This window comes from Gopherus evgoodei, unplaced genomic scaffold, assembly GCF_007399415.2.
Source record: "Gopherus evgoodei ecotype Sinaloan lineage unplaced genomic scaffold, rGopEvg1_v1.p scaffold_34_arrow_ctg1, whole genome shotgun sequence".
NCBI classification, from domain to species: Eukaryota; Metazoa; Chordata; order Testudines; family Testudinidae; genus Gopherus; species Gopherus evgoodei.
The window spans coordinates 4,611,868-4,681,820 of NW_022060016.1; the positions used below are offsets into that span (position 1 = coordinate 4,611,868).

The 69,953-nt window shown below is 57.2% G+C and overlaps 1 protein-coding gene across 5 annotated transcripts; it reads right to left on the reverse strand.

The window, feature by feature from the left end:
• Positions 1–6,712: 6,712 nt before the first annotated feature.
• EXOC3L2 (exocyst complex component 3 like 2) lies at positions 6,713–54,358 on the reverse strand. Of its 5 annotated transcripts, none has more exons than XM_030544609.1 (12): positions 54,185–54,358; positions 24,221–24,885; positions 20,534–21,155; positions 20,252–20,366; positions 19,739–19,849; positions 18,477–18,577; positions 17,127–17,237; positions 16,507–16,642; positions 13,705–13,827; positions 12,335–12,490; positions 11,533–11,654; positions 6,713–7,793 (listed from the first exon to the last, which is right to left on the reverse strand). In XM_030544609.1, the coding sequence occupies exons 2-12, from the start codon at positions 24,864–24,866 to the stop codon at positions 7,490–7,492; spliced, it is 2,547 nt and encodes an 848-aa protein (XP_030400469.1). In that variant the 5' UTR covers positions 24,867–24,885; positions 54,185–54,358; the 3' UTR covers positions 6,713–7,489. The 5 variants fall into 5 exon arrangements, with proteins under 5 accessions (XP_030400469.1, XP_030400471.1, XP_030400470.1 ...); XM_030544611.1 differs by lacking the exon at positions 54,185–54,358 and adding an exon at positions 44,711–44,763; XM_030544610.1 differs by lacking the exon at positions 54,185–54,358 and adding an exon at positions 42,929–43,081.
• Between the last annotated feature and the right edge of the window lie 15,595 nt (positions 54,359–69,953).

Consider the following 69,953-nt stretch of genomic DNA (forward strand, 5'->3'; position numbering starts at 1 on the left):
CTCTCCAGATGGTTTATTGGGTGTCAGAGTCAAATGGGGGTGATGAACCCCAGAGAACTAAACAGGCTGGCCACGTTCCACCCTTCCCCCCTCCCCCAGCACTGTGATGCCAGCCCCACAGCTGCCATGGGCTCCCCCAGCTCTGCCAGGATTGTGGCCATCAATGCCCCCAAACCATGCCGAGACCTTGGTGCTCAGACCCAACCTGTGCCTGACACCCCCAGCTCTCCACACCACAGCCAGGGTGGCACTGCCTGGACCACTTCCCCCAGTGCCATGCTCCTTGTCCGGCTGGGCCGCAGTTCCTTCCCCATGCCCTGGTGCAAAGGACAAGGGTCCCCCTCCCCACTTCTTCCAGCCCCCATGGATGAGCTGTGCCCTGGCTCACTTGGAGGAAATGGAGGAGGGGAGATGGGGTGCCCTGCCCAGCCCCCTTCCAGGACAGGTGTGGCTTGGGGCCCGGAGCAGCAGGGAGCTGTCTATGACCCCAGTCGGCCTCCCACCCACGGCACTGGGCCAACCCTGCGGAAGCCAGTGGGCGCTCCCTGGGGCCGGCAGGGGAGCTGGGTGAGGGGAGGGCTGGGGACCGCTGGACCACGCCCAGTGCAGGCTCCGGGAAGGGCCAGGCTATCACAGAGCCCGAGCTGCTCCATGACACCCCAGAGTCCTGGAGCCAGAAGGCCCAGCACTCTCCTGAGGCGGCTCCGAGTGAATGGGCTGTTCACTCCCCTACCCTCGACATCTCCCCAGTCTCTGCTCAGCAGCTGAGACTCCAGGCTGCCCTGAAATCTGCCCAGGAGGGCAAAGGGGCCAGGCCTGTGGATAGTCCCACTCAGAAAGGGGCGCCCCATGGCCCCATTAGCGCCTCAGGCCCCACTCACCGCAGGATCTTCCAGCCAGAGGCTGACTGGGCCATTCATCCCCCCCCGCCACACACTCTATCTGAGCCTCTGATCCACCACCACGCAGCCAGCCAGCCAGCCTGTGCCTCTGCCAGGCACGTGCCATCTCCTGCGAAGGTCCCCATGCCACAGTGGGACCCCGACAGACCCAGCTCACTGGGCTGGTAGCTCTAGGCTGGCGGGCTGCTTGGTTAGACTTGTGAGGTGCTGCCAGCATGGGACTCACAGCTGTACCCACAGTGCAGGGACCACGGACTGACATGTTTCTGCCAGGGGATCCCAGAGTAGTTGCTGTGCCCACCGGAGGAGCAAAGCCTTCGTGGCTTGCGCCCCACTCTTGTGAAGAGGACTGGGTGGCTGGATTCCGCCCACCAGCTGAGGTTGCAACTCAAAGTAAAAGGGGGAAGGAGGACACTGCCTCAACAAGGAGGAAATGGGGTGCCTGGCCTGGGCCAGCCCCAAAGGCCAGCCAGAGCTCGCTGGTTGTAGCCGCATCTGCCTTTGCAGCCATGGTGTGGGGCTGGTCCTGCTTTAACCCGGCCGTAGCACTCGGCTCCTTTCCCTAGTTACCACATTTCAGCTAGGCTGTTACAGCGGGGGCTTTGGGGTGAGCGCTCAGGGGCCCATGGCCTGCATAAGTGTGATGCAGTAGGGGCTGTCTGTGTGGGGAGTGGGAGAGCAGGGGAGGACTTTAGGGGATGGACGATGCCAGGGCCTGTAACCTGAGCTAGGTAAGGGAGGGGAAAGGTCAACACCTTTGCCCGGGAAGGGGACAAAGGAAGGGAGCGGCAGGAGGGAAGCAGTTTGAGTTTGGGCTTGGGGCTGTGTGGGCGGAATTCAGGGTGTCCTAGCTAGAATCCAAGCACCCTGAAAGCCCAGAAGGACTCGGTGGAGGGGTCCTAACTGTGCCTGCAAGCCCAGCTGTAACCTGTGTTCCTGTTGTCCAATAAACCTTCTGTTTTACTGGCTGGCTGAGAGTCACTGTGGGTCCCAGGAAGAGGGGTGCAGGGCCGGACTCCCCCACACTCCGTGACAATAAGTGACTGGGGAGGACCCTGAATATTGCTGTGATTCTCGGTGTACGGGGCCAGCCAGGGGGCCTGGCTCTGCTGCCATACCTAGGCTGTTATAGGACCTGGGGAGTTCACACTTCATAAACTGTCGGTGAAAACTAAGTGTGGAGCTCACAGCCAGCGTGAAGCTAGTGCCCAAGCTGCTGAGGTGCTGCCAGCCAGCGTGATGCCACACAGCCCCCTGGGCACACCTCTGCATGTGTGGGGTCTCGGGCTCAGCCCAGGGCTGGGTTCTAGGAAATACGGCACAGGGTCAGGGCCACCGACCTGCCACTAAAAAGAACGAAGAGCACTTGTGGCACCTTAGAGACTAACAAATTTATTTGGGCAGAAGCTTTCATGGGCTAGAACCCACTTCATTGGATGCATGGAGTGGAAAATACAGTAGGAAGAGATATACACAGAGAACATGAAAAAATGAGTGTTGCCAAATGTAACGAGACTAATCAATTAAGGTGGGCTATTATCAGCAGGAGAAAAAAAACTTGTTGTGATAATCAGGGGCCCATTTCAAACAGTTGACAAGAAGGTGTAATGACCCATCCACTCCCAGTCTTTATTCAAGCCTAATTTAATGGTGTCCCGTTTGCAAATTAATTCCAGTTCTCCACTTTCTCCTTGGAGTCTGTTTGAAGTTTTTTTGTTGAAGAATTGCAACTTTTAGGTCTGTAACTGAGTGTCCATTGAAGTGTTCTCCCACTGGTTTTTGAATGTTATAATTCTTGACATCTGATTTGCGTTCATTTATTTTTTTGTGTAGAGACTTTCCTTGGTGATGCAGTGGAGAGGTTTTAGTTGGGGGCTGAAGGCGACGGCTAGTGGCGTTCTGTTACTCCAGAACAGGCCCAACAAAGAAAGTAACAGAACGCCACTAGCCGTCACCTTCAGCCCCCAACTAAAACCTCTCCACTGCATCACCAAGGATCTATAGCCTATCCTCAAGGATGATCCCTCATTCTCACAGATCTTGGGAGACAGACAAGTCCTCACTTACAGACAGCCCCCCAACCTGTAGCAAATACTCACCAGCAACCGCACAGCATACAACATAAACACTGACCCAGGAACCTATCCTTGCAACAAAGTCCATTGCCAACTCTGTCCACATATCTATTCAAGGAACACAATCATAGGACCTAATCACATCAGTCACGCCATCAGGGGCTCATTCACCTGCACATCTACCAATGTGATTATGCCATCATGTGCCAGCAATGCCCCTCTGCCATGTATATTGGCCAAACCGGACAGTCTCTACGCAAAAGAATAAATGGACACAAATCAGACGTCAAGAATTATAACGTTCATAAACCAGTCAGAGAACACTTCAACCTCCCTGGAAACTCAATTACAGACCTAAAAGTCACATTTCTTCAACAAAAAAACTTCAAAAACAGACTCCAACGAGAAACAGCAGAACTGGAATTAACTTGCAAACAGGACACCATTAAATTAGGCTTGAACAAAGACTGGGAGTGGATGAGTCATTACACGAAGTAAAAACTATTTCCTCATGCTTATTTCCCCCCTACTGTTACTCACACCTTCTTGTCAACTGTTGGAAATGGGACATCCTGATTATCACTAAAAAAGTTTTTTTTTCTCCTGCTGCTAATAGCCCACCTTAATTGATTAGTCTTGTTAGAGTTGGTATGGCAACACGCATTTTCTCCTGTTCCCTGGGTATATATCTCTTCCTACTGTATTTTTCACTCCATGCATCCGATAAAGTGGGTTTTAGCCCATGAAAGTTTATGCCCAAATAAATTTGTTAGTCTCTATAGTGCCACAAGGACTCCTCGTTGTTTTTGCTGGTACAGACTAACACAGCTACCCCTCTGAAACCTGTCGATCTGCAACTGGCAGCTAAGAGGAGGACACCTGGCCAGGAGCAGTGTGAGCAGCGGGCACCTGGCTGGGAGTGGGACCTGGATGGAAGCAGTGTGTGTGTGGGGGGGAGACAGGGGGGACCTGGCCAGGAGCAGTGTGTATGTGTGTGGTGGGGGGAGAGCTGTGGGGGGGGGCTAGCTGGGAACAGTGTGTGTGCAGGGGGGACAGGACCTGGCTGGGAACTGTGTGCGGGGGGGAGGGGAGACCTGGCTGGGAACAGTGTGTGTGCAGGGGGGACGGGACCTGGCTTGGAGCTGTGTGTGTGTGTGTGTGGGGCCTGGCTGGGAACAGTGTGTGTGTGTGTGTCGGGGGACACCTGGCTGAAAACAGTGTGTGTGCAGGGGGGATGGGACCTGCCTGGGAGCTGTGTGTGTGTTGGGGGGGACCTGGCCGGGAGCAGTGTGTGTGTGTGTGTGTGTGGGGACCTGGCTGGGAACAGTGTGTGGGGGGGGGAGGGGACCAGGAGCAGTTTGTGGGGCGGGGGGGAACCTGGCTGGGAACAGTGTGTGTGTGTTGGGGGGGGGGGAACCTGGCTGGGAGCAGTGTGTGTGCAAGGGGGACGGGACCTGGGTGGGAGCAGTGTGTGCGTGTGTGTGGGGACCTGGCTGGGAGCAGTGTGTGTGGGGGGAGGGGACCAGGAGCAGTTTGTGGGGTGGGGGGGAACCTGGCTGGGAACAGTGTGTGTGTGTGTGGGGGGACCTGGCTGGGAACAGTGTGTGGGGGGGGAGGGGACCAGGAGCAGTTTGTGGGGCGGGGGGGAACCTGGCTGGGAACAGTGTGTGTGTGTTGGGGGGGGGGAACCTGGCTGGGAGCAGTGTGTGTGCAAGGGGGACGGGACCTGGGTGGGAGCAGTGTGTGCCTGTGTGTGGGGACCTGGCTGGGAGCAGTGTGTGTGGGGGGAGGGGACCAGGAGCAGTGTGTGTGCAAGGGGGACGGGACCTGGGTGGGAGCAGTGTGTGTGTGTGGGGGGGGGGACCTGGCCGGGAGCAGTGTGTATGGGGGGAGTGGACCAGGAGCAGTGTGGGTGGGGGTGGGGAGACCTTGCTGGGAACAGTGTGTGTGCAGGGAGGACGGGACCTGGCTGGGAGCTGTGTGTGTGTGGGGGGGGGAGACCTGGCCCGCTCCCTTACTATTCTTCTGCCATCAGCACAGTTTACATCTATCAAGATAAATGGCCTCCTGCCCTCGCCTTGTTTCCATGGGGCCGGGGGTGACGGGGCTGGCGGCTGGGATGGATGTTTGTGTTTCTGGCCGGATTTTAGTAGCTGCGGCCGCCAGGCCAGCGCTTCCCCCCCCCCCACACACACACACTGGATGAACTGGTGCCAGGGCACAAGGGCAGAGGGCAGCCAGTGGCCTGGGCAGGGGATTCCTGGGAGGCCAGGGGGCTGCATTGTGGGATTGAGGGGCACTGTGTATGTGGGTGGGTGGGAGCCATGGCTGGGCTGGCAGCAGGCTGCAGGTCGGGAGTGAGGAGCACCAGCAGAGCTGGGGGAGAGGAGGCTGGGAGCAGCAGGGGGCTGTGGGTCAGAATTGAGGGGCACTGGCAGAGCAGGGGGGTGATGGGGGCAGCAGGGGTCTCCAGGTCAGGATTGAGGGGCTGAAGGGGTGCTGGGGGCTATGGGTCAGGATTGAGGGGCACTGGCAGAGCTGGGGGGTGCTGGGGGCAGCGGGAGTCTCCAGGTTGGGATTGAGGGGCTGAGGGGGTGCTGGGGGCTATGAGTCAGGATTGAGGGGCACTGGCAGAGCTGGGAGGCTCAGCAGAGGCCATGGGGTTGGTCTGAGGCCCTGGCAGTGGGGCGAGGGGAGGGACCTGCGGGGTAACTGAGAATGACAAGCCATGGCCTGCCACCCCTCCCCCATACCTGGACCTCAGGGGCCCCCTCTCCCAGGCCTGTCCTAGGTCCTGCCCCCTGTGGCCCCCCCTCCTGCCGGGGGCTCCCCATGCCTGGGCCTGCCCTAGGGCCCTGCTGCTGCCCCCTCCCTCTGGGGCTCCCCAGAACCCTGCTCCCCTTGGACACTAGCAAAGACCACGTGGTAAGAGCACTGTTGTCCCCTTCCGCAATTGGCCCCAGCCCCCCAGGTTCCAGGCATGCGGGAAACACCAACGGCCCCCGCCAGGCAGGGCTGGCAGCAGCAGCCTGATGACTTTCCCAGCTTCCGTCCCCTCACACGCAGGAATTTCCTTCCTCCAAGCCCCGGCTGGACTCAACCAGCTTCCCTGGAGTGAGCCAGGGGTGGGGGGTGGGGGAGCAGGGGCGGGGGGCCCTGCAGGGTGTGGGAGGGGGCACCTTGTCCCAAATTCCCCTCTGGTAGGGAGGCAGATCCATGTTGCCCCCGGGCAGTGAGAAGAACCGAGCCCCCTGCCCTGCTGCCACGGTGTACACCGGTGTGGCTAGGGACAGGCTGTTCCTGGAAAACACAGCCAGCTTGGCCAGGATGTGCCGCACGGTGGAGAGGTTCCGGCGGGGCAGGGCTGGGACAAAGGGTCACACGGTGCGTGTGAGCCGGGGCCGGGCATGGACCGTGTGGGAGACACTGACCCACCTGTGCCAGGCGCTGTCCAAGGCACCGGCAGGGAACCCGCTGCCCTACCACCGGCCCCGACTCCATGGCCCCTGGGGCCAACTTTTGTGCCATGCCCTGGCCTGGAGAATGAGCTGCCCCAAAGCGACACCAGCCCAAGAGATGAGGCAAAGGGGTCACTGCTTGGGAAGTAGGGAGGGAAAGAGCCCCTCCCTCGCCGCTCAGCCCAGCCTTCCCACCAGCAACCCCTGGAGCGCCCAGCTGGCCAAGGCCCCAATCAGTGCAGACGGCCCCACACACCCAAGAGTGGCTTTTAAATTAATGTTTATTCCTTATCATACAGTTACAGACTCAACTCGAGCCCTGGGCGAGCCAGACACGCTCCCCACCCCGGGCAGCCTGGCGAGAGGGGCTGTGCAGAGGGCCCCCCAGGGTGAAATGAGTTCCTTCCTGCCCTGGGCCTATGCTGTGGGGGCGTGGGGGTGGGCACCACACCTGGCTCCAGCACCCAGGGCTCTGGCACAGACCCAGTTGCAGCTTCTGCCCAGCGCTCAGGGGGTCAGTGGTGGCTGGATCCTCTGGGGGGCTGGCAAGTCACAGCCAGGAGGGGCCCTGGGGGTATGGCGTTACCCCACTGGTGGGCCCTGGGAGATGGGGCAGCCGGAGGGGAGCAGGGCAGCAGGGCTGCCAGCCCCAGGGGAAGGTGGCATGGTCAGTGGGCACAAAGGGTCAAATATCCCCCCCAGCATGTCTCACCTACAGGCCTGGCCTTGCCCCAGCAGCTGCAGCCTCACGCAAAGGGCCCAGGTGCATCTCTGGGGAGGGCTGCCATAAATGAACATCCGAAACCCCCCTGCTTAGGGGCAGCACTGGGCACCAGTGTGAGTTCAGGACCGAAGCACTGGGGCCTGAGGGGGGCTCACAGGCAGCAGGGCTGGATGCCTGTGTCCCAGCCTCACCCACCTGGCTGCCGGCACCGGGTCTTTGGGTGCAGTCTGAGTGGCATGGCCCCAGGCCAGCAGGATACAGGGAGCTGCCCACTGGCGCAAGGCGCCTGGCCTGGGGCGGCTCAGGGGCTGGGTCCCGGAGGGGCTTGGCTCACACCTGGGTCTCCGCCTCGTGCTCACTGGGCTGGGGCTGGCATGTGTCAGGCGGGGGGCCCAGACACCCCCAGTGCAGCCAGCCCAGGCAGGCGAGGTGCGTGGGCGGCAGGCGTGGCAGGACCCTACTGAAGCAGCGCACCTCACGGGCAGCGGGGATCTCCGAGAAGAAGGCCCGCTCCCGACACACTGGAACCTTGCCCTCACTCAGCTCCAGGTCCTTCACCACAGCCAAGATCTCCTGGCGCTGCGCCTGGCCCCGCAGGCCCCGCACGTCCAGCAGGGCTGCCACATGCTTCTTCCTGCCGAGACAAGGAGAGGGTGCTCAGAACAGCCCCCCGTGACACCGGGCAGAGCCATGTCACTGGGTCCATTGCCATGTCCACCCACACCACTGGGCACATGGTTACGGGGCAGAGCCGTGCCCAGAGCCTGCAGCCAGGCACCACCCAGAGAGCCAGAGATGGGAGACGCCAGGCCAGCTCCCTGGGGAAGCCTGGGAACACACTTAACCTAGATAGGGGGCAACTCCTCAGACTGGCCACAAGGGGGCGCAGTCCCTCCATAGCCCAGCCAAGGGTGCAAGGAAGGACCCAATGTGAGTGGGGCTGGGGATGCAGCTGCCTCCTGCCATGGGGGAGTGAGGGGAGCACCCCTTCCTTGGCAACCGTGCCCCACCTGCGCAGAGGCACTGACTGAGGGAAGGTGCAGAGTGTGGGGGGGAGTTCACCAGAAATAAATGGAGTCACCTCCCTGGCAGTGTCTGGCGGTATCAGCCGGTGCCCACCAGGTCCTCCCATCAGCACCCCCTGGCAGTGTCAGCCTGGTGCCCGCCAGGTCTCCCCATCAGCACCCCCTGGCAGTGTCAGCCTGGTGTCTGCCAGGCCCTCCACCTTCAGCACCCGCTGGCAGTGTCAGCCTGGTGCCCACCAGGTCCTCCACCATCAGCACCCGCTGGCAGTGTCAGCCTGGTGCCTGCTGGGAGCCCCCCCCATCAGGACCACCTGGCAGTGTCAGCCTGATGGGAGATCAACACCCCCTGACGGTCAGCATGGTGCCCAGTGGCCTCCCCAAGCGGTTCCAGCCTGTTGCCCCCCAGGACCCCCCCGCACACAGACACGCTGTGCGAGGGCGGCTGGCCGCACTGCAGGGCAGGAGTTTATTTAAAGCTCCTGCCGGCATTTTCAGGATGTTGGCTGAGCGCCCGTGTAATCAGTAAAGCCCCGGCTCCCCCTCCAGGCACACGTTGCTCCCGGGCAGCTCCTGCTGGGGACGGGGGGGGAGGGGGCAAGGGGAGGCTGCTTGGTGTGCCTGCTGGTGCCTGGCCCGGAGCTGGTTCTGGGGGACAGCCCCGCTGGTGTCAGCTCTGGCCCCCAAAACTGCTCCAGCGCCCTGCCGTGAGTCGGTGAGCCCGATGCAGCCGCCAGCTCCAGGCGGGAAGATGTGCCCGGCGCAATTGCAACACTTCCTTCCTTGGAGGCTTCCGCCACGGTGCTGAGCCCAGGGGCTGTGACCTGTGAATCCCACTGCTGGGAACATGCAGGGGGCTGGCTTAGGAGGATCTCTCCAGAGGCAGGTGTCCCAGATCCATTCCCAGGGCAGCGCAATCCAGCCCCTGGCAATGCCAGGCCAGCAGGTGGGTGGGTTGTGTTGTGCTGGGAGGGGATGGGGTGGAGGGCAGGGTGGGTTGCATAGGGGTGGGGGGTTATACATTTCTGACCCCCCCCCCCACACACACACTGAAGATCTCTTGCGGAGCAGCCCTTCACCCCTGGCCCCTTTCCATGGATCTCCACAACCACGACCTGCCCTCACGGTGGCAGCCAGGGGAAGTCACTCCCGGGCCCCTTCCTGTCTGAGCCCAGCCGCTTGTTTTTCTCCTCCAGCCCCATCTTCAGCCACCCCGCTGGCCGCCCCGCCCTGGCCGGCTGCAGGAAACGGCTCGCAGCCACGCTTCGCAGGCGATCTGTCGCCTCCCAGCCCTGCGCCCGGATGCAATCAGCGGAAGATGGAAAGAGGAGCTGCTCCAGGAGCACGATAACCCCTCTTCGCCCCAAGAGTGACGCAGGCGGCTGCGGCAGAGTGCTGCAGGGAGTGTGGAGCAACGGGAGGCGTCCCACGCCCAGGGGCCTGCTCAGCTTGATCAGCCTCCTAATTCTGGCCACAGCACCAGGGGCCGCACTGCGGGAGTCGCGTTCTGGCAGTGGCTGGAATCAGCCGGTGAGCTGGCAAGGACGTGCTGTGGGTGCCCTTGCGCTGGATCAGGGCCTGGCTCCTGGCCGGCAAGCGCTCTGCGGCTGGGACTGTCCCTGGTTTTGCACCCATGTGGCACCCGGCACGCCGGGGCCTGTGGAGATCCATGCAGCTCCTCTGTGCCAGACAGGGACTTGTCCCCACCCCAGCAGGCCTGCTCCTCTCACTCCTCAGAGCACACCAAGGCCAATTCACCGGTGCTCTGCTCCTTGGCACCAGCTGTGTGCCACATGGGGGCACCCCCTAGCCTTCCCTACCTGGTGGGAGCAGCAACCCCAGGGCAGCAGGCAGAGTCCCTGGAGCACGGCAGGGAGGCCAGCTGGGGCCCCTTGGGAAGCACATTCCCAAAGGCCTGGCCTGCCTGAGCTTGGTGCCAGGGGGAAGCTGTCCGAGCAGGGCATTGGCACGTCAGCACCACCTGCACCCACCATGCTGCCAGTGTGTGTCACTGCTGCCTCCTGCTGGAGAGGGCGTGAGCATCAGGGTCAAATGCAACAGCCGCTGTAGAATCAGGGCCAGAACCCGACCCCTGTGGGACCAAGCAGCCAGAGATCCCTGCAGGGGGCTGCCAGCGGTCAGCTCCGCTGGCGCGTGGGAAGGAGCTGGGCGGGGGAGGGGTGTTGCCCCAGAGGGCATCCCCCTGGAGGGCATGTGGACCATTTGCCCGTCCCACGTGGCGGCCCTGGCTCTGCTGGCAAAACCATTTTCCTTTTCCCAGCTTGTCACAACGGCAAGTTCACGCCTGTGTCCACCTGGAGCCATCTGACCCTGTCAATCTTTTGGCTCAGCCGGGGTGACCTGTGGAACTCTCTGCCACAGGAGGTGTGAGGTCACACGCTGGGCCTGGCCTTCCCAAGATCTGCCTGATTTCAGGGCCAAGTGCCAAGCCCTAGTGCGGGAGGAGGAAGGCCCATGGACCTGCATCACACCCCTAGCCAGGTGCATTATGGGAGTTCACCGTCCCTAACAGCACCAGATACAGGAGTTGCATGCTGCTCTGAATCCGCCTGCTACCTGGCAGAGCATGGCCCAGCGCCCCCTACAGGAGAGGTCCTAGTGCGGGGGCATGGGGTTCGTGCGGACATAGGGGAGCTGGGAGCCACCAGTACTGCCCCAGGGCAAAGTGCATTCAAGTGACGGGTGGCCCCTCCCCAGCACCCCCAGAGCCCCTCTCCAGTGGCAGTTCTCAGCTGGCTCCCCTGGGGCCTTGCCTGGGGCCATGTGGCTGCCACAGCTCAAGCCAGCCCGGGTCCCTCCCGTGACAAGCTCAGGGCTCTGCCTGGCCCTCAGCCCGCCTGGCTCTATGACACTCAGTTGGGGCACAAGGAGTGGGAGGGGGAGCGGAGAGGGCAGCGCAGTTGTAACCCCAGAAGGATCCCCCCAGCACTGCAGCCCCGGCAGCTGTTTAACATGCCTCAGGGGGAGGGCAGGAATGGAGGGGGATTCATTAGCTGAGCTGTAGTTCAGCTGAGACCTTTAACAGCCTCAAAAGCACAGATCTCCCATGTGACCACCCACCGCACGCCTGCTGAGGTGGGGAGGCCAGAAGCAGCAGGGCCCCCAATGCCCTGGCAGCAGGAGTCCAGTGGGGGTGCCAAGGTGCTGGCCCCCTCACCGACACTTCAAGGGATGGACCTGTTTCCCCCCACCCCTCCCCAGCCCTCCAGCCGTGGGCCGATGATGGAGCGACACTGGGGGGGGGTCCCCCGGAGGAAGGATTTGGGGGGCCCTGCTGGGGGAGGGGTAGGTTGGAGGCTGTGCACAAGTCCCATGGTGCCCCCCACTCACCGGATGTCAGGGAAGTCCCGCACCAGCACTCCCACCTCCATCTGGATGGAGGGCGTGTCCTCCAGTCGCAGGATCTCGGCCAGGTGAGGCACCACTTCGTTTAGCCAGGACGAGGTCGAGTTCTGTGGGCAGGGGGCAGTCAGGACAGGGCAGGGGCTAAGGAGACCACCCTCTGCCATCCAACCATGCCACTCGGGCTGGCACCAGCAGCAAGACTGAGGGGACAAGTCAGCTAGAGCTCAGCTCCCGCCACCCTTCCCCCTGGGTCCCCCAGGAGAATCCCAGCAATGGGGCTCAGCCAAGCAGCTGCACAACACCCAGGGCAGCACGGCCCAGCAGGCAGGGCTGGAGGCTGGTGCTAGTCCTGGCTCCATCACCACCCCGCTGGGGGAGCCTAGGCCCATCACTGCCTTGCGCGGTGCCTCAGTTTCCTCTTCCACCCCACATCTGTTCACACGGGGAACTCCAGCGGGCAGGGTTCTGTGTCTGTGCAGCACCCAGTGCCCTGATCCCAGCACCGCCCTGACACGTGGCAACAGGATGTGCTGGGCACCCCCGCTCCACCCTCACTGTCTTACCCCAAGCTGGGTCCAGCTGGCTCTGCCAGGCTCTGCCCCTCCACCAGGAACCCTCCTCCCAGCAGCCTGCAGCTCAGACCCCCTCCCCTCTCTCAATCCACCGCCCCAGCTGAGCAATAGTGGAGATTCAGCCCCAGGGGGGTCCTCACAGGGCAGCCCGCCCTGCCCCACAGCGTAGCTACAGCACAGACCTCCAACACCCTCCCAGCCTCCCCCCAGCTCACCAGCTGGATGAAGAGCTCCTGCAGCTGGCGGCCTTCATCCTCCAGCCGGGCCGCCACCTTGCCTCTCATCTTGTTCGAGCTGCAGACGAGCCGGACCTGCAGCAGGGGCCGGACGTACTCGACCAGCACCTGTCGGTGCACCTCATTCACCAGCACCTGCGGGGCACAGAGCAGGCTCAGCCGGGCAGCCTGCAGGGGAGGGGTGAACTCCACCGGGGGGGGAGCCCCCAGGGATGCTGCTGTGCATTGCGCTGTGGCTATTCCTGCCTCCAGCACCCACGGGGGCAAATCGGGGGCGTGGCCAGAGTGCACTGTGCTGTGGCTATTCCCTGCCCCCAGGGCCTTATAAAGGCCAGTGTGCATACTGACACCTTCTCCCGCAACAAATGGCCAGGGCCCTTCCCCCCTGCAAGGGGACAGCTAAGGGTGAACAAAGAGATCAGGTGACCCAGAGGTGAAAGTAAGCCAGTCCAGTCTGGTATGGTGTACTGGCAAGGGCCAGTATGCCGTGCCGAGCCGCACCGGGCGAGGAGCCCCAAGGGCTCCCAGCCACCTCTGCAGCTGGGAGCCCCAGGGTGATTTAAAGGCCCTGGGGCTCCCTTTAAATCTTGAGAGGCCCCGCCTCTTCTGGATGAGGCCATGCCCCCCTCAGGACTCCGGCTGTACCCGTAAGTCCTGTAAGTTACTTTCACCCCAGAGGTGACCTCCTGGCCTGGGAAAGAGACAAGGCCAGAGAGGAGGGGCTGGAGAGTTTCAATTTGGAGCTGGCTGAATATGGGAAGTGAGGGCAGATGGGGTTGTCTGGCTCGCTGGGCCCCAGAATGGACCCGACTGAGGGGTCCCGTTCTCTGTACCTACAAGCTCTGTTTTAGACCCTGTTCCTGTCATCTAATAAACCTCTGTTTTACTGGCTGGCTGAGAGTCATGTCTGACTGCAAAGTGGGGGTGCAGGACCCTCTGGCTTCCCCAGGACCCCACCTGGGTGGACTCGCTGTGGGAAGCGCACGGAGGGGAGAGGATGCTGAATGCTCAAAGGAGAGACCCAGGAAGGTGAAGCCACGTGAGATTCTTGCCCTGAAAAGTCTGCTCCAAGGGAGAGGAGGCTCCCCAAAGTCCTGACTGGCTTTGTCGGGAGCAGTACCAGAGCATCGCCCGGGTACTCCGTGACACCATGGCAGGGGGGCATGGCCTGGAGCGGCACCAGGGCTGTGGGGGGGTGGGGGCTGGGATAGAGGGGCAGGGCCGTGGCGGGGGCAGGAGCCACTGGGGGTGTCCGGGCAGCACGGGCTGCTCTCCCTTCTGCCCAGGCGGCGGCCCAGGGGCAGACTGTGGCCCTGGCACCTGCTCCGCATGCCCTTGGCAGCACCCACCTCGTACGGCTCTGGCAGCATCTTCTGCAGCTTCTGGGCGTAGTCTGTGAGCAGCGCGATGATGGCGTCAAAGCTCTCTGAGCTGGTCAGCCACTTCCTCTTCATTAGCTTGGGGAAGTAGGGCTGAAAAGAGAGGCCAGCCTCAGCACCAGGGCAGAGCCGGGCACTCCCCGGGGGCACCTGGGGACCAGGCCGGGCCCCCTCCCGTCTGCTGCTGCTTCAGGCAGGCCAGAAGTGGGCCAGATCTCAGCAGTGTCCCCTCTGGCAGGCTGGGCTGCTCACCCCGCTCACAACTCCCTTCAGTTTGGAGCCAGAGGGCTGGGCAGTGGGGGGCAAAGTCCCCAGGTCTCCATGCAGGAAAGGGGCAAACTGCTATGACCCCCTGCAGCTCCTGGACCTCTGCCCCCTTCCTATGCTGGCAGCACTCACATCTGCTGGGGTGAATGGGGGCCTCTGCCATCTCGCCCCTCCCCCGGCTCAGACAGGCCTACCTGTCCCCCAGCTAGGCCAGGCTGGGTCAGACCAATGGCCCACTAGCCCAGTATCCTGTTGTGATGAAGTGGGACTGTTCTTGATGTTTCCTCTGAATACTGCGGGGGTGCCTCAGTTTCCCCTATGCATTTCTTAAGTCTCTAGGTGGTGGGATAAAGGTCAGTGTACATAAATGGACGACACTATGTCTCCTGGCAACTAATGGCCAGGGCCCTTCCCCCCTGCAAGGGGATAGCTAAAAGTGTTGGAGAACAAAGAGATCAGGTGACCTCCTGACCCAGGAAAGAGACAAAGGCCAGAGAGGAGGGGCTGGAGAGTTTCAGTTTGGAGCTGGCTGGGGACAGGAAGTGAGAGCAGACGGGGGTGTCTGGCTAGCTGCCCCCTCCCACCAAATGGACCCAGCTGAGCAGTCCCGTTCTCTGTACCTACAAGCTCTGTTTTAGACATGTTCCTGTCATCTAAGGCCTTGGCCACACTGGCGCTTTACAGCGCTGCAACTTTCTCGCTCGGGGGGTGAAAAAAACAACCCCGAGCGCTGCAAGATACAGCGCTGTAAAGCCCCAGTGTAAACAGTGCCGCAGCGCTGGGAGCTAATCCCCGTGAGGAGGTGGAGTACGTGCAGCACTGGGAGAGCTCTCTCCCAGCACGGGCGCTGCGACCACACTCACACTTCAAACCGCTCCCGCGGCAGCACTTTGAAGTTTCGAGTGTAGCCATACCCTAATAAACCTCTGTTTTACTGGCTGGCTAAAAGCCACGTCTGACTGTGAAGTAGGGGTGCGTGCAGGACCCTCTGGCTTCCCCAGGACCCTGCCTGGGCGGAATTGCTGTGGGAAGCGCACGGAGGGGCAGAGGATGCTGAATGCTCCAAGGTCAGACCCAGAAAGGTGAAGCCGTGTGAGCTTCTTGCCCTGAAAACTCTCTCGGAGCAGACTGGAGGCTCCCCAGAGTCCTGACTGGCTTTGTGGGGAGCAGTTCCAGAGCATTGCCCGGGGACTCCATGACACCTGTCTCTGAGAGCTGCTGGTGCCAGATGCTTCAGAGGGAATGAACAGAGCAGGGCAAATATCGAGTGATCCATCCTGTCGTCCAGTCCCAGAGGCTAGGGACATCCACATCATGGGGCTGGGACCCTGCCCATCTTGGCTAATAACCACTGATGGACCCGTCCTCCAGGAGCTTTTTTAACCCAGTTATAGTTTTGGCCTTCACAACATCCCCTGACAGTGAGTTTCACAGGTCCACTGCATTGTGCGAAGAATTATTTCCTTCTGTTTAGTATCAGAGGGGTAGCCGTGTTAGTGTGGATCTGTAAAAGCAGCAAAGAATCCTGTGGCACCTTATAGACTAAGAGACGTTTTGGAGCATGAGCTTTCGTGGGTGAATACATGACATGCATCTGACGAAGTGGGTATTCACCCATGAAAGCTCATGCTCCAAAATGTCTGTTAGTCTATAAGGTGCCACAGGATTCTTTGCTGCTTTTCCTTCTGTTTGTTGGTGCCTATTAATTTCCTGGTTCTTGTATGATGTGAATGGGTAAATAACACTTCCCTAGTCACTTTCTCAAGACGAGGCACAATTTTATAGACCTCTGTCATGTCCCCCTTAGTTGTCTCTTTTCCAAGCTCAACAGTCCCCGTCTTTTCATCTCTGCTCCCATTGAAGCTGTTCCACCCTCTTCTCTGCACCTTTCCCAATTCTAACAGAATACCAGGGTTGGAAGGGACTTCAGGAGATATCTAGTCCAACCCCCTGCTCAAAGCAGGACCAATCCCCAGATTTTTGCCCCAGATGCCCAAATGGCCCCCTCAAGGATTGAACTCACAACCCTGGGTTTAGCCGGCCAATGCTCAAATCACTGAGTTATCCCTGCCCCCTCTTGGGTTAGAGCTGGGCAACCAGCCCCACACGCAGTCTGCCAGGTGTGGGCGTACACGGATTGATAGAGGGGCAGGATATTGACTGTCTCATTATCTATCTCAGTGGGTCTCAAACTTTTTTACTGGCGACCCCTTTCACACAGCAAGCGCCTGAGTGTGACACCCCCCACCCCAATAAATTAAACACACTTGTTTATATATTTAACACCATTATAAATGCTGGAGGCAAGCGGGATTTTGGGGGGGGGGGGGGCTGACAGTTCGTGACCCCCCATGTAATAATCTCATGAACCCCCTGAGGAGTCCCGACCCCCAGTTTGAGAACTCCTGATCGATCTGAACACTGGGTCCTCAGACAGACCCACCTTCTCCCATCAGACAGACCTAGGCTGTGTCCCGCAAGTGCCCTGGCCTGGCCCTCACGTACCCGGAGCTCCTCGAAGAGCTGCTGGGCCAGGACACGGTTGCAGAGCCGGGTCACCTTGTCCAAGGCGGTGCTGGCCTGGCGCTGGGGGGTATCACTCTCCGGGTGACCAAACTGCGCCAGCTGCTCCATGTATTTCCTGGGGGATGGCACCTGTCAGCAAGCCGGCCCACAATGCACTGTAGCAACACCCCTCCAGGCATAGGCCCCAGGCCCCGTAATCCAAGCCTGCCCCCATCACCCTGGCAGGGGCCCAGACCTTGCCATGCTCTCCAGCCAAGGGGCCTTGGGTATGGCTGCGGGGCAGGGAGCCTAGCCCAGCAGGGGGACCTCAGGGGAGTCCAGCAGGGGTCCTTGGGGGCATGACTAGGGAGGGAGCCCAGTGAGGAGCTGGGGGGGGGCCACGGGGGTACCCAGCAGGAAGCTGGGGAGGGGTGATTTGGCCACAAGGGACCCATTGGGAGATTTGGGGGCAGGCACAATCATACCAGGGGACACAGAGTGCCTGCTACAGGCTTTGTAGGCCCCTGGACCTGGGCAGGAGGAATGGGCTGGCTCACCCCAGCACTCAAGTCTGCCACCCCCCAGCCCTGGACAGGCAAAAGGTATGGGGGGCCCCGCACCTGAAGGGGGGGCAGCAGTTGACGAGCGCGATGGTCCTGGCCACATAGCTGTCGGAGGGGGGGCCACTCTTGCCGAGCCCCTCGTGGTACTGCTCCACCTTGCTCTGAAAGCTGCAAAAGGGGAGAGATGGCACATGCTGAAGGGGTGTCCTGAGGCTCCGGGGGGATCCCTATCCCCCCATACCAGGGACAGCCCTGGCGGGGGGGAGCCCTGCCCATCCCTGCCCAGGAAGGGCATCCTTGTACTGCCAGGCATATGTCCCACCGTGCTCTCTCTGATGCACCCCATGGGAGGGACCCGCACCCCCCCATCTCCACTCAGCTGTCACCTCCTAGGCCCCCTCCTCCCCCAGACCAAACCCCGCCCAGCATGGGGAGGGAAGAGAAACCTGAGCCAAGAGCTGTAGCCCAGGGGGCTGGCTTGGCCTCATCTTCAGCCGTAAGGCAGGAAATCTGCAGGCCTGGGAGATGCTAGCCTGGGCAGGGGGCTGGACAGTCGGCTTGGTGGCTCCCCTGAGGTCTGGGGAACGTGACAGACGAGTCTGCTCAATGGGAGACGCCACTGCAGGGACAGGGAGTAACGACCGTCCATCGGCCAAGCAGGGTGTGCCGGGGCTGAGCTAAACAGGCCTGGACACGGATGAATCTGCTACCCTACAGGAGAAGGGCACCTCCCCCCTACGCAGGGGAAGCGGCTGGATTTGGGCACTAGCCTGACTATCGCTAACAGGGAAACCACCATGCAGAGCAGGGTCTTTGGTCATTAGCTGGGTGTCCCCCATCGGTCCCTGCAACCCGCTGGGCCCATGAGAGCCATTGGCACACCAGAGACAGGGCCGGCTGCTGCCTCTCACTGCCGGGGCCCCCAGGAAGTGCTTCAGCCCAGGGTAACACCCCAGCTAGTTCTGCGGGCTGGGCCGGGGGCCCTGACCGGGTCACGTGGCTTGGAGCCCTCCTGGCTTCTTCGCCGAGTCCAGTGAAAGTCCCCCAGGCTTTGCTGTGTGCTCAGCGTGAGCGCCCTGGTCCTGCGCCCCAGGCTCTCGCCAAGAGACAGCTCCTGGGTTTGAGCCTTGCAGAGCCTAGGGACCCTCTGACCAACTGGCAATTAACATAGTATTATTAACAGAGCCCATCACTCCGCACAGCCCACAGGTTGCACAGCCCGGGGGCACTGGCTGCGCTGGGCGGGGGTGTGTGGCTGGGAGCCAGGGTGGTGGTGGCAGCTGGGAACCCACCCCGATTCCCCCACACTGGGAAGCCCTCCCACCTGCTGTCGTCGCTCCCCATGAGTTCCATGTGACTCCCCCAGAACAGGGCCCTGGTTTAGCCTCCCTCTCCCCCGGCGTGTACCTCTGCAGGAACTCGGCCAGACCGGTCAGACAGCAGAGCACTATCTGCTCCCCAAACTCCAGCGTGATCTGGGGAGCTTTGTCCACATGGGCCTTCAGCACCTGCAGGGAGAGGAGCAGGCCGCTGAGCTGCTAGGGGAGTGGGGAGCCTCCTCCCCCCCTGCCACCAGGCACACGGACTGGGGGGCCCCAAACCTCCGGCGGGCATGACTGACTCACCACGACAGCAACCAAAGGGAGGCCCCAGGAGGCCCTGACCAAGCCCCGGGCACCATCGGCTGCACCCAGCACCACCTGGGAAGGGGCTGCGAGCTGCCAGCCCAGGACAAGCCCAGCCAGGCCCCAGGTACCCAGCACAGGCCAGGCCTGGCTCAGCAGATGTCTGCTCCCGCAGGGCGTGGCGCTGAGGGCGCTGGCCAGTGGGCAGCCTGGGGGGGTGGCGCTGGCTGCCTGGCAGAGGGGAGCCCCACACAAGCCCACTGCAGAGCTCACAGTGGCAGAGGACTGACTCTGGCCCAGGAGACCTGCCCCGGGGCCCCGTTTGTTGTTGGCAGCTTTCCCCTGCAGCCCCTAGAGCCAGGGGAGGGCAGGAAGAGACAGGCAGAGCCCGCAGCTGATCAGCATGGGCCCCTGACGGCATCCCCAAGGCCGGGCACCCACAGGGCAAGCGAAGAGCCCTGGGGCAGGTGGTGGGGGGCAGGCGTCCCCCTGGGGCAGCCATGTCTTGGCAGGGGTTGGAATCCAGGATGGGCAAGCCCGAAGATAAGCCTATAGCCCTGCCCTGGCTCTACGGGGATGGGCTCACTCCACACCCAGGGTCCACAGGGAGCTGGAAGGGCCTGGCTGCGGCTCTGGGGGCAGGATGGGGGGGCGGTGAGGGAGGGGAAGGCTGGACCTAGCCATCAGGGAAGGGGGGCAGGGGAGGAGCCTCAATCAGGCCCCAAGCCGGCTCAGAGGCTCCCATGAATCTCCCCCCTCGGCTGAGCCAGGGGCTGCCCCTCTGCCCTGGCACCCCTGGGCCCAACGGGCGACTCCTGGCCCCACTCAGTCAGCATGAGGGTGAACAGCTGACTGCGTGGGGGGGTGGTATGTGTGTGGCAGGGAAGGCCAGGCACGGTGGGAGGGGGAGGGGGAGTGGGGAGCCTGGGGGCCAAGCATGGCGGGGGAGGGGGAATGGGGAGCCCGGGGGCCAGGCACGGCAGGAGGGGGAGTGGGGGGCCCAGTGCAGATGGGCAGCGGTGAGCGGCCTGGCCCTTGACTCACAGAGATCACCCGGCTGGACAGCTCCAGCTGGCTGTGGTCCCATCCCGGCTCCTGTGCCCAGCGCTGCTCCTCCTCCCGCAGCTCCCGGCTCATGTCTGCCACGATCTTGGTCTAGGTGGAAACAGAGAAGATGTCACAGGTGGGGGGAGCTCCAAGGGGGGGTGCATGGGCTGCCCTAGCACCACTCGCCCTATGGCCTGGCATCCAGCTGGCCGGCTCCCAGCCAGCTCCTGCAGCTCAGCAGGACTGTAACCCCCCGACCCCCCCGACCAGCTCCCCCCACCTACTTATTAAAGGACTGACACCCGCAACCCCCTGGACTATTGGGGGTGGGGAAAATCACCCACTCCCAGCTCAGCAGCACCACAGGGAAGGGAAGGGGGTGGGGAGGTGCCATGGGGAGGGAGCGGGGCAGCACCGTATGGGAGGAGGGGAGGGACCTGGCACTGCCATGGGGAGGCAGAGTGGGGGGAGGAGGCACCGTGGGGGGTGGGCACCAGGCCCCACTGTTACCTTCACTGCAGCAGCACAGGCCTCCTCCAAGCGGTGCTGGGTATCGGGGGGCAGCAGGGGCTCTAGCTCGTGGGCGCTGAGCAGCGGGGCGATGTCCAGCCGCCCCAGCACCTCCCTGGGGACAGAGACAGCCATGAGACCAGGGCCCCCCCGCACCCTCCCTGCATGGGCCCCTTCCCAGTGCCAGATCACAGGGCCCCAGTGCCAGGTACCAGCCCTGCCCCTACCCCAACCCCCCAGTGCCAGGTACCAGCCCCAGAGCCATCCCCATCCCCCCCACACCTGGGGTAGGTGTTGCTGTGCCAGTCCAGGAGGAAGTAGAGCTCGGCGATGGACAGGCTCCTCTGGGCGATGCTGCCCAGCAGCTGCGCCAGCCCCTCATGGTAACTGCGGGCATAGACGTCCAGGGCCTGGTACTCGGGGGGATACGCCGGCAGCAGGTGGCTCCTGACGGCCCTCAGGTCCTCCACCAGGCAGCGGGTCAGGCGCTCCACATGCCCCGCCAGGGGGCCACCACTGTCCTCCGCGCACTGGCCCAGCCGCTCGGCCACCGCCCGCTTCACTTCCTCGGCCCATCTGCGGCGCATGGCCCGGGGCCGGGGCCCCGTGCCGCCCTCCTGCACCTCCAGCCACCGCCGGTCCGCGGCCTCCTCCTGCTCGATCACTTGCACCACCAGCTCCAGGGACGGGTAGGTGCCTCGGGCTGCCAGGGCCTCGGCCAGCACAGCCCACAGCTGCTGCAGCAGGGCCTCATACAGCAGCGCCACGTCCTTGGCCTTGCGGCTGCCGACCCCAGCCTCACCGCTCGGGGGGCCCTCCCGCCCGCACTCTGCCTCCAGCTCGATGATGTGCTTGTCCGCCGCCAGCAGGTCCCGCTGCTGGATCAGGTTCAGGATCTCCAGCACTGCGGGCAGCGGAGCAGAGAGGTCAGCACAGACCCCGGGGGAAGGAGAGCCCAGGGCTGGGCTGGCAGGGGGCTGCGGGTCGGGAGTGAGGGGCACTGGCAGAGTGGGGGAGCCCAGGGCTGGGGCTTGCAGGGTTGAGAGTGAGGGGTGTCAGCAGAGCTGGGGGGGAGCCCCAGGCTGGCACAGCAGGGGGCTGTGGGTTGGGAGTGAGGGTCACCGGCAGTGTTGGGCGGGGGACACAGAAGGGCTGTGGGTCAGGAGCGCTAACCCCACACACACTCCGGCTCTGGCTATCTCCCCAGTGCAAACTCTGCTTGGGGGGAAGCGGAGCTGGGAGGCAGAGTCCCAGCTTGGCTCTACGTTGGCCCCAGCCCTTCTGGAGAACCTGGACTCTAGGTGGGAGCCAGACATGTCCCCTGCCACCCTGCGCCCCATGCCAGGGTTTCCCTTTGCCCTCAAGGTCAGCTGAAGAGCCAGCAGCCAGCAACCCCAGCCCAGGGGGGCAGCTACAACTGTAAGGAAGGGAAGGTCCTGTGCCCGGCTGGCAGGGGCATATATGGGGGACAGAGTGTCTGTGCCCCACACGCTGGTTGGGAACTTCCCACCTCTGCACTGCCCTGACCCTGCCCTGCGTCCCATGGGCCCAGTGGGGTGGGACACTCCATCTGCCGGAGCCCGCTGGCTGCTGGATCAGTGTCCGGGGAGGCTGGCAGCAGAAACAATAAATCAAACAGCTTGGCTGTGCTGAGCAGGGCAGGACAGGGGATGACCCCAAGCGCGGCCATGAGCCACCCGAGCCGAGCCCCAACCCAATCAGGGGCCGGCCACTGTGCCCTCATGGTGTCCAGTCACCTGGCCCTGGAGAACGGCACCTGGCACAGTACTGGGGGGAGGCACGGCCCACAGCATGGCCCCTGGCTGGGGTGAGGGGCACAGTACATGGCCCAACACCTGGGGGCACAGCGCAGCCCAGCCTTGGGACCTACGGCCAGGGCCGGGCAGGCTGGTGACATGGGGTGCTGGGCCTGCCAGGGGAGCAGACAGTGCCCCCCCTTCTCCTCCCCTGCCAGGGAGGGGCGCTCGACCAGCGGCAGAGCACAGGGGTGGGAGAGTCTTTAATCTGGGCATGGGGGGGCAAGGGGTGCTCTCAGATGACCTCTGATCCCCTTCTGTGACCTGCAGGTGACCCCTCATCTGCCTTTGCCCTGCGGCAGGACCCTCTGAGCAGGGAAAGGGGCACTGAGCACCATGCGGCCCTGGCAAAGCAGAACACTGGGGTCATCTCCTGCTTCCCCCCAGCCTGCCTGCTCCAGGCCCATGTCCCCACCGGCCCAGCTCCTGCGCCCGCCAAACCTCGCCCCTAGCGGGACAGATCCTCCCATGGGGCGGTGCATGCTGAGCTCTGCGGGATGCCCGCTCCGGGGGCACAGCAGGACTTCACTCCGTGCCCCCTCCCAGCACCGTGCCGGGGGAAACTCCACTGGCATTCGGACAGAAACATCCCACAGCCAGCCCTGCAGAGGGCGGCTGGGAATGTGGCCTAGGGAGACTGAGAGGCGCAGATGCCAGGGGGCAAAGCGGGCCTCAACATGGGCACCAAGGGCAGGGTTCCTAGGCCCAGCTCAGATTATCCATAGCACCTGACTCTGAATTTTCCAATGGTTTTTGGAGGGGGAGCCTCAGAATGCTCCCCCCCCCTTGCCCAGGCACCCATGGGTAGAGACCTGACCCCCTGCGTCTGTATCGGTCCCAGCACCTCCCAGGTGCGGGCCTCATGGTCACCGGCTCTCCAATCCGGAACTGGCAGGCTTTAAAGCAGACACATGGGGGGGGGAAGGAGGGGATGTATTTGCACCTCAAAGGATCCTTAATGGGCTGGTGTTGCGCTCCATCCACTGGGTTTGGTGCCCTAGGGGGGACAATGGGGCCTCACTGGGGCCAGGGGCAGACAGGGCGGCTCCATGGGATGATAAGGGATCTGCTCAGAACTGGCTGTTCCAGGCCCTGGTGCCCTGTTATCTTCCCATTCGCCTCCCATTGTTGGCTCCCATCGGGCGGAGTCCCACGTCAGGCACCAGCCGGGGCATTGCCGGGACCTCCCATGCAGCTACGTCCTGTGTCACTCACAGCACCTCTGTGGTTTTAGGGGTTTTGCCAAGAACCATTAGCAGCAGCAGGGCTGCCCTGTCTGGGAACCCCACTCCCAGGCACAGGGCTCACCTCATGCAGAGTGATGCTCTACACCGAGCCCAGCTGTAGGGAGAACCCACTATGCAGATGAGGAAACTGAGGCAGAGAGGCAAATGGACATACAAAAGAGCCAGGGACGGAACCCAGGAGCCCTGGCGCCCAGCTTCCCTGCTCTAACCACTAGACCCCGCTCTCCTCCCCACTCTGGCGATAGAACCCAGGAGTTCTGGCTCCCAGCTCCCCTAATCTAACCACTAGATCCTGGTCCCCTCTCAGAGCTGGGGATAGAACCCAGGAGTCCAAGCTTCCAGCCCCCTGCTCTAATCACTAGACCCGCACCCAGACCCAGGACTAGAACCCACACACATCTTGGCTGTGAGCACGTCACGGTCAGCACCAGGGTCCCACTCTGTGAGCAGGATGCCCTGCAACTGGCTCTCACCGCGGCAGCTCTTCCCAGCACCGGGGCTGGCCGGGAAGCGGGACCAACCTGTCACCCAAGGGCAGGACTTAGTTGTGGGGGGAGGACAGAAAGAAGCAAGGCTGGAGGGGGGAAGAGAGAGGCTCCTGGGAGGGGGCTCCCCCGTGGGCTGAGGCTCCTGGGACAGGGTAGCTGTAGGAGCTCATGGGGTCGGGGGGCAGGGGGTGCCCAAGAGGGGGAGAGGAGGGGCTCCCTCACAGCTCCTCGCAGTCCAGGGGAGGGGGCGCCCCGGTGACATGACTCGGCCCATCAGTGGCTCCGTCCGGGCAGGCTGCCTCTCCGGGATGTATGTGGGCACACCCTCCCCCACATCCCGCCTCGTGGCAGGGCCCCCCAGCTGCAACGCGGAGGGCGAGCCCAGGGCCCGGTTCCCCCGGCCGCTCACCAGCTTACCTGACAGAGGCTCCTGGGTCTTGGCGACAGTCTCCACCTCCTGGGCGGGGAGTGCCGGCTCTGGGGCCTCGGGGGGGCTGGGCTTGTCCACCAGCGAGGCCCGGCGCACCCGGCCTCCCAGGCCCAGCTTGAGGAAGCTCATGCGCTTCCCGGCGTCGGGGACACCCTCGCGCTCGGCCGGGGAGCTCTCCGGCCCGCCCGGGCTCTCCCTGCGCCGCCCATTCAAGAGCTGCAGGAGGCTGAAGTCCTCGGAGCTGCGCCGCGCCTTCCTCTTCTCCAGGGCCCTGAGGCCCAGGAAGGAGCGCCGGTCGGGCTCCCTGTCCCCGGCAGGAGCCTTCTCTTTGCCTGCCCCCTTCTTGCCCTTGCCCAGCCGGAAGGGGGACAGGCCCACCAGCTTCTCTAGCGTCACTCGGCGCTGGTCCAGCCTGCCATTGAAGAGGTCACGTTCAAAGCCACCACCCTCCTCCTCTGCCTCCTCCAGGAAGGGGTTCTGGTCCCCCAGGACAGAGTCTCCCAAGTTCTCCTCCAAATCCTCCTCAAAGGGGTTAGTGCTGCTCTCCTGGGCCAGGATCAGCTCCCCGGTGCCACCCGGTGCCCTGTTGGCCTTGGCCATCTTCAATTTGTAGGGGTTCTTAAGGACCGGCATGACCACCTCTGCCCGGGACCTGGCAACAGAGGAGACAGGGTCAGGCGCCAAGTGCGGGACACAGCAATCCTGGTGCCACAGGAGGAGGAGCAGCTGGGGACATGGAACACCCAACCGCAGCCTAGAAACACATACTGCCATTGCATGCCCTGTACCCTGTATCGCACATACCCTGTACCCTGTCCCATGCCCTGTACCCCATATTGTACATACCCTGTATCCCATCCCATGCCCTATACTCCATTGCACACTCTGTATCCTGTACCACACATACCCTGTACCCCATCGCATGCCCTGTACCCTGTATTGTACATACCCTGTACCCCATTGCCACCCTGTACCGCACATACAGCAACTCCTTACTTAATGTTGTAGGTACGTTCCTGAAAAATGTGACTTTAAGTGAAACGATGTTAAGCGAATCCAATTTCCCCATAAGAATTAACGTAAATGAGGAGGTTAGGTTCCAGGGAAAAACACACACACACACACACACACACACACACACACACACACACACACACACACACACACACACACACACACACACACAAAAATAAGTTTTAAACAAACACTTTAATACTGGTACAGAATGATGATGATTGTGAAGCTTGGCTGAGGTGGAAGAGTCAGAGGGTGGGATATTTCCCAGGGAATGCCTTACTGCTAAATGATGACCTACCAATTGGCTGAGCCCTCAAGGGTTAACTCTCACACTCTGCAAGGCAGCAGGAATGGAGGGAGGGGAGACAGCATGGCAGACAGACACACACTGTGTGTGTGAGGGAGATGCGCATTTCCCCTTTAAATAGACTGCCTTGTTAATTAGATCAGCTTGTTGAGACACAGCTGCTGCCAGCAAGCTCCCTCCATCCTGAGTCCTGTCATGTGTGTCCCCTGCTCTACGGAAGATGGGGTAAGCAGGGTGCAGGAGCAGAGGGGAGGGGGACACCCTGACATTAGCCCCCATCTTCCTCCCCTCCCCCCCACAGCAAGCAGGAGTCTCAGGGAGCAGCTCCAAGACAGGGCAGTGAGGGGAGGGACAGCTGAACTGCCCAGCAATTGCTAGCCTGCTGGGCAGCTGCTGCACAGGGAACTTAGAAGAGTGGGCAGCTGATGGGGGAGCTCACAGGGGGGCTGCGGCCCACACTGATGCCAAGCCCCCACCAGCTAGTTGCAAAGCCCCCACCAGCTAGTTCCAATGGGCTGCTCTTCCTGCAAGCAGTGGACAAAGCAGGCGGCTGCTTTAAACGAGCATGTTCCCTAACTGATCAGCAACATAACAACTGTTAACCAGGATGACTTTAAGTGAGGAGTTACTGTACCCTGTATCCCATCCCATGCCCTGTACTCCATTGCACAATCTGTACCCCATATCATAGAATCATAGAAGATCAGGGTTGGAAGAGACCTCAGGAGGTATCTAGTCCAACACCTGCTCAAACCAGTTCCAACACCAACTAAATTATCCCAGCCGTAGAGGTTGAGTACATTAGCTTTTCCCACATCCTCGGTCACTAGGTTGCCTCCCTCATTCAGTAAGTGGCCCACACTTTCCTTGACTTTCTTCTTGTTGCTAACATACGTGAAGAAACCCTTCTTGTTACTCTTAACATCTCTTGCTAGCTGTAACTCCAAGTGTGATTTGGCCTTCCTGATTTCACTTCTGCATGCCCGAGCAATATTTTTATATTTGTCCAATCTTCCACGTCTTGTAAGCTTCTTTTTTGTGTTTAAGATCAGCAAGGATTACACTGTTAAGTCAAGCTGGTCGCCTGCCATATTTACTATTCTTCCTACACATTGGGATGGTTTGTTCCTGCAACCTCAACAAGGATTTTTTTAAAATACAGCCAGCTCTCCTGGACTCCTTTCCCCCTCATGTTATTCTCCCAGGGGATCCTGCCCATCAGTTCCCTAAGGGAGTCAAAGTCTGCTTTTCTGAAATCCAGGGTCCATATTCTGCTTCTCTCCTTTCTTCTCCTTCCTTAGAGGTTTCTAAGATCAGGCTTGACAAAGCCCTGTCTGGGATGATTTAGTTGGGGGATTGGTCCTTCTTTAAGCAGGGGGTTGGACTAGGTGACATCCTGAAATCCCTTCCAACCCTGATATTCTATGATTCAGCCAGGGCTTTGTCAAGTTACGGGTGGAGATTCCACCACCTCCCTAGGTAACCCATTCCAGTGCTTCACTATCCTCCTAGTGAAACTAATAGCCAACCTGGACCTCCCGCACTGCAACTTGAGACCACTTCTCCTTGCTCTGTCATCTGCCACCACGGAGGACAGCCGAGCTCCATCCTCAGGTAGTTGAAGGCTGCTATCAAATCCCCCCTCACTCTTCTCTTCTTAAGACTAAATAAGCCCACTTCCCTCAGCCCCTCCTAGTAGTCATGTGCCCCAGCCCCCTAATCATTTTCATTGTCCTCTGCTGGACTCTCTCCAGTTTGTTCACATCCCTTCTGTAGTGGGGGGGACCAAAACTGGATTCAGTACTCCAGATGTGGCTTCACCAGTGCCGAAGAGAGGGAAATAATCACTTCCCTTGATCTGCTGGCAACGCTACAACTAATGCAGCCCAATATGCCATTAGTCTTCTTGGCAACAAGGGCACACTGCTGACTCATATCCAGCTTCTTGTCCACTCTAATCCCCAGGTCCTTTTCTGCAGAACTGCTGCTTAGCCATCCTTAGTCGGCCATTCTTCCATCCTAAGTGCAGGACTCTGCACTTGTCCTTGTTGAACCTCATTGGATTTGTTTTGGCCTCATCCTCCAATTTGACTAGATCACTCTGGACCCTATCCCTACCCTCCAGGGTATCTACCTCTCCCCCCAGCTTAGTGTCATCCGTGAACTTGCTGAGGGTGAAATCCATCCCATCATCCAAATCATTAATGAAGATGTTGAACAAAACCAGCCCCAGAACCAATCCCTATGGGTACTCTGCTTGATACCAGCTGCCAACTAGACACTGAGCCATTGATCACTACCTATTGAGCCCGACGATCTAGCCAGCTTTCTATCCACCTTGTAGTCCATTCAGTCAATCCATACTTCTTTAACTTGCTGGCAAGAACATTGTGGGAGACTGTATCAAAAGCTTTGCTAAAGTCAGAGTATATAATGACCATCACTTTCCCCATATCCACAGTGCCAGTTATCTCATCACAGAAGGCAGGTTGGTCAGGCACAACTTGCCCTTGGCGAATCCATGTTGACTGTTCCTGATCACCTTCCTCTCCTCCTAGTGCTTCAAAATGGATTCCTTAAGAATCTGCTCCATGATTTTTAAAGTGACTGAGGTGAGACTGACCCGTCGGTAGGACCAGATTCTCCTTCTTCCTTTTTTTAAAAATGGGCACTATATTTGCCTTTTTCCAATCATCTAGGACAGCGGTCCCCAAACTTTTCTGTGGGGCAGGCGCCAGACAACTAGCCACTGAGGCCCGTGGCCACTGGACAAGCAGCCGCTGAAATGCTGCCATGAAGCGGCAACATCAAGAGGCATCACCACCGAAATGCCGCCATGAAGGAGCATCATCAAGAGGCATCACTGCTGAAATCCTGCCAAAATTCGGTGGGATTTCGGCAGTAGCGCTTCTTGATGTTGCCACTTCTCGATGGTATTTCGGCATCTGCTTGTCCAGCGGCCAGTAGGCAGGCGCCCTGGTGCCCGTGGGCACCACGTTGGGGATGCCTGTCTAGGACCTCCCCTGATCGTCAGTTTTCAAAGATAATGGCCAATGAGTCTGCAATCACATCAGCCAAATCCCTCAGCACCCTCAGATGCAGCGCATCTGGCCCCATTGATTTGTGCATGTCCAGCTTTTCTAAATAGTCCTTAACCTGTTCTTTCACCACTGAGGGCTGTTCACCTCCTCCCCATACTGTGCTGCCCAGTGCAGCAGTCTGAGAACTGACTTGCAGCCAGAGGGAACAGAGGATAGACTGGAGAATCGCACCGTCACCGGAAAAAGGAAGGTCTACGTGATTGGGGACTCCTTACTGAGCAGAACAGACAGGCCAGCAACTAGAGCTGATCCGGAGAACAGAAGGGTGTGCTGTCTGCCGGGTGCTAGGATAAGGGATGTGGACCTGAGGCTGAAAAGGATCCTAATGGGAGCAGGAAAGGATCCACTGATTGTCCTTCATGTGGGAATGAATGATACGGCTAGATTCTCGCTGGAACGTATCAAAGGAGACTATGCCAGGCTGGGGAAGACGCTTAAGGAAATTGAGGCTCAGGTGATCTTCAGTGGGCTTCTGCCTGTTCCTAGAGAAGGGTGACAAAGGTATGACAAGATTATGATGATCAACAAATGGCTCAGGCAGTGGTGCTATAAGGAGGGCTTTGGGATGTATGGCTACTGGGAGGCATTCATGGAAAGAGGACTGTTCTCTTGGGATGGACTTCACCTGAGTAAGGAGGGAAATAGACTTCTAGGATGGAGGCTGGCACAACTGATTAAGAGAGCTTTAAACTAGGAATTTGGGGGAAATGGTTGGGAGATGTCCAGGTAATCTCCACGCTGGAATTTAACATTGAGAGGGAAGAAAACAAAGTAAGAAAGGATACAGCCGTGGGTAGGAGAATGTACACAAGGAGGAAGGGTACTGTACATACCAGTCTAATAGGTGATACTGGTGGTAGAATGTCTGTGCCTAACCGGGCGAAGAATGTCAGTGAAGCCAAATGGCAAAAATTAAGATGTTTGTACACTAAAGCCAAGAGCCTACGTAACAAAATGGAGGAACTAGAGCTACTGGTGCAGGAAGTGAAACCGGATATTATAGGGATAACAGACACATGATGGAATAGTAGTCATGACTGGAGTACAGGTATTGAAGGCTCTGTGCTGTTTAGGAAAGACAGAAATAAAGGCAAAGGTGGTGGAGTAGCAATGTATATCAATGTTGAGGTAAACTGTAAAGAAATAAGAAGGGATGGAATGGATAAGACAAAGTCTGTCTGGGCAAAAATCACATTGGGGAAGAAAGCTACTAGAGCCTCCCCTGAGATAGTGCTTGGGGTGTGCTACAGACCGCCGGGATCTGATTTGGATATGGATAGAGATCTCTTTACTGTTTTTAATGAAGTAAAAACTAATGGGGATTGTGTGATCATGGGAGACTTTAACTTCCCAGATATAGACTGGAGGACAAGTGCTAGTAGTAATAATAATAGGGCTCAGATTTTTCTGGATGTGATAGCGGATGGATTCCTTCACCAAGTAGTTGCTGAACCAGCAAGAGGGGATGCCATTTTAGATTTGGTTTTGGTGAGTAGTGAGGACCTCATAGAAGAAATGATTGTAGGGGACAACCTTGGTTCGAGCGATCATGAGCTAATTCAGTTCAAACTAGATGGAAGGATAAACAAAAATAGATCTGGGACTAGGGCTTTTGATTTCAAAAGGGCTAACTTTAAAAATTAAGGAAATTAGTTAGGGAAGTGGATTGGACTGAAGGACTTGGGGATCTAAAGGTGGAGGAAGCCTGGAATTACTTCAAGTCAAAGCTGCAGAAACTATCAGAAGCCTGCATCCCAAGAAAGGGGAAAAAAATCATAGGCGGGAATTGTAAACTCAAGCATCTTAGAGAGGTGATTAAGAAAAAGCAGAAAGCCTGCAAAGAGTGGAAGATGGGAGGGATCAGCAAGGAAAGCTACCTTATTGAGGTCAGAACACGTAGGGATAAGTGAGAAAGGCCAAAAGCCATGTAGAGTTGCACCTTGCAAAGGGAATTAAAACCAATAGTAAAAGCTTTTATAGCCATATAAATAAGAAGAAAACAAAGAAAGAAGAAGTGGGACCACTAAACACTGAGGATGGAGTGGAGGTTACTTTGCCTCAGTCTTTAATGAGGCTAATGAGGAGCCTAGGGATAATGATAGGATGACAAATGGGAATGAGAATATGAAGGTAGATATTACCACATCCGAGGTAGAAGCCAAACTCGAACAGTTTAATGGGACAAAATCGGGGGGCCCAGATAATCTTCATCCAAGAATATTAAAGGAACTGGCACATGAATTTGCAAGCCCAGTAGCAAGAATTTTTAATGAATCAGTAAACTCAGGGTTTGTACCATATGACTGGAGAATTGCTTACATAGTTCATATTTTTAAGAAAGGGAAAAAAGGTGATCCGAGTAACTCTAGGCCTGTTAGTTTGACATCTGTAGTATGCAAGGTCTTGGAAAAAAATTTGAAGGCGAAAGTAGTTAAGGACATTGAGGTCAATGGTAATTGGGAAAAAATACAACACAGTTTTACAAAAGGTAGATCGTGCCAAACCAACCTGATCTCCTTCTTTGAGAAGGTAACAGATTTTTTAGACAAAGAAAACACAGTGGATCTAATTTACCTCAATTTCAATAAGGCATCTGATACAGTTCCACATGGGGAATTATTAACTAAATTGGAAAAGATGAGGATCAGTATGAAAATTGAAAGGTGGATAAGGAACTGGTTAAAGGGGAGACTACAACGGGTCGTACTAAAAGGTGAACTGTCAGGCTGGAAGGAGGTTACTAGTGGAGTTCCTCAGGGATCAGTTTTGGGACCAATCTTATTTAATCTTTTTATTACTGACCTTGGCACAAAAAGTGGGAATATGCTAATAAAGTTTGTGGATGACACAAAGCTGGGAGGTGTTGCTAACGCAGAGAAAGACCAGGATATCCTACAGGAAGATCTGGATGACCTTGTAAACTGAAGTAATAGTAATAGGATGAAATTTAGTAGTGAAAAGTGCAAGGTCATGCATTTAGGGATTAATAACAAGAATTTTGGTTATAAATTGGGGACACATCAGTTGGAAGTAACAGAGGAGGAGAAGGACCTCGGAGGATTGGTTGATCACAGGATGACTATGAGCTACCAATGTGATACAGCCGTTAAAAAAGCTAATGCAGTTTTAGGATGCATCAGGCGAGGTATTTCCAGCAAAGATAAGGAGGTGTTAGTACCGTTGCACAAGGCACTGGTGAGACCCCACCTGGAATACTGTGTGCAGTTCTCGTCTCCCATGTTTAAGAAGGATGAATTCAAACTAGAACAGGTACAGAGAAGGGCTACTAGGATGATTCGAGGAATGAAAAACCTGTCTTATGAAAGGAGACTCAAAGAGCTTGGCTTGTTTAGCCTAACCAAAAGAAGGCTGAGGGGAGATACGATTGCTCTCTATAAATACATCAGAGGGATAAATACCAGGGAGGGAGAGGAATTATTTAAGTTCAGTACCAACGTTGACACAAGAACAAATGGATATAAACTGGACACTAGGAAGTTTAGACTTGAAATTAGACCAAGGTTTCTAACCATTAGAGGAGTGAAGTTCTGGAACAGCCTTCCAAGGGGAGTAGTGAGGGCAAAAGACATATCTGGCTTTAAAACTAAGCTTGATAAGTTTATGGAGGGGATGGTATGATGGGATAGCCTGATTTTGGCAATTAATTGATCTTTGATTATTAGCAGGTAAATATGCCCAATGGTCTGTGATGGGATGTTAGATGGGGTGGGATCTGAGTTACTATAGATAATTATTTCCTGGGTGATGGCTGGTGAGTCTTGCTCACATGCTCAGGGTTAAACTGATCGCCATATTTGGGGTCGGGAAGGAATTTTCCGCCAGGGAAGATTGGCAGAAGCCCTGGAGATTTTTCGCCTTTCTCTGCAGCGTGGGGCACAGGTCACTTGCTGGAGGATTCTCTGCACCCTGAGGTCTTTAAACCACCATTTGAGGACTTCAGTAACTCAGAAATAGGTCAGGGGGTTGTTACAGGAGTGGGTGGGTGAGATTCTGTGGCCTGCATTGTGCAGGTCAGACCAGATGACCATAATGGTCCCTTCTGATCTTAAGTCTATGAGACCTTGTCTGTGAAGACCAAGGCAAAAAAATCACTGAGTAAGAACATAAGAAGGACCATACTGGGTCAGACCAAAGGTCCATCTAGTCCATCATCCTGTCTTCTGACAGTGACCAATGGCAGGTGCCCCAGAGGGAATGAACAGAACAAGTAATCCTCATGTGATCGATCCCGTCACCCATTCCCAGCTTCTGGCAAACAAAGGCTAGAGACACCATCCCTGCCCATCCAGGCTAATAGCTATTGATCGACCTATCCTCCCTGAATGTATCTAGTTCGTTTTTTAACCCTATTATAGTCTTGGCCTTCACAACATCCTCTGGCAAGGAGGTCCATAGGTTGACTGTGCATTGTGTGGAAAAAAATACTTCCTTTTGTTTGTCTTAAAACCTGCTGCCTATTAATTTCATTGGGTAGCCCTTAGTTCTTGTGTTATGAGACGGAGTAAATAACAACACTTCCTTATTTACTTTTTCTACACTAGTCATGATTTTATAGACCTCTATCATATTCCCCCTTAGTCGTCTCTTTTCCTAGCTGAAAAGTCCCAGTCTTATTAATCATACAGCAGCTGTTCCATCCTGATACCAGTCAGCTCTGTGTTCTTTGAGAACCAGGGGGCAGTATCCAGACTGTCTGATTCATGAAAGACCCCTCACCCCTCTGAGGTTTGAGCCAAAACCAATCAGAGAAAAGACTTGCAGAGAGCAGCGAAGGGCACTGGGAGACACACCTAGACCCCTCCTGAAAAGGGTGACAGGAACAAAGACATCTCCATTAGCATACAGAATGGAGAACAGAGAACCGCACTGAACTCTGGGACCAGAAAAGCAGGGACGCACTGCATCATGGTAATCTCTGCTCCAGATGTTAATGAACCTATGCCTGCCCACACCCAGCTCAGCAGTTATCAGACCAATTCTAGTAATTAATCCTTGATTGATATCCAAGATACTGAAGCAGCCTAACTGCATTGTAAGTTCCCTGGAAGAAACATCATCCATAGCCAAGAATGATCAGCTCCTATCATCTAGCCTAAAGAAAACCCTTGAGTCGTCCGTTTACCCATAAACGAATCTAGTGTTCTCCCTTGAACCATTGCACTTTCTCTACAAAACCCCCTATCCATGCCAAAGTAAGTGTCTGATACTTGGATCCAAACTCTGCATCAGTTCCACTGTCTTCTCCTGACCGATCGTGCTGGGGGCTCTGCCTGTCTCCAGCACTCAGAACCCTGAGCTATCGCCATCACCTGGGAACCCCGACCAGTTCAAGCCTCATGGAGTGGGTGAGATCCCTCGCTCTCTCTCTCTGTGTTTTCTTTAATAATGTAACTCAGGGGTCGGCAACCTTTCAGAAGTGCTTTGCCGAATCTTCAATTATTCACTCTAATTTAAGGGTTCACGTGCCAGTCATACATTTTAACCTTTTTCGAAGGTCTCTTTCTCTAAGTCTATAATATAGATCTAAACTATTGTTGTATGTAAAGTTTTTAAAATGTTTAAGAAACTTCATTTAAAATTAAATTAAAATGCAGAGCCCCCAATCCCACTGGCCAGGACCCGGGCAGTGTGAGTGCCACTGAAAATCAACTCGCATACCGCAGGTTGCCTACTCGTGATGTAACTGTTATGTTGGTTTAGGCAGTTCCTGTGTCGTTATCATTATTAGTCAATACATAACTTGGATGATTAAGCTGGTTGCGTCTCTCTCTCTCTCTCTCTCTGAACTCTACTCTTTTGTGGTTTAAGCTCATTTACTCTGCAGCAACGCTCCTCTTACCTAAGCTAAAGATCCCTGTAGTGCCCCAAAATACTGTGGGGTTTGCTCATCAAGTGGGTTACTACCAGAACAATAGTAACGTGAAAGTGGGGATAGGGACGTGCTGAACCTGTGACATACAAGGGTGGCAGATGAAAGTGCTGCTTGGCCCAGCCTGTGGAGTCCAGGAGCATATAAGGGGGTCAGTTTGATTGACCCGGTCCACTCAGACTTGCTCTGGTGGGTAGGGGTGGAGGTGTTTTCATCTGATTCTGGGGCTGGAGGAACCCAGCCCTGGGGAACCTAGGTCCTGCAGGATAGCTCCATTGGGAGGGGACTTGCAGAAGGGAGGAATAGAGCTCCATGTGAACACATGTGACACAGGCAGTACATTGATAGAATTACAGAACACCTACCCCCCCAGAGTAACCCTAATAAATGAGTGTACCCCAAAGTAACAAGCAAATCTGGTAACAATACCCCTAATCATTTTTGTTGCCTTTTTCTGAACCTTTTCCAATTCCAATATATCTTTGAGATAGGGTGACCACATCTGTACGCAGCATTCAAGGTGTGGGCGTACCATGGATTTATACAGAGGCAATAGGATATTTTCTGTCTTATTATCTATCCCTTTCTTAATGATTCCCAACATTCTGTTCACTTTTTTGACTGCTGCTGCACATTGAGTGGATGTTTTCAGAGAACTTCCATAATGATTGAACATCTAAATCCACTATATCCACTGGATCCCCCTTGTCCACATGCTTGTTGACCCCTCTCAAAGAATTCTAGTAGATTGGTGAGGCATGATTTCCCTTTACAAAAAACATGTTGACTCTTCCCCAACAAATTACAGTATGTTCATCTGTGCCTGACAATTCTGTTCTTTACTATAGTTTCAACCAGTTTGCCCAGTACCGAAGTCAGGCTTACCAGCCTGTAATTGCCAGGATCACCTCTGGAGCCCTTTTTAAAAATTGGCATCACATTAACTATCCTCCAGTCATTAGGTACAGAAGCTGATTTAAATGATAGGTTACAGACTACAGTTAGTAGTCCTGCAATTTCACATTTGAGTTCCTTCAGAACGCTTGCGTGAATACCATCTGGTCCTGGTGACTTATCACTGTTCAGTTTATCAATTTGTTCCAAAACCTCCTCTAATGACACCTCAATCTGGGACAGTTCCTCAGATTTGTAACCTAAAAAGAATGGTTCAGATTTGGGAATCTCCCTCACCTCCTCAACTGTGAAAACCAATGCAAATAATTCATTTAGTTTCTCTGCAATGGCCTTATCGTCCTTGAGTGCTCCTTTAGCATCTAGATCGTCCAGTGGCCCCACTGGTTGTTTAGCAGGCTTCCTGCTTCTGATGTACTTTAAAAAAAAAATTGCTGTTACTTTTTGAGTCTTTGGCTAGCTGTTCTTCAAATTCTTTTTTGGCCTTCCTACTTTTATTATATATATATATTTTAAGTACTTCAGTTTTTTCCACATCAAAAGGGTCCCACACTTTCCCGGCCACCTTCTTATTGCTAACATACCTGTGGAAACCCTTCTTGTTACCCTTCACATCCCTTGCTAGCTGCAACTCCAGTTGTGCCTTGGCCTTCCTGATTACACCCTTGCATGCTCAAGAAATATTTTTATACTCCTGCCCAGTCATCTGTCCAAGTTACCACTTCTTGTAAGCTTCCTTTTGGTGTTTAAGCTCACCGAAGATTTCTCTGTTAAGCCAAGCTGGTCGCCTGAATTTGCTATTCTTTCTGCACATTGGGATGGTTTGTTCCTGCACCCTCAATAAGGCTTCTCTAAAATACAGCCAGCTATCCTGGACTCCTTGCCCCCTCATATTATAGACTCATAGACTCTAGGACTGGAAGGGACCTCAAGAGGTCATCGAGTCCAGTCCCCTGCCCTCATGGCAGGACCAAATACTGTCTAGACCATCCCAGAGAGACATTTATCTAACCTACTCTTAAATATCTCCAGAGATGGAGATTCCACAACTTCCCTAGGCAATCTACTCCAGTGTTTAACTACCCTGACAGTTAGGGACTTTTTCCTAATGTCCAACCTAAATCTCCCTTGCTGCAGTTTAAGCCCATTCCTTCTTGTTCTATCATTGGAGGCTAAGGTGAACAAGTTTCTCCCTCCTCCTGATGACACCCTTTTAGATACCTGAAAACTGCTATCATGTCCCCTCTCAGTCTTCTCTTTTCCAAACTAAGCAAACCCAATTCCTTCAGCCTTCCTTCATAGGTCATGTTCTCAAGACCTTTAATCATTCTTGTTGCTCTTCTCTGGACCCTCTCCAATTTCTCCACATCTTTCTTGAAATGCGGTGCCCAGAACTGGACACAATACTCCAGTTGAGGCCTAACCAGCGCAGAGTAAAGCGGAAGAATGACTTCTCGTGTCTTGTTTACAACACACCTGTTAATGCATCCCAGAATCACGTTTGCTTTTTTTTGCAACAGTGTCACACTGTTGACTCGTATTAAGCTTGTGGTCCACTATGACCCCTAGATCTCTTTCTGCCATACTCCTTCCTAGACAGTCTCTTCCCATTCTGTATGTGTGAAACTGATTGTTCCTTCCTAAGTGGAGCACTTTGCATTTATCTTTATTGAACTTCATCCTGTTTACCTCAGACCATTTCTCCAATTTGTCCAGATCGTTTTGAATTTTGAATTAGCTTCTATGGCCCCTGTATCGCACATCCTGTACCCTGTATCGCACATGCCCTGTATCGCATTGCAAACCCTGTACCCTGTATCGCACATGCCCTGTACCCTGTATCGCACATGCCCTGTACCCCATAACACCCAGCATACCCTCAACCCACACCATATGCCCCCATCACACACCGTGTATCCCCACCCCACACCCGCCATACCCATCACACCACGTACCCCCTATGATCTCCCATGCACACCCATCCCATGTGCCCCCACTCCATGCCATGCCACACTCCTGTCCCACGACAGGCAGCCCCCCACCGATACATCCTGATGTGCACGGTACGTACACACAAGCAGGACCACTTCCTTCCTGGGCTTTAGTTGTATCCAGAATCAATTCGGGGTCAACTGATACATTTTCAGCCATTATAGGCGGACAGGCTTTTTCTGTCTGCTCTACAAACAGAAAACAGCTGGAGAAACATTCCCCTTTAACAGCCAGACAGCTTGGGATCTCGTTTCCCTTGTCCCAGCACGCAGGGCTGTTCACGGACAATTGCCTGGAGATCAGGGTAGCTCCATAGGCAAGTCATTACCCCTAACAGACACAGGAATGTTTCCTTCACTGCCACAATTCTCCACACTGGTAACAGGTAACATACAGGGACACTCATGTTCCACTGACCTTGCCTTCCCCAAACTGCTGGTTAGACAAAGCCATCAGCTCACAAGGCTGCCTAGGCTCATCTAAACTTTCTTTGCCTTCCCCTCCCTTAACAGGTAAACTGCTGTTTTCTCCAAATAGTGTCTTATTACACTAAGCTACTTTCATCACATGACTTTTACCTGAGTCAGACTCACTTTCCCAAGCTTTACCCGCCAACAGTGTATCACTCCCCAAGACTGTCCCTCTTCCTTCCTCAGTTAGGGCTTTAAACTGATCACCAACTTTAATTTGCTCTAGAGAAGCATCTTCCTGAGCCTTACTGAATGCCAGATTCACTTCTAAGATACCAGACAGACACTCAGAAATGTTTTCCACAACTGTCCTGCTTCTTTGCACAGACAGACAGCCATCTTCCTCAGATAAACATTTGGAGAAGCCCTCCATAGGCAAATCTTGCCCCTAGTAGACACAGGTTTATGTCATCAACTTGGGTGAACCAAGCTTTAATATCATCCCCAATCATAAGATCCTTAGGCAATAACTTCCTTACAGCAGCTATAACTTCAAGATGGATTCTGGCTAAAGGCACATGTACAGTAAACTCATAGAGGATTACAATATCCATCCTCTTATTTGGTAAATGATCTTCCTCTTTGACAAGATCTGCTTTAACGAGAGTGATGTTAGAAGCTGTAATTTTCCTTAAGCAGCTTTTTCCATTGACTTTTACATTCTCTGCGCAAGTTATGGGGTTCCCTTCTCCTGCACTCCCAGTAAAAGCACTTACATAAAAGGTGGCAGCGTTGGGGTAAATTTGGTTACACGCAGACAACTGCTTAGAGTCAAACAACCTACCAGCCTTGTTACAAACTGGGCAGATTCTATCCACATCTCTGTTGGTGAGAGGAGCTGGCTTTCCAGGATGATACAGTTCCTGTTGTTCCTTCATTCTCTTGAGTTGGAGCTTAGGGCTACGTCTACACTACAGGATAAATTCGAATTAGCTTAAACCGATTTTATAAAACAGATATTATAAAGTCGATTGTGCGCGTCCACACTAGGCACATTAATTCGGTGGTATGCGTCCATGGTCCGAGGCTAGCATCGATTTCTGGAGCACTGTGGGTAGCTACTGTAAAATAATGAGGCCAATAACATCGATATGCGTCCACACTAACCCTAATCCGATATAGTAATATCGATTTTAGCGTTACTCCTCTCGTTTTGTAGGAGTACAGAAATCGATTTAAAGAGCCCTTTAAATCGATATAAAGAGCAGTGTAGTGTGGACGGGTGCAGCGTTAAATCGATTTAACGGTGTTAAAATCGGTTTAACAGCGTAGTGTAGACCAGGCCTAAGTCTGTCCACGTCTGCCTTAGCCTCCAGTTCCTGCTCTCGAAGATCTGCCATTCTTTGTGCATGTTCCAAACACAGGCATTTTCTTCCAGCAGCTTCTCCGTCCAGATCAGCTAGTTTTTGCTCTTGTTCAAGTTCTAACTGCTGGTTTCTCACTACAAGCATTTTCGCTGGGTCTGCTTCTTTAACACTGGCAAACAGGGTGACCAGATGGCCCGATTTTATAGGGACAGTCCCGATATTTGAGCCTTTTTCTTATGTAGGCTCCTATTACCCCCCACTCCATCCCGATTTTTCACACTCGCTATCTGATCACCCTACTGGCAATTAACAGATGTTTCTGTTCCTGCTCTGGGGCCTTTTTCTTAAAAGACCCCCCGCTCTGTACGCACAATTCTCCCAGGCTTTGTCTGTCAGGATCTCGATCACGGGTCACTCACTGTAACTGATTTTTAACCCTTAAACTCTCCAATGTCAAAATTAAATGTTGACAAGTGTGTGGTTCTGATCCAAAACCCCAGATAGCCTGTGGTAACAAGGACTGGTGCCCACATTGGGGTGAAGGGCTAGGATTGCCCAGGCAACTGTCAGTCGGGCTTGTTAACTTGTCTATGCCCCCTCCACAGCCAGAGCTTCTCGTCCATCCAGCCACACACAGATCCTCCCCCACTTCCTCACCCCACGGTATCCCAGGACTTCGGGTGGAGTCACCAATGTCCTTGGTTCCCTACATGAATTGAGTCTCAGAAAATCCACTGTTGGCTCTGGTTCAAATCTGCAAGTGACTCGTGTCCCAGGCTGCAGGGGAAGAGGAAACTTCCCAGGGCCTGCCAAGCTGAACATACAAGTTGAGACCACAGCTAGTAGAAACTAAGCCCTGGCTCCACCTCTAGCACTCAGACCCACCAGCCAGAGAGCTGGGAAAGGATTCCCCGTAGTAGTTCAGAGTCCTCCCTGTCTAGCACCCCATGTCCAGCAGCCATTGGGGATATTTGCTAAGAGCAGACAAGATCCCTCCCCCCGCCACCTCCTGGTCTCCTCCCCCACCATCAACCTCCTGGTCCCCTCCTCTTCCCACTCCCCATCAGCCTCATCGTCCCTTCCCCTCCCCTCCCCTCCCATTGACCTCATAGTCCCCACCTGTCCCATCAACCTCATCATCCCTCCCCTGTCCATCAACCTCAACATCCCTTCGCCCCCCCCAGCATCAGCCTCATTGTCCCTTCCCCTCCTATTGACCTCATGGTCCCCACCTGTCCCATCAACCTCATCATCTCTCCCCGCCACATCAGCCTCATCATCCCTTCCCCTGCCCCCTACCCCAGTATCAGCCTCATGGGCCCCTCCCCTCCCATCGAACTCATGGTCCCCACCTGTCCCATCAACCTCATCATCCCCCACCCCATCAACCTCATCATCCTGTCCGTCCCTGCCCCCCATCAGCCTCCTTGTCTCCCCCCCCCCCGACATCAGCCTCATTGTCCCCTCCCCACCATTTCCGAGGGTTGGGTTTGGCTTTGAAAAGACAGAGGAAAAACAAAATCTTGTATGTGCATCTGTCCCTGTCCCCCCCGGGCTGTCTCGTGGGTGGGTCTGAACCCTGACCCTTCAGCACCATCACCCAGACTGCGGGCACTGGCATGTCAGGACTAGCTGTTATCTCGGACGGGAGAAGTGCTGGGTACACAGACTGGCTAGGGTGCCCAACCCAGCTGTCTCTCTTCCCCACCCCGAAGGAGGGGGCTCCTGCCCAGGTGGTGCTCCTAGGGGAAATGGGACGCTGGCAGAGGGGGAAGCCTGGGCCTAGGGGTTCCCAGCGCAGTATCTGGTGGAGGCGCAAGCCTGGCCTGGAAATGTTCCCTGGTTCTGGCACTGCCCACATTTCCCATAGGAGCCACCCGTAGCTCAGGCCTGGGCCCCATGGGAAGTGTTTGCGGCAGGTGTGAATTTAAAGTGACCCACTCAGACGGTGCCATCCCTAGGGATGCTCTTCGTGCCCAACCAGCTCTCGTCAACAGTCGATTTCAACATGCTTTCCAAAGCAGGTCGCTGTCATTATCCCCAGGTGGGGAAACTGAGGCACCGAGGGGCAAAGTGACTTGCCCAGGGTAACACAGCAGGCCAGTGGCAGAGCCAGGAACAGGCCTGAGTCTATCCATGAGGCTACGCTGAGCACGTCATCTGATTTTAACCAGCCTAGTTGGCCGCAGCAACACTGCGACAAAGGGGCCATATACCCAGAGAGCTCCCTCCCCGTCCAGCATGGCAACAGCTCTGCCAGTTATCCCAGTATAACTGCCCTCGCCCTAGCAGGGCTGGAGGGCTTTCACTACACTGGGAAGAATTTCAGGTGTACACAAGCCCTGAGCTCACGTCCCTGGGGAAGAGGGTTGAGCTAAACCCATCCCAGGTGCTCCTACCTCAGTGTCGGGGGGGGGGGCAGGGGACAGGCTCCGCAAGGGCCATTCTGGGCCATTTCCCCAGCCAGGCAGAGCTAGTTACACCTGTAGAACTAGTCGGACTCTCCCACGTAGACAAGGGTCAGCCACACGGGAAGGGAATTTCCTGGGACAAAGCAAAGGCCCAAGGGGTGCGTTCAGCTGAACAGCAAAGATCTGCTGCAAACATTGGATGGGGGAGCGTAGGTCACAAGAATTCCTTTTAATGGAGTGAGAGAGACAAACTAAATATACTGACACAACCCCCCCAACACCTCTCCGCACCCCCCAACTCCCTTTCCACGCCCTCCTCTCCGCACCCCCCCACACCTCCAGCCCACAGAGGCACACACGGGGGACTCGGACTGGGAGCTAGAGCTGCCCCACTGGGGAGGTGGATTCCTTCCAACCCCTTTTCACGGATGCTCATCACCACCAGACCCAGCACAGCTGCAGCCTCCCCATGCACCTCAAATGCACAACGGGGAGGCGGAGCCCCCCACCCCCAAGGTCTGGGCGAACTTTCAGACAACAGCAGTTCTAATAACCTTAGCACAGGGCTTCTCAACCTTTGATCTCCAAGCTCCTCACCAGGGTAGGAGCACCCTCCCATTTTGCCCAGGGCCAGATTGAGGTCCAGAGGGGGCGTTGCTTCCCCAGGGTTGGGCGGCTGGGCAAGGCCCAGTGGCAAAGAGAACTGGATTCCATGGGGACTGATCCCCCCTCAACCCCAGTTCTGCCAGGGCTGTTGGTGAGAGGCAGAGCACCAGCCATACCCAGGGCAGTGCCCCCTGGCCCCCAGTTCTCCCAGGGCTGTTGGTGAGAGGCAGACAGAGCACCAGCCATGCCCAGGGCAGTGCCCCCTGGCCCCCAGTTCTGCCAGGGCTGTTGGTGAGAGGCAGACAGAGCACCAGCCATGCCCAGGGCAGTGCCCCCTGGCCCCCAGATCTGCCAGGGCTGTTGATGAGAGGCAGAGAGGGTGGCAGGATGCTAGCCGTGCCCAGGGAGGTGCCTGGTGAGTTTGCCCTGCTGGGGGAGGCTGACAAGCACTGGGTGACTGCTCCGCAGTGGCGACCCACAGGCTCTCCCTGCCCTTTGAGTGCCCAGGGGCCGGGGAACGCTGAGAGCTGAGCTCTGCTCCATTGCCAAAGGAAATGCCCCCCTCCCCCACTTTGCAAGCAGCCAAGATGAAAGCGAAAGTGCTGCTCCCTGGGAGCAGAGCAAACACCCCGGGGGCCTCCGCCACCCAGAGGAGAAAGGGCTTCTGCGAGCCGGTGCCCACCTGTCCTGAAGCCAGCAGATTGACACCCACGTGCCAGGCCTGAGCACAGGACTTTGCCCTGCTCTGCCAGCAGGCTCCACAGTGGCCTTGAGCACCTGGCTCCGCCGAGGCCTAGAGCAGAGCCCAGACCTGGGAAGAAGGGTGGAGGGAGGAGGCTTCTCCAGGCACTGACTGCGTCAGGATCCAGCACAGGCTAGTTTATGGTGATGCCAGCTGACACAGCCTGGCCGCACGCCAAGCTACAGCCTAGTTAGCCACGGCTCCCTGTCATCCCAGCCACGCTCCTGGCCCTCACCTTTTGAAGCCACTTACCCCAGGAATCCCGACAGGAGAGCGGACACTGGTGTACGTGGCCATGCAATGGGGAAGGCACCAGTGGACCGAACTTGTGTTTGGCACTGGCCCACTGAGCCCTGCACCCCCCTAGCCAACACAGAGCCCCCCGAACTCCCTCCCGCACCCCCCAGCCAGAACACAGCCCCCCCGAAGTCCCCTCCCACATGCCAGTCAGCACACAGCCCCCCCAAACTCCCTTCCGCACACTCCAGCCAGCACACAGCCCCCCTGAACCCTGCTCCTGCACCCTCCAGCCAGCACACAGCCCCCCCGAACTCCCTTCCGCACACTCCAGCCAGCACACAGCCCCCCTGAACTCCCTTCCGCACACTCCAGCCAGCACACAGCCCCCCTGAACTCCCTCCCATGCCCCCGGCCAGCACATAGCCCCCCCTGAATCCGCCTCCCGCACCCCCAGCCAGCACACAGCCCCCCTGAACTCCCTCCCATGCACCCCGGCCAGCACATAGCCCCCCCTGAATCCGCCTCCCGCACCCCCAGCCAGCACACAGCCCCCCGAACTCCCCTCCCGCACCCCCAGCCAGCACCTAGCCCTCCTGATCCCCGCTCCCGCACCCTCTAGCCAGCACACAGCCCCCCCGAACTCCCCTCCCGCACCCCCAGCCAGCACACAGCCCCCCTGAACTCCCTCCCATGCACCCCAGCCAGCACATAGCCCCCCCTGAATCCGCCTCCCGCACCCCCAGCCAGCACACAGCCCCCCTGAACTCCCTCCCATGCACCCCAGCCAGCACATAGCCCCCCCTGAATCCGCCTCCCGCACCCCCAGCCAGCACACAGCCCCCCGAACTCCCCTCCCGCACCCCCAGCCAGCACACAGCCCCCCGAACTCCCCTCCCGCACCCCCAGCCAGCACACAGCCCCCGTGATCCCTGCTTCCGCACCCCCTAGCCAGCACACAGCCCCCCCGAACTCCCCTCCCGCACCCCCAGCCAGCACACAGCCCCCCTGATCCCCGCTTCCGCACCCCCTAGCCAGCACACAGCCCCCCCGAACTCCCCTCCCGCACCCCCAGCCAGCACACAGCCCCCCTGATCCCCGCTTCCGCACCCCCTAGCCAGCACACAGCCCCCCTGAACTCCCCTCCCACACACCCCAGGCCAACTCAGCCCCTCTCAACCCCAACCAAAACAGAGCCCCCCGCAGGTCCGGACCGGCACAGCGCCCCGCGGGGCGCCCCCAGCTCGACACCGTAACCCGATCCGGGGCTGGACGTGCCCCGGTGCCGCCCCCTCCCCGGGCTGCAGAAGCCACACGGACCGTGCCCGGGCGCGAGCCCCGAGGACGCGCTGGCACGGGGAGGGGCTCCCGGGCACCTCCAGCCCTGGGCGGCTGCAACCCCTCGCCCGGTCCCCCGGGAGCCCAGCGCGGGTGTGGCCCTGCAGCGGTCCCCGCTGTCCCAATCTCTGCCCCGAGCAGCGGTACCTGGGTCTGCATCGCGCCCCTGAGAGCGGCCCCCACGGCCAGGCCCCCCGCCTCCGCCGGTGCCCACCCCGCGCCGCCGCTCGCCACCGTCCCTTTGACCGCTGGGGCTGGGCGAGCAGCTCCGGGAACTCCTGGGCAACAGGCCAGCCCCAGCCCAGCCCCGGCCCGGCCTCCCTCGGGGCAGGGCGGGGAGCAGCCGGGGCTGTACCTAACCCACAGAGCTGGAAGGGACCCTGAAAAATCACCCAGTCCAGTCACCAAGCACTGATTTTGCCCTAGGTCCCTAAGTGGCCCCCTTAGGGATTGAACTCAGGGCGCTGGGTTTAGCAGGGTAATGCACAAATCACTGAGCTATTCCTCCCCCAATGGCATGTTTAGTCTTGAGAACAGAAGATTGAGGGGGTCCTGCTAACAGGCTTTAAGTATGGGGCAGGGAGCCACCCACATGGAGACACCCAGGGCTATGCAGCAGAGAGCAGCCAGCACTGGGCCACCTGGGCTGTGGGTGGGACGGGTGTGGAGCTGCTCACACTGAGCTGCGTCGGGCTGTGGGGCGGGACGGGTGCGGAGCTGCCCACACTGAGCTGAGTTGGGCTGTGGGGCGGGACGGGTGCGGAGCTGCCCACACTGAGCTGCGTCGGGCTGTGGGGCGGGACGGGTGCGGAGCTGCCCACACTGAGCTGCGTCGGGCTGTGGGGCGGGACGGGTGCAGAGCTGCCCACACTGAGCTGAGTTGGGCTGTGGGGCGGGACGGGTGAAGAGCTGCCCACACTGAGCTGCGTCGGGCTGTGGGGCGGGACGGGTGCGGAGCTGCCCACACTGAGCTGCGTCGGGCTGTGGGGTGGGACAGGTGCGGAGCTGCCCACACTGAGCCACGTCGGGCTGTGGGGCGGGACGGGTGCGGAGCTGCCCACGCTGAGCTGTGTTGGGCTGTGGGTGGGACGAGTGCGGAGCTGCCCACTTAGAGCTGCGTCGGGCTGTGGGGCGGGACGGGTGCGGAGCTGCCCACACTGAGCTGCGTCGGGCTGTGGGGCGGGACGGGTGCGGAGCTGCCCACACTGAGCTGTCGGGCTGTGGGGCGGGACGGGTGCGGAGCTGCCCACACTGAGCTGTGTCGGGCTGTGGGGCGGGACGGGTGCGGAGCTGCCCACGCTGAGCCGCGTCGGGCTGTGGGGCGGGACGGGTGCGGAGCTGCCCACGCTGAGCTGCGTCGGGCTATGGGGCGGGACGGGTGAAGAGCTGCCCACACTGAGCTGCGTCGGGCTGTGGGGCGGGACGGGTGCGGAGCTGCCCACACTGAGCTGCGTCGGGCTGTGGGGTGGGACAGGTGCGGAGCTGCCCACACTGAGCCGCGTCGGGCTGTGGGGTGGGACGGGTGCGGAGCTGCCCACACTGAGCCACGTCGGGCTGTGGGGCGGGACGGGTGCGGAGCTGCCCACGCTGAGCTGTGTTGGGCTGTGGGTGGGACGGGTGCGGAGCTGCCCACATTGAGCTGCGTCGGGCTGTGGGGCGGGACGGGTGCGGAGCTGCCCACACTGAGCTGCGTCGGGCTGTGGGGCGGGACGGGTGAAGAGCTGCCCACACTGAGCTGTGTCGGGCTGTGGGGCGGGACGGGTGCGGAGCTGCCCACGCTGAGCCGCGTCGGGCTGTGGGGTGGGACGGGTGCGGAGCTGCCCACGCTGAGCTGCGTCGGTCTGTGGGGTGGGACGGGTGCGGAGCTGCCCACACTGAGCCACGTTGGGCTGTGGGGCGGGACGGGTGCGGAGCTGCCCACGCTGAGCTGTGTTGGGCTGTGGGTGGGACGGGTGCGGAGCTTCCCACATTGAGCTGCGTCGGGCTGTGGGGCGGGACGGGTGCGGAGCTGCCCATACTGAGCTGTGTCGGGCTGTGGGGCGGGACGGGTGCGGAGCTGCCCACACTGAGTTGTCGGGCTGTGGGGCGGGACGGGTGCGGAGCTGCCCACACTGAGCTGCGTCGGGCTGTGGGGCGGGACGGGTGAAGAGCTGCCCACACTGAGCTGTGTCGGGCTGTGGGGCGGGACGGGTGCGGAGCTGCCCACGCTGAGCCGCGTCGGGCTGTGGGGTGGGACGGGTGCGGAGCTGCCCACGCTGAGCTGCGTCAGGCTATGGGGCGGGACGGGTGAAGAGCTGCCCACACTGAGCTGCGTCGGGCTGTGGGGCGGGACGGGTGCGGAGCTGCCCACACTGAGCTGCGTCGGGCTGTGGGGCGGGACGGGTGTGGAGCTGCCCACACTGAGCTGCGTCGGGCTGTGGGGCGGGACGGGTGCGGAGCTGCCCACACTGAGCTGCGTCAGGCTGTGGGGCGGGACGGGTGCGGAGCTGCCCACACTGAGCTGCCTTGGGCTGTGGGGTGGGACGGGTGCGGAGCTGCCCACACTGAGCTGTGTCGGGCTGTGGGGTGGGGCGGGTGCGGAGCTGCCCACACTGAGCTGAGTCGGGCTGTGGGGTGGGACAGGTGCGGAGCTGCCCACACTGAGCTGCCTTGGGCTGTGGGGCGGGACGGGTGCGGAGCTGCCCACACTGAGCTGCGTTGGGCTATGGGGCGGGACGGGTGCGGAGCTGCCCACACTGAGCTGCGTCGGGCTGTGGGGCGGGACGGGTGCGGAGCTGCCCACACTGAGCTGAGTTGGGCTGTGGGATGGGACGGGTGCGGAGCTGCCCACACTGAGCTGTGTCGGGCTATGGGGCGGGACGGGTGCGGAGCTGCCCACACTGAGCTGTGTCGGGCTGTGGGGTGGGACGGGTGTGGAGCTGCCCACACTGAGCTGCCTTGGGCTATGGGGCGGGAAGGGTGCGGAGCTGCCTGCACGGAGCCACCCGGGTTATGGGGCTCCTGCAGAATGGTGTGAGCATGCACACAAACACACACATATGCATGGACACAGTTGTATACTCATATGGACATGCCCAGGGCACACACGCAAACATGCCACATGCTCATGTACACACACCTGCACCCAGACACCCTCCTCCCCCCCCCCCCCGGAGCTGGATGCAGCTGCTGCGGGAGGCTGGGTCCTGCCAATGCCCTGCCCCTGAGCCAGGCTGTCTCCAGCCGCTCTCACCTCCCCCTTGCGTGGGTGTTTGTTGGGGCAGGGGGGCGGGGGTAGGGCCCATCGCTGGTACCTGAGCCCTGCAGATGGGAATGTGCTACATGTGCCTGGAGGGGAGAAGCCTCACTGGCCCCAATGCAGCCCCCAGCCGGGCCAGGCTCAGCTGCCCCCAGATCCAAAGGGGCCCTCGATTTGGCGTGCAGGTGGCTGGGACCTTGGCTGATTTTGCAGAGTCCTCTCCCCACGCTCGGGCGCCCACATCCCTGGGACAGGCTGGACCAGCCCTGAATTCCTCACAAGGGAGGGTCGGAGCCAGAGTCTGAGCCCCAGGTGTGCACACAGGCGTGATAAGATCTGCAGAACCTTGGTGTCCTTTCTGTTTTACAACAAGGCGCCATCTCTTAGGAACGCTTGGCTCAAAGAACCCCAGATTGGGACCACTCCCCTCTCAGAGCTAGAGCAGCCCTGGCTCCCAGCCCCCCCACCCCCTAACCAGCAGACTCACTCCGCTCTCACAGCTGAGGCCAGAACCCAGGAGTCCTGGCTCTGAGCCCTCCTCCTTTAACCAACTGACCCCACTTCCCTAAGCCAAGAAAGGAACCTTGTTGTCCTGATTCCAGGTCTCTGCCTGCTCTAACCACTAGACACCACACCCCTCCCAGAGGTAGGTAGGGACCCCCCTGCACCCATAGGGCACAGCCATCGAGTCAGTTTGTGGATTTTAGAGCACTCAGAAAACCCAGCTGGTGAACAATAAGGAGCCTAGAGTAGGACGGGCCCTTCGCAGCCCCTTCTTGCCCGTTCCTAGAGCTAAGACTGTGTCTAAACCAGGGCTGGCTCTAGGCACCAGCAAAACAAGCAGGTGCTTGGGGCAGCACACTTGCAGAGGGCGGCATCTGGGACATCTTTTTTAAACTCACTTCCCCCCCCCTCACAATCCTGCAGAAGCGGAGCCACGGAGCAGCTGGGGATCCAGCATGGGAGCTAAGAACCCACAGGGCCCTGAGAGCTGTAGTTCCTTGGCCAGCTGCCTGCCTAGAGAGCCAGCCCTGGAGCAGGGAAAGAACTACATTTCCCAGCAATCCCTTGGCAGCTATCAACAGGAAAGGAAGGGGTAGGGAGTGAGGTAGCTGAGCCATGCTGCAGCTTGCTGTGAGTCGAAAGGGGTGGCACTGTGAATGGGGAACAAATGTGCCCAAGGAGTAGAAGGCTTTGCCCCAGATATCTCCTTCAGAAGACTTCCCCAGACTGGATTAGGGATACTGGTGTGACCTCACCTTGCAGCCCCCAAAGAAGGAATTGGGTGGTGTAAATGGACAGTGCCCCTCTCTATCTGAAGCCTAGCAAGGGAGGTATGTGGATCCCACTAGAATTTAAAATGAAAAGTAAGGGAGGGGAGGCTCTGGACCTGGGCAGCTTTAGACACAGTACCAGGCCCGCAGGAGGATTTCCACTTCTGAGCCATGGAAGCAGAAATTGACTTTTCCTTTCCAGATTTAGCGAATATTCAGAAAGGGAATCTAGCACCTGCCTTCCAGATTTGAACACCCTCAAAACTCAGGAGTGCTTAAGCTCAATTTGGGCAGCTGTTACTTCATTTCTCCCCAATCAAATATACTGATCCACTGTAACTTGCTGTAGAAAAAGTAGGATAAAATTGAACAAGAAATGCTTCCCAGTGGTTATTAAGACTGGAATTGCTATTTTCAAACAGCCATTGCCTTTTTGTTTGTTTAGAAGGAAGACAGTGATATTGCATTGGCAAATTCCCATAGAAAGAAAGAGTGGAACAAAAGAATAACAAAGGCACCTCAACTTTTCCTCATTTATGGAGGATGGTCTTATAACATGCATCCAGATCTCCTCCAATCACACAAGCTGAAAATTGTTCCACTTTACTGCAGCTCTGTAACCATATGGGAACCAATCCTGTCTGTGTTCTGTGCACATCCAAAATTCCTGCTGAATGACCCACCCTGGAAGCAAGTTACCAGTAACCCAGGGCTGGGGCGGCAGGAGGGTGCAGGTTGGGGGAAGAGCCCAGGGCTGGGGCGGCAGGGGGGGTTAGGGGCGGGCACTAGTGGGGGAGAAAGAGGGGAGCCCAGGGCTGGGGCAGCAAGAAGTGTGGGTGGGGGGGAGAACCCAGGGCTGGGGCAGCAGGGGAGTGTGGGAGGGAGCCCAGGGCTGGGGTTGGGGGCAGCCAAAATTTTTTTTTGCTTGGGGCAGCAAAAAATCTAGAGCCGGCCCTGGTCTAAATTGCCACTTTCGGCGCTAAAACTTTAGTCATGCAGGGGTGTAAGAAAACAGTATAGACAGCACTTTATCACCAGAAGCCGTGTCCCGCCGATAGAGCTACCACTCCTCTGTCAGGGTGGTTATTTTTTATCACCGGGAGAGGTCTCCCCCGGCAATAAAGCATGGCTACACTGGCCAGGTCACAGCACTGCCACAGCCGCACTGTAACATAGGCAGTATAGACAGGCACCGAAGCAGGCCCCATGTCTGAGCCCTTTACTCGGGGCAGGCAGTGCTCCAGGCTCTGCTTCCCACCCAGGGCCTGCCGGGGCTCCCAGCTGAGCCTGCGGGGCAGGCAGGGCAGGCTCCAGGCACCAGCTTAGCAAGCAGGTGCTTGGGGCGGCCACTCCGGAGAGGGGCGGCACGTCCAGCTATTCGGCGGTAATTCGGCACAGGGTCCTTTACTCCCGCTTGGAGCGAAGGATCTCCCGCTGAATTGCCACAGATCACGATCACGGCTTTTTTTTTTTTTTGGCTGCTTGGGGCGGCAATACCCCTGGAGCCAGCCCTGGGGTCAGGAATTCCCCTTGTTCTGACTTGCTCCCATGCTTGGGGGTTACAGCTCAGAGGCCAGCAAAGCTCTCCGAGGAAACAGAGCGAACCCGTTTTCCAGCCCAAACCCGGGGATTGAACATTGAAAACTGCCATGTCTCCCCTTGTTTGTGTCCAACTGGCGCTATTGCAGACCCCCACACACACCCCAGCCCTGTGGGGCTCAACACCCCAAGATGCCCCCTGAAGGCCTCTAGACAGAGGGGATGCCAGGTAACCCCTCTGCAGCTCCCTGCCTGGCTCAGATACCAGCTGTGCCCAGGCCAGCAATGAGCAGTGCACCTGTTGTGCCTGGTGCCAAGCAGGTCCTGAGGCTGGGAGCCCTGCCCGGAGGCTGCCCCCAGCAGCAGGACAGGAGCCATGCTGGCATGGCACTGGGACCCTGGGGGGCAGGGAGCCTGTGAGTCACATCCCCAAGCTCCAGAGGCGCCGGCTGAGACCAGGAAATGACCCCCAGGCTGGAGGGCTGCAGACGGCAGGAAACGGGTCTGGCTCCCTCTGCGCTGAACTGGCAGTCCAGGCAGGAGTGGGGGAGGGGGCAGCATGTGCGGCCCCTGATCGCAGCACACAGGGCCTGGGCGGCAGGGTCTGGCAGCAGGTCAGAGCTCATGTCCATGGGAGGAAGGACTGGGCTCTGGCAGCTTAAGAAAGAGCTGGGAGCCAGGACTCCTGGGTTCTACCCTCAGCTCTGGGAGGGGAGTGAGATCTAGTGGTCAGAGCAGGGGAGTGGGAGCCAGGACTCCTGGTTCTGTCTCCAGCTTTGGGAGGGGAGCGGGTCTAGCGTACATCTACACTGCAAAAATAACCTCGCAGCAACGAGTCCTAGCGCCCAGGTCAATTTACTCAGGCTCCAGGGCTAAAAATAGCCATGTAGACTCTGAGCCCCTCCCACCTCCCTGGGAGTCGGAATACGCTGCTGTTCTTGTCCTCACAGTCCGAGCCCCGCGAGCTGGGGTCTGATTCACGGCTGCAGCGTTTGTTTTTTGCAATGTAGACCTACCCTGATGGGTTAGAGCAGGGGGCAGGGACAGGACTCTGGGTCTTCTCCCACCCCTGCCCATTTGCCTTGCTTTGCAATCTGCAGCAACCCACTGCCTGCCCCTCTCTGCATCAGGGACAGGAGTTAAGGCTTCGGACCCGCTCCCTCAGGGCACCCTAGCACCTCTGCTGAAAGGTGCCTAGCAGGGCTTGGATTGTTGGGCCTGCTGGTGGCTGAGAGCCCCTGGCTGGGGGACAAGGAGCTGTTCCTCACCCAGAGCCTGCAGGGAGCCAGCCGTCTGCCGGTTCTTATTGCCACACCAGTTGGCAGCTTTCTGAGCGGGTCTGGACCACCTCTCCCCGACCGGTGGGGCAGGGGCACCCGCTCCTGCCATCAGGCTGGCAGGCGCATAGATGCCCCAGGACACCCACCACTTTCCAGCCATGCAGGAGATAAAGGAGACCCCTGCCCTGTGGAGCTGACAATGGGGGGCTGGGGGTGGGGCAGGGCACGGGGAATGGGAGTGGCTCTGGGGACAGTGAAAGGGGCAGATTAGACACCAGCCAGAACTGGGAAGGCCCCCTTGGGGGAGGGACTGTCTGCAGTGTGTTTGTACAGCACCTAGCGCCATGGCGGAGGGGACTGATTTGAGGCTCCTGGGGGCTACAGTATCACAGATCATAATTCAAATGTGCTCCCCCCATCCCTCTGCTCCCTCCCCAATCCCCCTACATACACACACACACCCCAGTCACCTTCGCACCCCCAAGCACACCAGGCAGGAGCAGCTACTCGGGGATGACAGACAGGAGGAGCTGAGGCTGGTGCAGAAGCAAGGCCTGCAGGATGGCCCCTGGCCAAGCCCAGGGACAGAGACCTCGCGGGGCACCCACGGAGAGGGGGGCAGACAGTGCATCTGGACAGGGTTAGATCCATACAGTAATTACCAGCAGCCAAAGCCCATGTCCCTGGAAGCTCTGCTCCCACGGCAGGGCGACGGGGAGTTCCCCTCTGCACAGCATCAGAGCAAAATGCTGCAGAATCTGGCCAGGTTGCATGGGGAGGAGAACTGAGGAAACACTGGGGTCTAGTGGTTAGAGCAGGGGGATGGGAGCCAGGACTCCTAGGTTCTCTCTCTGGCGCTGGCAGTGGCTAGCCTTCTAGAGCCACAAGATTGGCAGGTGCCAGGTTTCCTGACTCTGCCTCTGTCCTGCAGCAGGGGCCTGGGTAAGTCCCAGAGCCTGAGGCTCCCTGGGGTCAAATTGCACTCTGGTGCTGGAGGGGGATGGGAAAAGTTGGCGGAGCAGGGGGCAGAGAGACAATAGAGAGGGGTAGTTGGTGGGGGCAGAGTGGGGGGGCAATAGCAACAGAGGCATGGGGGATGGGTGACAGGTGGGAAGAGGGAGAAGAGGGATGTGGGGGATGGGACAGCTGTGGGGGTGGGGTGGAGTGGGCCAGGGGGGCTGGACGGGCACAGGGCGGTATGGGGGTATGTGCAGTCCAGCAGACGCATGGATGGGGGAGGACCCATTTTCCCTTCCCTGGGACCCAGTCCCACTGGGCCCCGCCCCCAGGGGTGTGGCACCAAGACAAGGCCAGTAGGTCCAGCCCGGCCCCACCCCGCAGGGACAAGCCTGAGATCAGGGACCCCAAGGCAGGGCTGGCTGCTGCCGGGGCTTGTGCCCATCTGCCCTGCCAGGGGAGCCCTGCTTGGACCACACCAGGACCAGGCTGCGTTGGACTCACCAGGATGAGGAAGGCAGCAGCTGGGCAGAGACTTGGCTCATTCCCATTCACTTGGCATCGACAATTCCAGCTGGCTCCGGCTCCCCAGCCGGCCGGGCACATACCCAGCTCCGGCTGCCCCAGCTGGCAGGGCACATACCCAGCACTGGCTCCGGCTCCTGCAGGCGGCAGGGCACGTACCCAGCTCCAGCTGCCCCAGCTGGCAGGGCACGTACCCAGCACTGGCTCCGGCTCCTGCAGGCAGCAGGGCACATACCCAGCTCTGGCTCTGGCTCCCCCAGCTGGCAGGGCATGCACCTGGCACCAGCACTGCAGTGGCTCAATGACCCTGACATACCACACAGCCTGCCCCAGCCCTGTGGCTCCCTGCTGTGAGGCTCACAGACACACAGAATCCTGGGGGAGCAGTCGGGTCTAGTGGTTAGAGCAGGGAGCTAAGCCACAGGAGTCCAGGGTTCTGATTCCTGGCTTAGTCCCTGACCTGCTGTGAGACACCGGGCAGCTTAGCATGACCAGATGTCCCAATTTTATAGGGACAGTCTCAATTTTGGTTTTTTTTTCTTATATAGGCTACTATTATTCCCCCCCCCCCATCCCGTCCCGATTTTTCACACTTGCTGCCTGGTCACCTTAGGGCAGCTCCCTTCCCCTCCCCGTGCCTCAGTTTCTTCCCTGCAATGGGATCGGTCCTGCCCGGCCTCTGGGGATACTGATGAAGCGCTTTGGGCCCCCGGGCTGGCTGGAGTGAAAGCCGGACAGGGGCAGGAGGTGGGGCGGATGGGGGTGGCGGCGGATGGGAGCGGGAGCCTGGCACCCACCCCCCCCTTACCGTGCTCTGAAGGGGACTCGGGGGTTCACTCCATCTCCTGGCTGCCGGGACCCAGCCGCACTGGCCAGTGGCTCCGCAGCGAGCTGGACGCCTGGAGGAGATGGACGGTGGCGGGGGGGTTTCCTGAGAGGAAGCCCCTCCCTGTGGCCCTGGCTGGACACCTCCCACGCCGCAGCAGGGTAATCACCGTTCCTGGGCTGGGGGGGGGAAAGGGGGGCGCCGGTGTCTGTCTGGAGAGCGGGTCCGGTCCCGAACCCGCCACGCCCCAGGAGAGCGTCAGCACAGGGCGCTAGGGGGCGCTGCTGGGGGGCTGGCTTCGGTGCAGGACTGCGGAGCTGGAGATCGGGCTCCCGGGGGCAGAGCTGACATCAGGCCCGGGGCGCGCTGCTCCTGGGCGGCGGCGAACGGGATCCAAAGTCGCTGCCCAGGGCAGGGCTGGAGCAACCCCAGGGCATCCTCTGTGGTGCTGCCAGACACGGACCTGCAGCTACCCCACCCCAGCCACTGCCCCCTTGGGGCCATCCCTACCCAGGGTCCCTTCATGTGCCAGAGGGGAGCAGCAACAGGGCCGGGGGGTCCTGGCACAGAATCCCAGCCAGAAACCTCTCCAGCTCCATCCTCAGACCAGTTCGAGTCTGTGCCCCTGCCAGGGCCGCCCAGGGGGCAAGTGGGGCAGTTTGCCTGGGCTCCACAAGAATATAATATTCTATAGTTTTGCAACTTTTTTTTATGGAAGGGGCCCCCGAAATTGCTTTGCTCCAGGCCTCCTGAATCCTCTGGGCGGCCCTGCTCCCTGCTCCTGCTGGGAGGCTGGTCCTGACCCACCCCCTCCGTGGGGTGACACCAATCCCTGGCCAGCTGATCCCAACTGTGCTGGTGCCAACACTGTCCTTGCGCTTCACTAGCTCTGTGCCCACCCTGGTGTTCACCCCCCACTCCGGGCAGCCTGCACTGCCAGCCAAAGAGTCCAGCTGTGCCCATCTCCTGCTCTCCGATATGGTCGTGACCGAGTCCCGAGGAGCCCAGCCCTGCCCCAGGACCCCGCTGTGCTCGGCGCTGAACAAACCTAGGACAAAGGCGCTCATGGTGCCTGAACAGACCCAGCAGCCCATCCCGGCACCTGCACCAGTCTGAACCCCTCATCTTTGAACCCGGGTAGCCAGTCGGGCACACGGGGTCCAGAGGAGGCATTGTAGCCTGACTGAGGGTGTGCTGATAATATTAATTTGGATAAGAGGGGAATTTAATTTATTAATTTAATTTTATTTTATTTTAATATTATTATTATATCATTAATTAGTATCGGTTTAGGCTTGCCAATTTGTTTGATTAGAAGATAAAAGTTTTTGTTTTGAATTAGGCTTTACAGAATTTATAAAGGACCCTCAGGGGTCTAACAGGAAGCTCACACTGAGACAGATATAACCTTAAAGATTTTTTATTAAAATTAATAATAGTAAGTAAATGGTAAAATACTTTAGAGTTACAAAGTTATAATTGCATTACTGCTATTTAAAAGATACAGATGATAATATAGTATTATATGCAACAAAGCTTTGGCTAATCTACTTACACCCTTTTCTGATAACCTGGTGATAAGAGACACAGGAACGGCCTTGTGGTTTAGGTTTTTTAATTTCTGAGCGAGGGATGCAGTGCTTAGAAAATGCTAACAGCTATTAAAGTTGACTAGGGTTTACCTGACTGGCTTAAATTTAAATTGAAACCTAATAAACAAACTAAGAATAAAACTTAGGGAAACCAAACTTAGCCTAGTTTCCTTGAAATTTAAAGTTTCAGAAGAACAAGTACAGCCTACAAATAGTAGCAGTTATTGTAGATAGATAGAGTGGAGGAAGTAAGTTAGAAATGGAGAATGAGAAATGGAGATGGAGTGAGAAAATGGAGAATGAGAAATGGAGATACTTTATTAAGGTGAGTTACCTTTTTTATAGGGCAAATGCAGGACATTTTTTCTTTTATGTCCAAATTTTATTTTTTACCCACAGAAATGTTCGGGTACGCTCACCTCAGAGGCTAATATGTACGTGCGCATTGATGACAGGTATGTACACACATCAGGGTTTTGTGGGGTACTTGTTAAGTCTGTGGGAAACCCCCCCATACCATTTTTTCCCATTCATTGATTTAGATAAAAGGTTATAGACATAGGCCTGGGTCAGGCTGAACCGAGTTTCCCGTTTAAAGCCAAGAAGCCAGCTCTTCGCTCTGGGTGCCTCATCCCCAACAGACAGCGCTTCCTGGCTGGGCAGGGAACTCCCAAGGAAACCCGCGTCTCCTTGGCTGCAGTGTCATTCACTGACGGGCCCGGGAGGGACCGCCTGCTTTGGTGCCGAGCGTGGGCCTGACCTGGGCGCCCGCGCAGGGCTGAGTTTGTCTGGGATTCTGGGTCTCCAGCCCCAGCTCCCGGCCCCTGGCCGTTAGGTTTGTATGAGGCTGGTTTTGCAGTGCACTCTGTGATTGTCTTTGCTGTATTTTGCCTGGCAGCGCTTTGGTGAAGGGAGCCATGCAGGGCACTAGCTTGTAGGGAGTGGTTGGTGGAGATTGTCAGGCGGGTCTGGGGCTCGGGGGAGACCCGGCCTGTGTCCTCTCGCCGGATCTGAGCTGTCCAGCCTCCTTCTCCTGGGGGCCTGGCTGCCTCAGGGCCATGGAGCTACAGAGCCTTTGGGCCGGAGGGCCCAGTGCGAGCCCCGCCAGCGCAGCAGGGACTGAGGGGTGGCCCCGTCGGTAGGTGCAGGCATTGGCTGGGATCCCTTAGACTAGTCGGTGAGCCCTGTAGGGGCGCGAATGTGCGGGCGGCCAGGCCTGCTGTGCTGCATAGTTGGGGAACACGGTTGCTGGGGATCTGTGTGGCACCTCCCGGCTATGGCTGTGGGCAAAGGGCAAAGATGCCACGGCAGGGGGCCTTATGTGGGGATGAGGGTCTCAGCCCACGTGTCCCAGGCCCAGCAGTGAGGCCAAGACCAGCTGGGCCCTTGAGAGCGACCGACCCTGGACCAACCCCAGATTGGGCAGGGACATGTGGGCGGGTCCAGGGGCATGGGGAGCTCTGGGGCTGGGCTGTTCAGCGGGGATGGGGAGATCTAGGGCTGGACCGTGGAGGGATGGGGAGCTCCAGGACTGGGCCATGGGTGGGATGGGAAGCTCCAGGGCTGGGTTGGGTTGCCAGTTTTGGTTGGATATATTCCTGGAGGTTTCATCACATGACATAATCTTTAATTCCTGGAGACTCCAGGCCAGTCCTGGAGGGTTGGCAATCCTAGGGCTGGGCCATGCAGGGAAAAGGGGGGCGAGAGGGAGGCAGGGGGGACAGGGAGCTCCAAGGCTGGGCAATTCGGGTGAGGGGGGAAGCATGGTGCAGGGAGCTCCAGGGCTGAGCCATGTGGGAAGAGGGGCGCAGGGGCATGAGGAGTTCCAGGACTGGGTTGTGGGGGGAGGAGGGGGCAAGGAGCACCAGGACTGGGCAATGCAGGGGGTGGGGAGGGGAGTGCAGGGAGCTGCAGGGCTGGGTTGGGAGCTCCAGAGCTGAGTTGTGGGGGAGCGGGGGGGGGGCAGGGAGCTGCAGCGCTGGGCTGTGCAGGAGGGCAGGGATGTGGGGAGCTCAGGGCTGGGTTGAGGGGGGTACGGGGAGCTCCAGAGCTGGGTTGTGGTGGGCAGGGGAGCAGGGAGCTGCAGCACTGGGTTGTGGGGTGGGGGGGTCTGTGGCAGATTAGCCATTGGGCCAACAGAGCCCATGCTCAGGGGCCACGGCCAGTTGGGGGACCCCACAAAAATGGGTGCTCCCCACCCCGACTCAATTTCCCTAGCAGGAGCACGTGGGGGGGGGTGTCAGGCAGAAGGGGTGGGGAAGGGCCCCCGCTTGCTCTGGCCCAGGACCCCACAAAGGCTTTACTCCCCCTCTGGGCGAGGGGGCGGGGCAGGCCATGGGGAGACCCAGACCGTTGGCTGATCCCTGGAGGGAAGCCCTGCTCATATGCAAATTATTTACTGACATGCAAATTAGCTCACTGAAATAATGTAGCGAACAAGTGGCAGGTGTCTGTCGAGCCACCAGCGACACCTCGTTCCTGGCCCTCTGCTGCCCCCCTGTGGCCTTCCCCAGCGCGGACAGCGCAGCTGGGTGCCCTGGGTCTGACACTCCCTTTGGGGCGGGCAGGGGAGCAGAGTGGGGCGACTGGCAGGGGTGGGGCGACTGGCAGGGGTGGGTGAGTGGGGAGACTGGCAGAGGCAGGGGAGCTTGCAGGCAAGTGGGGGGGGCTGGCAGACTGAGGTAGGCAAGGGACTGGCAATGGGGCTGGCAGTGAGGCTGGGGGGCTGGCAGCCTGGAGGTGGGGCAGGGAATCTGGCAGCCTGAGGCAGGCCAGGATCTCCCTCAGGTCCCCCTCAGTGGAGCCCCATGCAGTGGCAGGGTCCCCTCTCCCCTCTGTGTGCTGCTCCCAGGCCTAGCTAGAGGGGACCAAGAGTCCGCCAGGGTATGGCAGGCTGGCTGGGCCCCTCACTCTGACCCTGTGCAATGGGGGAGGGCTAGGTCAAGGGGCCTGCTCCGGGCAGTGGGTGGTGTGGGGAGGACACTGGGCTAGGACCCTGTTCTGAGTGTTTCCCTTCTCGAACCCCACTCAGCCCCATTTCCTGAACCATATAGAAATTTTATGTTTGTAGGTGATTCATTGAGCCTGACGGTTGTCTGCACCCACCCTGGAGCCCTGGGCACCATCTGCCCTGCCGGAGCTTCCTGCACCTTCTACCCCAAGCCAGCACTGCCAGAGCCCTCCCTGGCACCATCTTCCTGACTAGCCCCCCAAACCCTGAGCACCATCTACCCTGTCAGAGCCTTGCAAGTGGCTGTGAGCATTTCTGTTCCAGCCGGGGAGCGGGGCTGCAGTGCATGGCCCAGGCTGGGCCACTCGCGGCCCAGGCACCGACGCACCAGAAACAGGGTGTTCTTGTGTGCGTGTTGGGGGGAGCGTTTGTGGGGCAGGAGGGAGTGTCCCAGGCTGTCCCCTCCTAGAAACAGGGGTTCCTCGAGATTCCACATCCAGCTTTGGAACAAACTGATACATCCAACAGGCACTAGGCCCAGACGGAATCACCCAGGAGTTCGGAGGGAACTCCAGTCCGAGGTGTGTAACCTATCGCTTAAATCAGCCTCTGGACCACAGAACTGGAGGACTGACAATTTTTAAAAAAGGCTCCAGAATGATCCTGGCAATTACAAGCCTAACTTCAGTACCAGGCAAACTGGCTGAAACTACAGTAAAGAACACATAGAAAATCATGATATGCTGGGGAAGAGTCAACAGGGCTTTTGTAAAGGGAAATCACGTCTCACCAATCCATTTGAATTTTTTGAGGGAGTCAATGTACATGAGGACAAGGGTGATCCGGTGGCTAGAGTTTACTTGGACTTTCAGAAAGCCTTTGACAATGTCCCTCACGAAAGGCTCATAAGCAAAGTCAGCTGTCATGAGATAAGAGGGAAAGTCTTCTCATGCATCAGTAAGTGCTTAAAAGATAGGAAACAAAGGGTAGGAATAAATGATGAGTTTTCAGAATGGAGAGAGGTAAATAGTGGTGTCCCTCGGGTCTGTACAAGGACCGATCTTATTCAACATATTCATAAATGATCTGGGAAAAGGGGTGAACATTGAAGTGGCAAAATTTGCCGATGATACGGAGTTACTCTAGATAGTTAAGTTCCAGGCAGACTGAGAAAGGTTACAAAAGGATCTCTCAATAAGTGCAAAGTGATGCCCACTGGAAAACATAATCCCAACTCTACATACGCAAGGATGGAGTGTTAATTAGTTGTTTCCACTCAAGAAAGACCTTGGACCCATAGTTCCCTGAACACATCTGCCCAGTGTGCAGCAGCACTCCAGAACGATACCAGTGTTAGGAACCAGTAGGAAAGGGATAGATAATATGACCAAAAATATCGTCATGACACTATATAAATCCATGGTACGCCCACATCTTGAATACTGCATGCAGTTCTGATTGCCCCATCTCAAAATATATTAGAAAAGAATTGGAAAAGGTTCAAATAAGGGCAACAAAAATGATTATGGGGCATGGAACAGCTTCTACATAAGGAGAAATAAAAAAGACTGGGGACTGTTCTGCTTGGAAAAGAGACGACTAAGGAGGGATATGGTAGAAGTCTACAAAATCATGACTGGTGTGGAGACAGTGAATACGGAAATATTATTTACCCCTTCACATACACACAGTGGTTTGAGCATTGGCCTGCTAAACCCAAGGTTGTGAGTTCAATCCTCACCTCTTCTCACCCGCCCTCCGAGGTCTTACCCCTGACCTTCCTATTCCCACCCCTACTCCGCCCTCCCCACCCCACTCTGTCCCCTTCCCCCAGCACCTCCCTCCTGCTGCTGAGCATCTGATTGGTGGTGACTGGCAGGGCCCACTGAACAGCTGATCCATGGGTGGTTGCTGGGTGCTGAGTTATGGGCGGGTGCTCCAGCTATGCAGCCTACTGTCCCCCTTTTCAGAAGCTGATTTGTACCCCCAAGTTTCACCTCACTTGAAAACGACTTGCTTACAAAATCAGACATCAAAATATTGAAGTGTCACAGCCACGCATTTACTGAGCAATCGCTGACTTTCTCATATCATTATAAAATAAACTGACTGGAATTAAATATTGTGCTCACTTTTCAGTGTATCCTATCTAGAGCAATACAAACAAGTCATTGCCTGTATGAAATCTGAGTCTGTACTGACTTCGCTGGTACTTTTTTGGAGCCTGTTGTAAAACTAGACCAATATCTAGATGAGTTGACGTACCTCGCGGAAGACCTCAGCATACTTCCAGGACTACGCCTACCCCTGGCATCCCACCCAGCACTTCCACAGCGGGGCTTTCACAAAGAAACCCCCAGCCTCCGCACAAGGCCCCAAGTGCTGGCGATTGCCCCGGGCTCAGAAGCGTCTACTCCAGGAGCTCATTCCTGTCACTCTTACAGCACCACCTTATTTCAAACCTAGATTTGTTTTGCGCCATCAGCTCTGGGTCTGCCGCTGGCTGCTGGTCGCAGAGCTCTCTGCTCTCCGAATCCTGCTCCCCGGGGCAGTGCTGGTAGGCCGGGTGCCTCTGACCCTTCTCTGGGACAAACTACCCAGGTCCAGCCCCTTCAGCCTCATCCAGCCCTCGCATCCTTCCTGTAGCTCTTCTCCAGTTTATCAGTGCCTTGTCTGACGTGTGACCACCAAAGCCGGACGCAGGATCCAGTGATGGTCTCACCGGTGCTGTATCAGCCCTGCTCCTGCTCATCCATCCCAGCTCATCCACCCACGACTCGAGTCTTTTGCAGAGTCCCTGCTTCCCAGGACACTGCCTCCACCCTGGACGTGTGGCCAATACCCTTTGTCCTTTGATTATGACTTTGCTGTTGGCTTTTAAACCTGTTTGGTCCCAGGGCACCAGCAGCCCAGGCAATCCCGATCACTCCATGAGACGGAACTGTCCTCACCACCCTGCACCACTCTGTGTGCCCCTCATAACCTCGCCAGCAGCCAATAGATACTGTCTTCCAGAACATTGATAAAGCTCCTGACTTGTGTCGGGCCAGGAGCAGAGCCCTGCAGGACCCCACCAGACATGCCCCAGGGGTGACGGCTCCCCATTCCCAGATACTCTTTGCTCTCTCCCTGAGTCAGGGTTTGAGCCCGTTTGTGTGGGCGACCCTGGCTTTGTAGAGTGAGAATGCTCTCCCGGATGGGTGCGTGGGACCCAAGCTGGCTCTGTTCCGCCCACTGGCTGGCCAGGGCTCCCCTGCCATTATTTGGCCAGTGGCGGGTGTCAGCCTGGGGAAGCCCCGGGGCACACAATGGGCCTGTGTGTCATGGATCCCCAGAGTGATCATTATCTCTGCAGTGCTGCTCAGCATGAGGAAACCAGCCAGAGGGACTTTATTTACTGCTCAGGCACTTGGCAGACAATAGCCCCAGCTGTTGGCTCGCCAGCCCCAAACAAGGGCACCAGTCAGTGGGGCATAGCCAGCCTGAGGCCAGAACAGCTCCCTGGTCCTCTGCCCTGGCTCCCAGACGGATGGAGTCGCATCAGCCTGAGATGGGGGAGATGTGGCTCGGGGGAATTAAGCCACTCCTTGGCAGTGCCAGGGACATCCTGCAGGGATGGGTGCTGCCGGGGGACCCTGTACGGGGTGGGCACTGCCAAGGGGGCTCATTCTGCCAGGGAGGAATCCTGTGGGGATGGTACTCAGGCAGCTGGGATCTGCATCTCCAGGTCCTGTAGTTAGCTGGATCCTGGCCTCATGCTGCAAATCTACTCTGCTTTCTTCACCCACTGCCCTGTCATGCCTGAGGCCTGGTCTACACTACAAAGTTAAGTTGACATGTGCCACGTTAGGTTGAGTTAATAATGTATGTGTCTACACTACCACGTCCCTTCCACCGACCTAAAGGGCTTGTAAAGTTGACGTCCGTACTCCACCTCCACAAGAGGTGTAGCACTTCAGTAGACATCTGTCAGGGCTAAATCCTCACTCTGAGTGCAGAAGAGGGGCCCACCAGGATTCTAAAAATTTATACCGGCCACTCCAGGCTTGTCTTAAACTCCCCAGGTTACAGCTTCTCTCTGACCTTGGCTTGGTAAACGCTGCCACCACCCAAATGCAAAAAAACCCTTGGCCCTAGGAAGAAGCACTTGGGAATTCGTCCCTGTGAGGCACCCTCCAGCCCTTTATCCCCCTCTGGGGAAGAGCAGAGAAAGAAAACAAAGGAAATTAGCTGTTGCTCCCAGCTAATCAAACATGCACAAACCTCTTCAGACATGAAAAATCCAGTCCTGTTCTTAAAAAAAGGTAAATGTTATTAAAAACAAAAAGGAAGAAAATACATCTGGAACTTAGGCTTTTGCTAGATTTTTAAAGAGCAATTCCAAAAAATTAAGCACCCAAAATAGCTTTCTTGAGGGTTCAGCTTAAAGGTTACAAGCAAACAAAAGCATCTTGGGTTAGTACAGAGGAGACAGGAGAGCCGCAAGCCAAAATAAAGAAATAATCCTGATCGCATCTATCTAAATATTTCCTGCCTTCTAATGATTTCTTCTAGGTATGGAAGGGGTGGAGTGGGGGTGGGGCTGGGGGCAGGGGGGGTGGGTCTAGCACCCATGGGAAAAGAGAGGAAGTCAGAGCCTATTGGCCCAGGAATCCTCCCTTGAGATTTCTAAGAAGCTCTCCTGGAGGCACTCTGCAATCCTTTGCAGAAGGTTTCTGGGAAGGGCTGCCTTATTTCATCCACCACAGTAGGACACTTTCCCACCCCACTCCAGTATTAACACTTCTGGCATCATTGCAGCACAAGGACCAGGTCTGTACCCAGACTCTTGCAGCTAGGGTGACCAGACAGCAAGTGTGAAAAATGAGGACAGAGAGTGTGCGTGAGGGGCGGGGGGGGGGGGGGGGGTAATAGGAGGCTATATAAGAAAAAGACCCAAAAATCGGGACATCTGGTACCCTACTTGCAGCATCTGCTCCCTTTTCACCTCTGTTACCCTCAGGAGAGTGATGTCACATAGGGTCACCTGGGAAAAACTTGAAATGCTAGCCCTTAAACTGCAAGCAATTTGATAAACAATCTGCCCCTGTTTGGTGAATTCTGGGTCATACAACCACGCTTTCCCAAGCATGCCCTGGTTGTGGTTGGAAGGGATCATGGTGTATTACAGCCAGCATTTAAAAGGTGTGAGGGGGGCACACAACACTTTCTGTTCATCTCCCTTCCACCCCAACCTGGCGCCGCTTTCGTAACAATCTAACTCAGGGGTAGGCAACCTATGGCACGTGTGCCGAAGGTGGCACGCAAGCTGATTTTCAGTGGCACTCACACTGCCCGGGTCCTGGCCAGCGGTCTGGGGGTTCTGCATTTTAATTTAATTTTAAATGAAGTTTCTTAAACATTTTAAAAACCTTATTTACTTTACATGCAACAATAGTTTAGTTCTATATTATAGACTTATAGAAAGAGACCTTCTAAAAACATGAAAATGTATTACTGGCACGCGAAACCTTAAATTAGAGTGAATAAATGAAGACTTGGCCCACCACTTCTGAAAGGTTGCTGACCCCTGATCTAACTGTTTGTGGGGCTTTCCACTGGTGCCTGTCCTCCAGAACCATCCTGGTTGCTATGGGAAAGGGGGTTGTGCTGATGTTGCAACCATTGATCCCAAGGATGTCTTAACAAAAGCTGCAGCAAAAGACCTCCTGCCCCTGCCTCATGGCCTTACTCACCATAGTTGGAGCAGCAAAACAACTCTTGCAGTAGCCAGCAGTTCTGCTTAAGTTGTAGCTTGCAGGGGGTGTGCATTGAGGGGTGTTACTTTTATTAAAAAGATTTAACCTTGCACCAGACACAATGTATGCACTGTCCATGCTACCCCTGTACTTTGTATTCTCCGCAGCTGAATCCTTGTCCGTAGGCACATCCTCCACGCCAGGACAGAGACTTTCCCAGTTTAGGAGGCAGAAAAAGGCGACTCAGGAGGACACATTCAATGAGTTAAAGTGTTCCTCCGAGAGTGACAAGACGGAGCTCAGCACGTGTAGGACTGCACAGTCGGAAAGCCTGCACAATGACCGTGAGGACAGGAGAGCATGCAGGGAACACAAGCATGTATCCCATCCTGCGTGTCTGCAGATTATGAGGGAGCAAACAGACATGTCGAGGCATCTGGCTGAGGTTCAAGAAAGGCAGCTGGACACTAGAGTCCCACTGCAGCATATGCTGAACCTGCTGCCATCATCACCAAGTTCCACATCCTCCTCTCCCAGACATCCTAGGATACAGTGGTGGGGCAGGGTGGGGGGAGGTCCAGTGTCCCTTGCACTCAACTCCAGGGCAGGGTACAAAGACCAGAAGGTGCCCATTCCCCACACCTTTGATTGTTAGTGCAGTGCACTTGTAAGCAAGCTGTACTTGTTTCTCTCCCCCCACCCCCAGTATTATCTTACTTTTCTTTGCTGTCTCTCAGTGTTTGTGAGCATAACAAACATTAATGGGATTGTGGAGAAAAGGCTCTTTATTCATTCAGCACACCGTGGTTGGTGGGGGTGTAGTTTACAGGGGAATACATGCAATGAAGGAGACAGCTAGGGTAAGGAACAATGCACATAAGTGGCATATTACTGTGGGTCATTGATGAAACTAGTTTTCAAAGCCTCACAGAGATGCAGCACACCTTGATGTGCTCTTCTTATTCCCCTGGTGTCTGGCTGCTCAAAATTTGCTGTCAGGTGATCTGCCTCCACCCCTCCAGAAACTTTTCTCCCTTTGTTTCACAGATATTATGGAGCACACAGCAACAGCAATGGGGATACTGCATTCACTGAGGTCTAACATAGTAAGCAAACTATGCCAGCGGGCTTTTAAACATCCGACGGCACATTCCACCACCATTCTGCACTTGCTCAGCCTATGGCTGAACTGCTCCTTACTGCTAACCAGGCTGCCTGTGTACAGTTTTATGAACCATGGGAGCAAAGGGTAGGCTGGGTCTCCCAGGATCACGATTGCCATTTCAACATCACCAACAGTTATTTTGCAATCTGGAAAGAAAGTTCCTGTTTGCACCTTTCTGAGTAGACCAGAGTTCCTAAAGATGCACGCATCATGCACCTTTCCCAACCATCCCGTGTTGATGTCAGTGAAACGGCCCCTGTGATCCACTAGTGCTTGCAATACCATTAGGTACCCCTTTCGGTTTATGTACTCTTTGGCAAGGTGGTCTGGTGCCAAGATAGGGATATGTGTTCTGTCTGTTGCCTCACTGCAGTTAGGGAACTCCATCACAACAAAACCATCCACTATGTCCTGCACATTTCCCAGAGTCCCTACCCTTCTTAGCAGAAGTTTGATTGCCCTGGCAGCTTGGATCACAGCAGACCCCATGGTAGATTTACCCACACCTAATTGGTTCCCCACTGACTGGTAGCAGTCTAGCATTGCAAGCTTCCACAGAGCTGTTGCCACTTGCTTCTCCACTGCCAGAGCAGGTCTCATTTTAGCCTTGCTGCGCTTCAGGGCTGGGGAAAGCTCTTCACACAGATCCATGAAAGTGACCTTGTGCATTCGAAAGTTCTGCAGCCAGGAGCACCGGCAGCCTTTTGGCGCCCTAGGCGGTGGAAGGGCCTGCCCCCAAAATGGCACCCCCAGAGGTGGCAGAAGGTCCCGCCCCCGAAATACCACTGACAACTGCAGCGGCCCCAAATGTCAGTGCCCTAGGCGACCACTAGTGAGGATGCGCTCCACCGACACAATGTGCATAGTGGGGACGTGCAAAAATCGACTTGCTTAAATCAGAGGCTCAATGACATCTTCAGTAAAATTGACCTAATTTTGCAGTGTAGACATACGAGTCTCCCCTAGTGCCATCTTCCCAGCAAGCCACCCCTGCTCCATGACATGCCTCTCCCTCCCCCAGCCCTGCTCCATGGATATGGACTTTGTAGGGGCAGGGATTCTCTTGCTCTGGGTCTGGGCAGCACTGGGCTCTGCAGGGCCTTTGGGCGCTACTGTGATACACCTACTAACACCAATCTCCTCCTTCAAATCCCCCTAGAGCTGCTGCAGAGAGCGGCCCACTAACTCACAGGCCATCAGGGAGCCCAGTGCCTTTACGGGGTGGGGGTAGGGAGAGGGAGACCACAGCTGGGATCCTAGCCCCACAGGAGTCAATGGGAACATGCCAAGGGGGTCAGATTGCACCCCATGTCTAACAGACTGTCCCCGTAGCATAGCCCCCGCTCTCCTGGCTGGGACCTGGGGACAACAGCAAGGATGTTGGGGGCAGCCACATGTCACATCAGCGGTGCCGTCCAGAGAACTGACTCTCCGGCTTTGGTCATGCATCACAGCCTGCGCCAGAAAATATTTCACCTGCCTCTAGCACCGCACTTGGCCAACCCAGGGCAGAGGTTTCCCCAGTCTCAACATACAGACTCCAAGTGGCCAGGGTCACTTGCTCTCCCTGAAAAATATCTGCACCTTGCTTCTCTCCTGAGCTCTTTGTGTCAGCTCCAGCCATGGGATCTGGCTCTGTGGGATTAGGGAGCCCACTGAGCTAAAAAACCTCCTCCCCAGGGTGTGGCTGGCAGACCAGACCCAGTCCCCTCTGAACCCTCTCTTGGAGGATCCTAGCTCCCACAACACAGCTGTCCCTCTGGTCCAATAGCTCCAAAAGCCTAGGAGGAATCCATGCACATCAGGATGGAGCGGGCATCCTGGCAAGGGAGGCCTGTGATGGGGTGGGACTCACCATTGCAGCGCCTCCTACTGGCTGCCTTGGGAATTAGCACTGTGCCCTCTTCTGGTGGTGTCTCACCCACCATCACCTCTGCTCCTGGACCCATGTCACCCCAAAGACTGCAGCATCCTTTTCAGCACACAGTCCTCTGGCTGTCCCACCCTCAGTTCTCCCCCCTTCCAGGAGGAACTGCAGTCCACTGTACAGCCACTTCCTTCAGTGGCAACCACAGCCAGTTGTCTGGCTACTTCCTCAGTGGCAAGGGGGCAGGGGACCTGGGCCCACCCACTACTCCAGGTCCCAGCCCAGGAACTCTGTAGAGGCAGCCATGTGCTGTGACTCCTCCAACCTCACCCTACCTTTCCCTGGGCCACTTCCTCATGGCCCCTAGCACCTTCTTTGCCCTTATCTCAGGGCTTCAGCCTGCCAGTCTTAGCAGCCAGCCAGGAGCTCGCTCTAGTTTCCCTGGTCCCTGCTGGTAGCATACTTTGTCCAGGGTACTGGGACTCTTTCTTGTTGCTAGGAGCCAGATCTTTTCCCCTCAAGCTCCACTCTACTACTGACTTCTGCTCTGCCCAGCACTTCTTATATGAGCCTGCTGGGCCATGATTGGCTGCCTATTAACCCTTTATGGGCCAGTGTGGGGCAGATGCCCCATCACAAGGCCACATGCTTTTTCTGAGGCAGTCAGACTGTCTGTGACTGACTGCGGCTCAACCACAAGCCCGTGGGCTGGAGGCAGGATCGCTGGGGGCTGCTCTGGCCTGAGGAGTCCGAATGGTCCCTCCTGAGAGACCCCTGTGGTGCAGCGGAGCAGCCCAGGGCAGGGGAGGCTGTTTGGCAGGCAGAGAGCTGGCCTGTCTGGTCCCTGCTGAGGCCCCACTGCAACGTGTGCTACATGCGCTGTCTGCAACTACATGACCACACACCTGTCAGGGAGCAGACCCGAACCCGGTCAACAAACACTACCCCTGTGGCCGCTTCTGCTCATCAACCTGCTCAGTGCCAGCCGTTGCAAGCCAGCCACTAGAGGGCAGCAACACCTCCAAACACATGTACACACACATGCACACACACTCCCAGGAGAAGGAAGATTTTGCCTCACTCAATCTCCCTCCCCCCCAGCTCAGCTGGGGGCGGGGGAGCTGTGCAGCCCAGAGCCAGCTGCTGGGTGCAGGGGACCTGTGCACCACCTCAGCCCCAGCAGGGGAGGGAATGAAGTTAGAGTGCCCCACTCCCCCACAGAGACATGCCAGGAAGCCACCAGCCCCAGCACAACTCAGCAAGGGGTGGGGCAGCGGGCCTCTCCTCAGAGCGGTGCCAATTGCTGCGGTTTGCAAACATGGCATGTATTTTGCACAGACCTCTGTGTGTGTGTGCATGGCTGTGCTTGGGTCAGAAAGTATGTGAACACGAGTCCGTCCACCTGGGAGAGTGCGCGTGTACATGTGATGGTGCATTTGTATCAGGGGAGCTTGGGTTTGCTGGGTTACGTTTGCACAGAATTAAAAGCTGGATGGGCCCATGAGATCATCCAACCTGGCTTCCTGCGTAACACAGGGCATTATATCTCAGGGCTGCCCAAAGGATTCAGGGGGCCTGGGGCAAAGCAATTTCAGGGGCCCCTTCAGTAAAAAAAAGTTGCAATACTATAGAATGCTATATTTTCATGGGGGCCCCTGTGGGGCCTGGGACCTGAGACAAATTGCCCCACTTGCCCCCACTTCTGGGCAGCCCTTTTACATCTCACTTGGCTTCTCTGTACTGGGCCCCATCACTCGGGCTTGGCTGAAGCATCTTCCCCAAAGGAGCCAGACTAGGGTGACCAGATGTCCCGATTTTATAGGGATCGTCCCGATTTGGGGGTCTTTTTCTTATATAGGCTCCTATTACCCCCCACCCCATGTCCCGATTTTTCACACTTGCTGTCTGATCACCCCAAACCAGCTGGCATGGCAGCATGCGGAGATGGAACCTCCACTGGGCTAATCCCCCTCCCTGGTGAACATATGGGCCTTATTCCCAGTGGGAACGTGTCTGGCTGCAGCCCCTGGCCCTAGGCTCTTCTCCTGCCTCGATTGGGTCAAAGAGCGCTGTGATGGCCAGTGTTTTCTGCCCACACGTGTGCTTGTTCTGTGTGGCCAGTTACACACATGTGCCTGTGCCACACGGCGGATCACACGTGTGCCTGTGCCATGTGGCCAGTTACACGCATGTGCCTGTGCTGTGTGGCAGATCACATGTGTGCCTGTGCCACGTGGCCAGTTACATGCATGTGCCTGTGCTGTGTGGCCAGTTACACGCATGTCCCTGTGCTGCGTGACTGATCACACGTGGATGTCCATGCCGCATGCCAATCACATGCGGGTGTGGGCACGTTTTTGTGGGCCACGGCCTGCAGGACTCTCCACACGCCTGCAGGGCCCCGCTCTCCCGCTGCCACCCGGGTGCAGCCCGAGGCCG

What these genes read in the sequence shown, in the direction of transcription:
- EXOC3L2 (XM_030544609.1), bottom strand. Translation starts at nt 24,866, where the DNA reads ATGCCGGTCCTTAAGAACCCCTACAAATTGAAGATGGCCAAGGCCAAC. An exon ending in TGCTGCCAGAGCCGTACGAG is followed by an intron (nt 12,491 to 13,704) that starts GTGGGTGCTGCC and finishes TGTGCCCCGCAG; the next exon opens with GTGCTGGTGAATGAGGTGCA. An exon ending in AGGAGCTCTTCATCCAGCTG is followed by an intron (nt 11,655 to 12,334) that starts GTGAGCTGGGGG and finishes CCCTGCCCACAG; the next exon opens with AACTCGACCTCGTCCTGGCT.